Source organism: Sus scrofa, chromosome 18, assembly GCF_000003025.6.
Source record: "Sus scrofa isolate TJ Tabasco breed Duroc chromosome 18, Sscrofa11.1, whole genome shotgun sequence".
Taxonomy (NCBI): Eukaryota; Metazoa; Chordata; class Mammalia; order Artiodactyla; family Suidae; genus Sus; species Sus scrofa.
Genome location: NC_010460.4, coordinates 18,663,759 through 18,735,847, shown reverse-complemented (window position 1 = coordinate 18,735,847; position 72,089 = coordinate 18,663,759). Strand labels below are relative to the sequence as shown.

Genomic DNA, 72,089 nt, shown 5'->3' with positions numbered 1-72,089 from the left:
TCGAAAGACAAAACGGCCAAAAAAAAAAAAAAAAAAAAAAGAGAGAGAGAGAGAGAGAGAAAGATTTTAAGTTGCATGAACAGTTGTGCTTTTGGGGAAAAATCACTCTGAAGACTAGGTGATGAGTGGATTGGAGCCAAGAGAGGACATGGAGTGACCATTAGGGGCTTGCAAAAGAAGCACCAGAGGAAGATGGTGATGGGCTCAGATAGCTGGAAGCAGGCAGATTCAAGATACATTTTGGAGCTAGAAACAATGGGCCATAATGATAGGTTATACATAGCAGGTGAGGAAACAGGTTTCAAGGAGGAATCCAAGATTTTGGCCTTTTTGTATACATCTATGTAAATTTACACACGTGTGTTTACACACACACATATAAATGTATATTTGTGTGCATGTTTGTATGTGGCAGACATTTTGTCTTTTTTCTGTTATTTCCCAGTGCCCAGATGTGATAGATACTCTGAAAATGTCAAATTTAATTCCTGAATCAATAAACGCTTTTGAAATTTCCAATTTTCAAAGAGTCACTTGGCAAAGGTGATGCGGAAGAAAGAGTTTTGGAATCCGAGACGGCCCCTCCTCCCACTTCCATGACTAATCTTGTGACCTTGTGACCTTGTGTCGGTGACCTCTGGGTATGAGATTAAGTGGGATAACATCTATGAGAAGTGTTGGCACATAGTAGTAGGTTCTCGGTAAGCGCTAGTTTTCTTCCCAAGCTTTTTGTATAAGTGGTAGAGGCAGTGATGAACCACAAAACCTCCCCCCACTTTCAGGAATTAAGAACCACTTCCGACAGCCACCGGGAGTACCACCAACAGGAAGCCCTTGGCTTTCAGTTCCCTTAGGAGTTATAACTGGAAAGAACCATTTTGCCTGAGGTTATCATTCCCCCTTCCCAAGGGCATCATCTTGCATCCAGAGATTAATCAAGACAGAGGCATAAAAATGTAGGCCCTTCCCCCAACTCTGGATAATGCTGAAGGGCCCCTAGCTTTAGAGTTTCTTACAGAGTCCCCTGGAGGCTCCCTTGAGACTGCATCACAGTCCAGCCTCTCTCCCTGCACAGTTCTGCCCTTTTCCCCTCCTTTCCTTTGTGTTGGTCCCACGTGCCCTCCCCCAAACTTGCATCATGCTAATCACTCTCTCAGGGTCAGCTTGTCCACTTTGTTTGTCCCTGGCAAGCAGACACCTCTGCTGACAGCTCCAGCTATCAGACTGTTGAGCTTTTTTTTTTTTTTTTTAAATGGGAGAATACATTAAGAACTTATGTGGATAAGCTTTTTATGCTAAGTAGGATCTCCCCTCTGAAGAATAAGCCAAACATACTTTTTTGCTAGTACAATTCTTTCATGAAACAGAAAAATGTACCAAACAGCAAAATTTATATTTTTAGTGATAATTTAGGTTCTATACATCATGACAACAGGTTTTTAAGAGGTCAACATTTATCAAACATTTTAATTTCTTATGGGCTACTTTTTTGATATATAGATTACATAACATAAAATTCATCCTTTAATAAAGTGTACACATCATTGGTTTTTAGTTTATTTGCAGAGTTGTGCAACCATCACCACTATCTGATTCCAGAACATTTCATCATTGCAAAAAGAAACTCTGTCCATATCCATCAGCAGTTGCTCTCCATTCCTTCCTTCCCCCAGCTCTTGGCAACACTAGTCTTTTAAGTCCCTGTGGACTTGCCTGTTCTGAACATTTCATATAGGTGGAGTCATGCAACATGAAGCTTCTCGCATGTGGCTTCTTTCACCAAACATGATGTTTTTCAACGTTCGTCTATGTTGTAGCCTGTATTAATACTTCACTCTTCTTTTTTGTTTTGCCCATTCCCACAGCACACAAAAGTTCCCAGGCCAGGGATCAGACGTGTGCCACAGCAGTGGCCATGCTGGTCCTTAATCTGGTGAGCCACCAGGGAGCTCCTTGAGTTGTCTTTATGTTGTTGAGTTTTAAGAGTTTCCTTCTTTCTTTCTTTCTTTCTTTCTTCCTTCCTTCCTTTCTTTCTTTCTTTCTTTCTTCCTTTCTTTCTTTCTTTCCTACTTTTTTTGCTTTTCAGGGCCACACCTGCAGCATACGGAAGTTCCTAGGCTAGGGGTTGAACCAGAGCTGTAGCTGCCGGCCTACACCACATCCACAGCAATGCCAGATTTGAGCCATGTCTGTGACCTACACCACAGCTCATTGCAATGCTGGATCCTTAACCGCCTGAGTGAGGCCAGGGATTGAACCTGTGTCCTCATGGATAATAGTCAAGTTTGTTACCACTGAGCCACAACGGGAACTCCTCTTTCTACATTCTTGATATTAAGTCCTTATCAGATGTACGACCTGCAAATGTTTTTTTCCTATTCTGTAGGCTGTCTTTTCACTTTACTGATAATGTTCTTTGATGCATAAATTTTTTTTCCTTCCCATTTATTTATTTATTTTGTCTTTTTGCCATTTCTTGGGCTGCTCCCGCGGCGTATGGAGGTTCCCAGGCTAGGGGTCTAATCGGAGCTGTAGCCACCGGCCTACGCCAGAGCTACAGCAACACAGGATCCGAGCTGCATCTGCGACCTACACCACAACTCACGGCAGCGCTGGATCCTTAACCCACTGAGCAAGGGCAGGTATCGAACCCGCAACCTCATGGTTCCTAGTCGGATTCGTTAACCACTGTGCCACGACGGGAACTCCAAAATTTTTTGATTTTGATGAAATCCCATTTACCTACTTTTTCATTTGTTGCTATGCTTTTGGTTTCATATCTGAGGATCTATTGTCAAATCTAAGATCATGAAGATTCACCTCTATGTTTTCCTCTAATAATTTTATAGTTTTAGCACTCATGTATGTGTAGGTCATTGATCTATTTAGGATTAATTTTTATATATAGTGTGAGTTAGGGTTCTAGCTTGATCCTTTTTTGTTTGTTTTTTGGCTGCACCTGTGGCATGTGGACATTCCCAGGCCAGAGATCAAACTTGCACCACAGCAGCGACCTGAGCCACTGCAGTGACAATACTGGATCCTTAACTCACCAAGCCACCAGGGAACTCCTTTGTCTCTTAATATTTTGATAGCTATATCTTGGTATAATTAGTTTCCTTGGTAATCCTATGCATTTTGTTTTATGTACTGAAAACATTATTCTGAAAAATTATCCATAGGCATCACCACATTGAAAAGTTTCAAAACTCCTGATTTAAGCAGTGAAATGTGCATAGAGAAACCAGAATATTGTTCTGTAAACAAATCTCACAGGGAAATGAAAGTGGGTGGTTTTTTCCAGCCTACTATGTAGTGAGGTCAACAAGGGTGTTCCCAGACCCACTGAGATCTTGACAAATTACATTTCTTATTTAGAGAAATTACGCCTCCCAGCCTCTACTTTTTGTTGTTGTTTTGTTTTGTTCTTAGGGCCGAGCCTGCAGCATATGGCAGTTCCCAGGCTAGGGATGGAATCAGAGTTGCACCTGCTGGCCTACATCACAGACACAGCAATACAGGCTATTAAAAATGAGAATAACAAAATCCTGTTAAAGAAGAATAACAGTGTATCCAATATACCCAAGACATATTGTATAAAAAAACAAAAGCCAGGGGAATGCATTTGGTAAGGTTCCCTTTATGTAACAAACTAAAATAGAAGGGGTCCACTTATATGCAGAGAAAAAAATGATCTGGAAGGAGAGACATCAAACTGTCAACAGTCTTTTGGAGTAGAGAGTAGGATTGGGTGGAGAGTGAAGGGGAGGGTTTCACTTTTCTACATATTCTTTTGTTTGTTTATTTATTTATTTATTCATTCATTCAGGTATGGCTGTTCCTGTGGCATGTGAAAGTTCCTGGATCAGGGATCAAACCCCAGCCACAGCAGTGACAATGCTGGATCCTCAACTCACTGTGCCACAAGGGAACTCCTCTTCCATTTATTGAACATCATACAATGTTTGTATTGATTATTTATTTATTTATTTATTTTTGCTTTTTAGGGCTGCACTCACTGCACATGGAGTTTCCCAGGCTAGGGGTCTGATCAGAGCTGTAGCTGCCGGCCTATGCCACAGCCACAGCAATGCAGGATCTGAGCTGCCTCTGCAACCTACACCACAGCTCATGGCAACGTGGGATCCTTAACCCACTGAGTGAGGCCAGGGATCGAACTCACAACCTCATGGTTCCTTGTCCAATTCATTTCCGCTGCAACACAACAGGAACTCCTGTATTAATTAGTTTTAAATTTTAAGTTTAAGTTAAACGTAGCTATAGTTGGAGTTCCTGTCATGGCTCAGTGGAAACGAATCTGACTAGCATCCATGAGGACACAGTTTCAGTCCCTGGCCTCGCTCAGTGGGTTAAGGATCTGGCATTGTCCTGAGCTATGGAATAAGTCACAGATGCAGCTAGGATCTGGCATTGCTGATCCTGTGGTGTAGGCTGGCAGCCACAGCTCCGACTGAACCCCTAGCCTGAGAACCCCTATATGCTGCTGGTGTGGCCCTGAAAAGACAAAAAAAAAAAAAAAAAAAAGATAACTATATTCATCCATATAGCTATAGGGCCAATTTTAGGACTATTATGACTTTTAATATTATTTTGTCTCTCTGAGCTGACCAATTAAAAATATTTCCCTCATGGCTCAGCAGATTAAGGATCCAGCATTGTCACTGCTGTGGCTTGGGTTACTGGTGTGGCGTGGGTTTGAGTCTGGCTCAGGAACTGCCACATGCTGTGGGAATGGCCAAAAAAGGCATTTCTTAAGAATCTACTTTGTGTAGTAGACAGCTCACGTTTGTTGTTTATGGTTAGCATCTATTTCTCACAACTAATAGAAGTGGTGTATTAATTAGGATTTTGTTGGCTTCAGGTAACAAACCCAATTTACTCTATCTTGGGAAGGAGAATTTGACAGAATAGTATTTCTTAAAATTGAGTAGTGTTCATTCCATGTTTTAACTGGGTTCATTAATTCTGCTTCAAACAGAAAAAAAAAAAAAACCCTCCTCAATGTTGATGAGTTTGTTTAATCAAAATGTTATTAAATGCATAAATTATTTATAAGCTCCTTATGCTTATAGTTCTTATAAAACATAAAACAGAACACACTTGTAAATTAAATAACCGTAAACTCAAAACAGTTCATATTAATGACATAACTCTGATAAACAATGTTGCTTTGGAGTTCCCGTCGTGGCACAGTGGTTAACAAATCTGACAAGGAACCATGAGGTTGAGGGTTCGATCCCTGCTCGCTCAGTGGGTTAAGGATCTGGCATTGCCGTGAGCTGTGGTGCGATGCTGTGGCTGTGGTGTAGGCCGGTGGCTACAGCTCCAATTAGACCCCTAGCCTGGGAACCTCCATATGCCGCGGGAGTGGCCCAAGAAATAGCAAAAAGACAAAAAAAAAAAAAAAGTTCCAGTTCAAATTCTCTATTTGGTTGTGTGATTTCGTTTCACTGATGTTAACACATGCAGAGTATGCTTGTTCACATGAGCCTGTCACACCAAAAATATAAAAAGATATTAATAATTTCAAGGCTTTGTTTATTGTTGGAGATCATTCGACTTAAATTTCACAAATCTGTCCCAGACAGCATTCCTCCAACATCAATTTAATGAGATATCAGTTGATATCTTCGGAAAACTGTCTCGTTCTCTTGTTGCTAAGTTAATATTACTTAAATATGCATTAAATGAGTATATAAGCCAATTATTCTGGAATTGGAAACAGGAAATAATATCTGGACTTCAAGTTCAATATTGCAGATGATGCAAGTAAATTGTCTAGTTTTACCCCCAAACTTTCTGTTAGGTTATTGAAGGAAATAAATAAATACTCGAATGACTCACTCAAAGAACTTTAAAAAAGACTGATCATGGGAGTTCCCGTTGTGGCTTGGTGGTTAATGAATCCGACTAGGAACCATGAGGTTGCGGGTTTGATCCCTGGCCTTGCTCAGTGGGCTAAGGATCTAGCATTGCCGTGAGCTGTGCTGTAGGTTGCAGACGCAGCTCGGATCCTGTGTTGCTGTGGCTCTGGTGTAGGCTAGCAGCTACAGCTCCGATTGGAAGCCTAGCCTGGGAACCTCCATACGCCGTGAGAGCAGCCCAAGAAATGGCAAAAAGACAATAGATAAATAAATAAGACTGATCGTTATTCAATTTTCTTTATCAGCTTCTACATTTTATTGGACTTGGACCATTAGGAGCACTGTGAAACTTGCTTTGGGGCCACCTGCTGTGATGTCATGCAGTCTTCATTTGTTGAGAGTGCACATTGTCATGTCATATGGCAGCCCTTGTCCTCTTCTCATCAGCCTGCAACAATGAAAGTAATACATTACTGCACTACATTATTCCATTTTCCTGATATCAAGTAAAAAACTGAAGTTATTGAATAATGGCAAACTAAAGTTTAATTCAGTTCAGTCTTTCAGTTATAGAACACCACTGCAAGAATCTTGTCTTCATCAGTGATGGTTATAAGACCATGTGGCTTAGTGCTAGAATGGTATTGCATTTAAATCATAGCCTAGGACTTCCTGTCGTGGCACAGCGGAAACGAATCCAACTAGGAACCATGAGGTTGCAAGTTCAATCCCTGGCCTCACTCAGTGGGTTAAGGATCTGGCCTTGCCGTGAGCCGTGGTGTATGTCTCAGACACAGCTCAGATCCTGCATTGCTGTGGTTGTGGCTGTGGCTGGCAGCTGCAGCTTGGATTGGACCCCTAGCCTGGGAACCTCCATATGCAGTGGGTGCGGCCCTAAAAAGCAAAACAAAACAACAACAAAAAAACCCTAAGGAGTTCCCGTCGTGGCGCAGTGGTTAACGAATCCGACTAGGAACCATGAGGTTGCGGGTTTGGTCCCTGCCCTTGCTCAGTGGGTTAACGATCCGGCGTTGCCGTGAGCTGTAGTGTAGGTTGCAGACGTGGCTAGGATCCTGCGTTGCTGTGGCTCTGGTGTAGGCTGGTGGCTACAGCTCCGATTCAACCCCTAGCCTGGGAACCTCCATATGCCGGGGGAGCGGCCCAAGAAATAGCAAAAAGACAAAAAGAAAAAAACCAAAAAACTAAAAACAAAACAAAACAAAAAAAACCCTAAACAAGAATTCCAGTCTTTAATTACAGTGCTCTCAAACACGCATAATGTGACCTGGTAGTTCTTGAGTGTGGCAGGTAGAAGATACCTGGGAGCAGAGGTCTTTTCCCTGTGGCTGCTGCCTATACGCAGGTGCTCCTGTGGCAGTGGACTACATCCAGCAGAAATCCTCAACCCAGTTCACTGGAGTGATCTTTGAAAACATAAATCTGATCACATCACCTCTGCTTAGAGCCTTCAATGGCTTCTTGCTCCATTAGAATTCACTCTAAACTCCTTGATGAGGCTTACCTTTCCAATGGCATCTCAAGCAGAGTTGCTCAATGCCTTCCCCACTCCAGAATGAAATCTTGGCAAAGGCCAAGGTCATTTTTCCAAACCTCAACAGCAAATCCAGGCCTTTATGTCCAGAGCTACACAAAGAAACATGAGCTTTGAAATTCTTTTTGTTTTGTTGTGTTGCTTTGTTGTAAGTGGAGATAGGACAGGGACAAAGTGTTGCCTTCACAGTTTCCAGATTCATTTCTGAAACAGGACTCAAGATGCCAGGATTCTAAACCTAAAACTTGGCTGAACACATTAGTTGACTGCTCTTATGTTGACCGAATACTTTTCTGAGAATCACGAGGGGGGCGCTGAAGGCTGTAGAGCCCACTCCGTCTTCCTGAGAAGGCCCTTCCAACTTGATACTTCCAGATATCGTGTCTTAAGAGGTTCCTCCTTTTATCAGGCTCATATTTTTATTCTTCTTTTCCCACTCTATTTCATTGAAGAATTACTGGTCATGGGTCATGAGTATGCAATATACAGTGTGGGGAATGTAGTTAATAACTATATAATATCTTTGGTGATATATTGTAACTAGACTAGATATATTGTAACTAGATATATTGTAACTAGATATATTATAACTAGTGGTTAAAAAACATTACTGGTCCTGACCCACTAAGTTAATTTCATGACAATGGTTCAAAAATACTATGTTTCATGACAATGTTTCAAAAGTACTATGATAGGCTACCCACTAAAAAGGTAATATTTGGAGTTCCCATTGTGGCTCAGCAGAAACAAACCCAACTAGTATCCACGAGGATGTGGGTTTGATCCCTGGCCTCACTCAGTGGGTTAAGGATCTGACATTTGTAGTGAGCTGTGGTGTAGGTCGCAGATGCAGCTCAGATGTGGAGCTGTGGCTGTGTTGTAGGCCAGCAGCTGCTGCTCCAATTCAACCTCTGCCCTGGGAACTTCCATATGCCTCATGTGCGGCCCTGAAAAAAAAAAAAAAAAGATAATATTCATTAACGTACCTATTTCAGAAAATGGTCAAGAAATGGAAGCCCTCTTCCTTCTCTCCCCTGGGCAGTCAGACTTAACCTCAGCTACAATTTGCCCTTTGTGTTTCTATGACATCTGTACGTGTAATGTGTATGTGTGTAATGCTTTTATGTAAATACTTATAATTTTCATAATTAAGTAAATTAAGATTCATTACTTTGGGCTTCTCAGTATCAATGCTCATTTGATCTGGGTTGATGACAAGCAGTGAGTCACCTCTGACTCTTCACCAACGAATTTATCTGATGCTGCTTTAGAGCTAATCTACAACAAACTAACCAACGATCCAAGCAGTATACATTTTTAAAGGATTGCTGTGCATTGATTGCTATCATGGGAATATGACCTTACATTTACATAAAATATTATACTTTTCCGTGTACCTTCACATACACTATTTCATTGGTCTCTCACAATAACACTCAATGTTGCTGAAACAGAAGGTATTACTCTCATTTTGCACGTGATAAAACTAGGGCTTGTTTTCTCAACCCTAGCTGTAGATTAGAATAATTCATGGATATTAGTCAGGTTCGCTAACCACTGAGCCACGACAGGAATTCCTCTTGGGTTATTTTGAAGCAAATCCTAAACATCATAGCCTTTTACCTGTTCATATTTCATCATATTTCAGTCTGCTTATTCAAAAGATAAGAGTTCTTTAAAAACAAAAACCCCTACAGGAGTTCTATTGTGGCGTAAAATGATCAGCTGTGTCTCTGCAGTGCCAGGACACAGATTCAATCCCTAGCCTGTCACAGTGGGTTAAAGGATCCAGCATTGCTGCTGTGGCATAGATCAAGACTGTGGCTCAGATCTGAACCTGCGCCAGGGGCAGCCAAAAAAGGAAGAAAACAAAACAAAACAAAACAAAACCCTCCTTCCCTAAAATCCTTTTGGGAGTTCGGGTCTTTTGAGCATTAACGGCTTATACTCCCTGTTTATCGGTAATAAATGTACTTTCCTTCACAACAACCCGGTGCCAGTAGATTGGCTTTACTGTGAGCAGAGCCAAGTTTGCTTTGGTAACATTAATAAAGGGTGAATGTTTTTGTGATTCAATGATGTCTTTTAAGTTGCTCTCTTTTTAAAACGACTTTATTGAGATATAATTCACATATTATATAATTTACTGATCTAAAGTGAAACCAATGTTGTTTTATCTATCTCTCCTTCCACTCCTCCTTCTCATATAATTTATTTATCTATATATTTATTTATTTATTTTTAGGCCCCACCTGTGGCATATGGAGGTTCTCAGGCTAAGGGTCAAATCAGAGCTGTAGCCCACGCTGCACCCACAGCAACACCAGATCTGTGCTGCATCTGCGACCCACACCACAGCTCATAGCAATGCTTGATACTTAACCCACTGAGCCAGGCCAGGGATCCAACTTGCGTCCTCACGGATGCTAGTCAGATTTGTTTCTGCTGAGCCACAATGGGAACTCCCTCCTCATATATTTAAAAAAAATTTTTGAGGAGTTCTCTTGTGGCACAGCATGTTAAGGATCTGGCTGACATTGTCACTGCTGTGGCTTGGGTCACTGCAGTGGCACGGGCTCAATCCTTGGCCTGGAAACTTCTGAATGCTGCAGGCACAGCCAAAAAAGTGGGGGTTTTTTTTGAGATACAATTCACATATCATAAAATTCACCCTTTGCAAGTGTACAATTCAGTGGTTTTTAACATATTAACAAAGTTGTGCAATCATTACTAGTCAATGATTTTGGTATATTCAGAGTTAGACAACCATCACAAGTCTCTCTCTCGCTCTCTTTTTTTTTTTTGGTCTTTTTTGTCTTTCGAGGGCTGCATCTGAGGCATACGGAGGTTCCCAGGCTAGGGATCTAATCAGAGCTACAGCTGCCAGCCCACATCACAGCCACAGCAACACCAGACCCGAGCCTTGTCTGCCACCTCCACCACAGCTCACGGCAACGCCAGATCCTTAACTCACTGAGCAAGGCCAGGAATCAAACTCGAAACCTCATGGTTCCAGTTGGATTCATTTCCACTGAGCCACGATGGGAACTCCCACAAGTCTCTTTTTAACCTATAAATTTTTTTCCCTTCAAATCTCTTCTTCTATTTTTTTTGCTGAAGAGATTTGCTTGTTTATTGTGTAGATATCCATAGTCTTCCGGATTCTGCCTTTTGCATCTTTGGTTTTTTTTTTTTTTTTTTTTGCTCTTTGCTTTTCAGGGCAGCACCTTCGGCATATGGAAGATGCCAGGCTAGACACCAAATTGGAGCTGCAGCTGCCAGCCTACGCCACAGCTACAGCAGTGTAGGATCCCAGCTGAGTCTTCAACCTACACCATAGCTCACTGGCAATGCCGGATCCTCAACCCACTGGATGAAGCCAGGGATCAAACCTGCATCCTCATAGATACTAGTCAGGTTTGTAACCTGCTGAGCCACAACGGGAACTGTATTTTGAAAAAAATGTTCCTGGGTCCTTGAATTTCCTATAAACTGGTCATTAGAGGTAGACATCTGATGAGATTCAGGTTCAGTTTTTTCTACAAGGCTACTTCTTGGGCATGTTTATTTTCTAGAAGCATATAGGTCTCAGTTTTCATTTTGCGATAACACCAGTGGTTGATGTTCAATGTGTTGATCTCCGAATTCATCAGGGGTTGCAAAATGGTGATAGTTTGTCATTCGTTATTTGTTACTTGGACTATTCTTTTCTTTTTTTTTTTTTTTTTTTTTTTAGGGTCACACCCATGGCATATGGAAGTTCCCAGGCCAGAGGTTGAATTGGAGCTGTAGCCACTAGCCTACACCACAGCAACAGCAACGTCAGATCTGAGCCAGCATCTGCGACCTACACCACAGCTCCTGTTACCACCAGATCCTTATCCCACTGAGCGAGGTCAGGGATCAAACCCATGTCCTCATGGATGCTAGTCAGATTCCTTTCCACTGAGCCACTAAAGGAACTCCCGCTTGGAGTGTTGCTATGAAAAGAAAATTTTCTTCATCTACTATTTGATTACTCAGTGGTACAGATTCTTTAAAAATTAAGATTTATTAATTTTGATTTTCCTATCTTAGAACCTTAGAGCTTTTTTTTCATGTCTCATTTTTGTAAGCAGTGCTTTCTAATGCTTCATGGGTGAAATACTTCCACAGGGCCTGGAAGTAGCAAAACAAGGAGGCGGGGCCCTTGGGGGATGTGAAATTTGCACTAAGGGAATAGCATCATCAACTCAGCAGATTTTTTTTCTTTGCTTTTCTCTCCTATAGGAAGCGTCAAGCAAGAAAGAAAGGAAGAAAAACGTCCTCAGATCTAAGAATCTTGAAAAGTTTTCTTTCCCTCGAGGAATGTATATAATTTCCCCTTACCATTCAAACATCAGTAAACACTCTATTTTCCCACTTTGCCCCGCGCCCAGTAAGTTCAAAGCCAAACTCTGTTTAATTTTGGAACAATAGCAATTTCTGATCTGTACATCGACCTTTTCCTTTGATCCTGATTCTCAGTACCTGTTCCTGTCTTGCAGCTGATTCAAATTTTCTAAGAGCAAAAAGGAGTTTGATTGAACAAAAGCATTTACATAGCCATCAATCACCTATGAAAGAACCTTTTTCTTGGCGCTCTGTTCACTGCTGGATGTTATTTTAAAAAATCTTTACTAACTTCATAAGCCTGAAGTGGTTTCTCACTGGGGTCTTTAATTGCATTTTTATGATTACTGGTGAGGTTGAACATCTTCCCACGTTTGTTAACCAGGTTTAAAATTGTTTGCTTGCGACGTGGCTTATATTGAATTGAGGAGGAATTCCGCCAGTCGGCTGAAAGACAAGACAAATGAAACCTCATTCCCTTAGTTAAGCTTAGACTCCGCCCCTGGCTATTTTCCCCTCGAAGAGCGCTCTTTGTGTGTGTCAGAGAAAGGGATCTCAGTCTGTAAAGCGAGACACTGCATTGCCCCCAAATATGTGTAATATGTGCGCGTCCCGTTTCTGATTTAGGTGTTTATGCGGAAGAGTTCCCGAATCCTGAACTCCTCGAGTCAGGGCTGCCGCGGGGACTCTTTCTGCAGGCGTGGTCTCTCTCACTCGGCCTTCGATTGGCCCGCCTGATCCCGCCGGAGTCAACGCGATGCGGGCTGCCTTAACGCGGTGGATGTGAGTGATGAGTGGCTGCTTCTGCCTTTCTCTCCCCCGACTTTTTTTTTTTTTTTAGCCATAGCTATGGTTACCACGTCTCTCCCCGCCTCTCTCAACCTGCCAAGAAGACGATTGGCCATTGGCTGCCTGTCACCAAGTAAGTCAGTCATTGGTCGCTGGTGAGACCGGGCGCTCCCCCTTCCCCTGTCTCCCGGGTCTCTTGAGGAGCGCAGGAAGGAGGCTCCGCTAGTGCCGCCGGGCCACGGGCTGCCGCGACCGGGCTGCGGCAGTCGTTAGCGGGTCATGTCGGCCGCCCAGGGCTGGGACAGGAACCGCCGGAGGGGAGGAGGCGCCGCAGGAGGTGGCGGCGGCGGCGGAGGTAGCGGGGCCGGCGGGGGCAGTGGGGGCAGCGGGGGTCGGGGGACTGGCCAGCTCAACCGCTTCGTGCAACTCTCCGGGCGGCCGCACCTGCCAGGTGAGTCGTGGGACACGGTCCTGATAGCCCGCGGACGCGGCGGGAAGGCTACTGCTTCCTTTTCTTTTCTCCTTGGCTTTCTTTTCTTTGGGAGGTGGAAAGGCAGGCCCCGGGCGTAGCAGAGCGACCGGGGCTCAGAGCTAAGGAAAGGTGTCTTTGAGGTCAGGGAGGGAACAGGAGTAAAGCGGGAAAACAAAGTATTTTTGCTCTGTTGAAAGCTCTGTGCTGAGAGTTGTGTTTTCTTTTCAAAGGAGAGGTCGCTGTCTCATTGACATTCCCAAATGTTTCCTTACTCGATTCCCGGTCTCGTCCTCTTCCGCAGTTTGATCGTGTAAAAAAAAAGAAAGACATTGGCGCCTAGCTGTGGGAAATCATTTTTAAGGAGAGAAGAGGGAAGAGCATTCCAAAGAGAGATTTTGGAAAACAAAACAAAATACCTCGTGTAAAAGTTAGGCATTCTGAAACAAAAAAGGAGTAAGAAGGGTGGGTGGGAAACAGAACCGTGAGAATTAGGGAAAACTAGTAGAGTTATTAATATTTTGGAATGTCCAGAGACAGAATCGATAGTGTGTTTGAATTTTAACGGGAGGAAATGAAGATGAAAAATGTATAATTTTGAAGTGACAAAATTATGCTGTGTCTACCATATGAAAACAGATGGTTGAGAACTGGAATAATGTACCTCAGTGTGATTATTTCACGTTTTTGCCCACAATTTCCTATTCTTGTGTTGATATGCCTTGAAAATCAGACAAATCAAATCGATGTGTGTGCAGACAATTTTAAAGAGCTACATTTTGCAAGTGAATATTTAGCACAATAAAATGAAGGTGTACTACCTAGAGTGTCAAATATTATATTGGGCAAGCTTATTTTTGCCATAAAGAGAAAATGATGTGTTAATCATTCACCATGTTTTTGTAAACAAGATTGAGGTTGATTTTATCAGTGATATGTTTGTTTAACTGATGAATCTTGAGAATATGATGGTTTTTGAATTGTTTTTTGAATTGTTTTTGAATTGTGTTTACTACCGTGCCTTGTACTTATAAGTAGTCAAAAATTATCTTATTAATTCGAAGATAAAGGGAATTTTGCACTTTCACTGTGTCGATTGCTTATGTTTGTGATAAGGTTATTGATGTGTGCTGGAAATGCATATTAGTGCATTTATATGCGCCATTAAAATGAACAATGAAGCAGTTTTAGTCAAATATGTGATTCACCAGGAGCTGGGTTTGAGATGATAGTGTCAGACTAGATATTGCTAAATATGTGTTCTTTAACATGAAAAAGAAAAAGGGGAAATCTTTTTTCTTACCCCAACTTAATAGCATAACCTTTCATTTTTGTGTACTAGCAGGTTAGAAGATAAATCTCTTACCAAGGACTATCCACTAGTGTGTCCTCTACTACTGCAATCTTTAGGTCTTTGATCTTAGATTAATTATATCATAGTCTGCATATAGGCATTCCCAGGCTTCAAGAAACTGCTTGGTGCACTTCCCACTGCTACCACCTGATGGCAGTCGAAGCCATGATTTCTGATAAAGTGCTAAGGTGTGGAGCTATTTCTGCATTTTCTTAGCACACAAGGCCCAGAACAGCCATTTGGCCATAGGTAAAGATAAATGTGTTTAAACTCTGAAAATTCATGCAATGAATCAGCTCTTCTTTCTGCTTTCTTTTCCCCTTGACTGTCACTTCAGTCTTCCTTTTCCAAGTAGGAAGCCTCTGTCTTTACTTCATTCTCAGAATTGATCTGATGTTTCAGTATTTGCTTTGAAATTCCCAGAATTGATCTGATGTTTCAGTATTTACTTTGAAATTCTTTCACACCAATTCTTTAATTTTCAAAGTATTGCATTTTAAGTCTTCCATCTCTCCTGTATTGCATGGTTTTATTTTGAGATGTTTAAAAAGATTTTAGGTGATGAGGGGTGGAATTATTTAGGCCTGTTTCATGACTGATCCTGGAGGTTAAAAAATAATAAAAATACGTTTTTGCGGCTTTCTCCCACCTCTGAATTTTAATCCTATTTTCTGTTTTTTCATCCCCCCTCCCTCCTTTTAACCAAGATTTCCAGATACTGGGCACTTAGAACCCTTTCTTACTTTTTTGCACATCTACCCTCTGTAAAGCCCCCAAAGAAACAACAAAACAGCCTGGTCCTCTTGGACTGTTCTCTAATTCAGTGATAGCATCTTTATCCATGCAGTTATGTGAACCTGCAACTTGGGCATCCTCCTTAACAGTTTCCTCTCCCTTGCATGTCAGGTGTAATCAATCATCGAGTCATTTTATTTGTGCCATAACTCCGGTCCATGCTACCATCATCCCTCACTTATGTCTCCTGCACTAGCTCTCTAAGCGGTTTTCCTGCTTCTCCTCTTGCCCTCCAGTTTGCACAGCACACCAGTCTTTTGCAAGCACAAGTCTCTTCTCATCTCTGCTTACAACCCTTTACTAGCTTTTCATTGCTCTTAGGATAAAGAAAAAATTCTTAACATGGCCTTAAAGGCACTGCGTGGTCTGGCCCCTGTCTAGCTCTCCAGATAATCCCACATTATGTTCTATTGCTCTTTAATCTTTTTCCACCTCCTTAGATCATGGTCCCTTCTGCTACAGGGTGGTCGTACATGCTATTCCATCATCCAGCAACCCTCTTCCTCCCTCGTCCTATTCTATTTTTTAAACTTATCTTCCATTGAATCTCAGCTTGATCACACTGTGTTTTTCAGGGAAGTTTTCTCTGACCTTCTGTTTGCCCTCTTCTCCCTACACATACTTATAGCCCCATGTGGTTCTCTTTGGGCAAAATTACCATTTGTGTGTGATTCCTTGTTATGCATAATTTGTACTCTTGATATATACACACACACACAAAAATGTATATGTATATACATGTATACATATACATATATACATACATATTCTTAAATTCTAAATTAATACATGGGCATTATGTGTAAGCAATTAAATTCCTATAAATGTGTTGATAAGTGTGGAACAATTCCCTGTAGCCCCACTAAGTCTGGACAAATGGATAAAATCAATTTCTTAAACATAGAAATAGTGGACTAGACTCTGCATCCATGGCAGCAGCACAAATAATATTTTATGAATCCTTGTTTGAGCAGCTTCTTGCTTCTCCTAAAATACAATAGTGATTATTTGTTTGCCCCATAGGGCAAGAAATTCATAGCTTCTTAGTCCTGGATTTCTCCTAATTTATAATCTCTGTATGCCGAGTAAGAATAGGGAACAGTGCTCTCGGTAGAATAGGTTTGCAGAAGTGGAGCTCAGAGGCAAGGAGATCCTGGGGACAATGGAATCCATGATACTACTGTGATTTAATTTAACTCTGTGAATTTGAGTAAATGCTGTGTATTAACTGGGAAACAGTTAAACATTGTTGCTAAGGTAGGAACGAAAAATGACAAAGAGGATGAAAAATATAATTGGTAAAGCTGGGTAAAAATAAAACTGAAAATCTTAAGTTAAAAATTTTCAATGTGATATATATTCATGATATAAAATTCAAATGGTACAAATGGTAAAAGGCAAATTTTCCTTCTTCCTTTGACTCCAGCTAATAGGCTTTCTTCCTTAGAAGTAGCCAGTTTTTTCAGAAAGGTGTGTGTGTGTGTGTGTGTGTGTGTGTGTGTGTGTGTGTGTGTGTGTGTGTGTAGGGGAGAGCAATGCTAGCATTTCTCTGGATGGGCATTTAAAACATTTATAGCCTTGCTAATACAAAGGATGATACAGTTGATATTCTTGTACACGTATCATTTTGCAAGTGAGTCTGTCTTTAGAATAAATTCCTAGAAGTACAATTGCTGTGTCAAAGGATATGTGCTATTTAAGTTTTGATAGATATTGTCAAATTGCCCTCTGTAGGGGTTGTACCAGGTTGTGTTCTACTATTGGATGTTGGAATATTGGCTTTACATACCTTTGGTAGCAGAGTAGATTATTAGATTTTTATTAAATTACCAATTTAAGAGGTATATTTTTCTTCATCTTTTTAATAGGTGTAAGAACCATATTTATTTCCATTATTACATCTATTTATATTTCTTATCATCTGGTTATAATTTTTGTTCATTTTCCTATTGGGATGCTTAATATTGTTTATAAGAACACTGTTTTAAGGAAATTAGTTCTTTGTCTCTGATATGTATGTGATATTTTTCACAGTTTCATTTGGCTGTTGACCTTGTTCATGGTATATTTTTTCAGCAGAAATTTAAAATATTTCTTGCAGTCGTAATATTAATCTTTTTTGGGATTTTGGATTTTGTGTCATAAGAAAAGCTTTCCCAGAGTTGCTGTTGTGGCTCAGTGGGTTATGAACGTGTTAGTATCCATAAGGATGTGGGTTCAATCCCTGCCCTTTCTCAGTGGGCTAAGGATCTTGCATTGCTGTGAGCTGTGGTCTAGGTCGAAGACACCACTCGGATATGGCATTGCTGTGGCTGTGGCATAGGCTGGCAGCTATAGCTCTGATTTGACCCTTAGCCTGGTCCATATGCTGCAGATTTGGACCTAAAAAGAAAAAAAAAACCTTCCCTGTTTCAACATTATTTCTAATTAAAATGAAATGAAAATCCTTGGAATTCTTCTGTGGTGCAGTGGGTTAAGGATCTGGTGTTGTCACTGCTGTGGCTTGGGTCACTGCTGTGGCTTGGGTTCCATTCCTGGCCTGGGAATTTCTGCCTGTTGTGGTTGGGGCCAAAGAAAAAAATTCCTTTTTTTTTTTTTTTTTAAATTTAAGTCAAATGTGCTTATTCATAGAAAATTTAAGTTGTGTACAGTATTGAGGTAGGAATCCAACTTGAAAAAAAAATTTTTTTAATAGCTGTGCCCTTGGCATCTGGAAGTTCCTGGGCCGGGGGTTGAATCTGAGCTGCCACTTGTGACCTGTACCACAGCTGCAGCAATGCCAGATCCTTTAACCCAGCTGTGCCAGGCTGGGGATTGAATCCACACCTCTGGAGCGACCCAAGCCACTGCAGTTGATTTTTAACCCACTGCACCACAGGTGGAACTCCTAATCTGGAGTTTTTGCTGGACTTTTGCTCTTTTTCTTTCTTCAGTTTACCTATTTATACCTAATGACCCCATTGTTTGATTATAGTCCTGTTTCATTCTACTTCCAAGTTTTCCTGGATATCCTTGCTGGTTTCATAGAACTTAGAATTATTTTATCAAGCTCCCCCTCCCATCTTGTTGGTATTTTTATTGGTACCGCATTGTATTTATATATTGATATTGACATCTTTTTGAGGTTCTGTCTCCTGTTCAGAACAGGGTGCACATTCATTTCTTGTTTACCCTTCTTTTGTATCCCTCAATAACATTTTTGGGTTTTTTTTTCATGTAGACTTTTTACATTTCTTTTGTGTTTATTCCTTGGTATTTTTATTGCTATTGTCAGTGAGGTTTCTACTGCTGTAATGTCTTTTGTTTAAATATGGTAATGCTATTAACTTCTGAATATTAATTTTGTACTTAGTTACCTTTGGAATTCTAATACTATCTGTGATAGCTTTCCAGTTGTTTTTCTAGGGTTTTGCAGTTAAGTAATCATATCATTACCAAATAATGATAATTTTATCTTTTCCTTTCCAGTTTTTATACTTATTTCTTCCTTTTGCCAAATTGATTTGGCTAGTACTTTCCAAAAATATTAAACAATAAGATAGTAGTGGATTTTTCTCTTATTCCTGACTTCAATGGGAGTATTTCAGTGCTTTCCTATTAAGGTTAGACCTGACTTTAGATTGAAGTGTACATATTATGTTAAAGTAGTCAGCTCTTACCATTTTATTAAGATTTTTTAAAAAATGGAAGTAAATTTTCGGCCTGTATCAGAATTATATAATTTTTCTCCTTTGGTCTGCTGTTGTGGTGAATGGTACTAACAAATTTACTATTGCTGGACCATCCTTGCTTTCCTGAATCAGTTCACTTTGTTATTGTGTACTATTATTATTCTTCTTTTTGCTTTTTAGGGCTGCATCTGTGGCAAATGGAGGTTCCCAGGCTGGGGTCGAATCAGAGCTACAGCTGCCAGCCTATGCCACAGCTCACAGCAACACCGGATCCTTAACCCACTGAGCAAGGCCAGGGATCCAACCTGCAACCTCATGGTTCCTAGTCGGATTCATTTCCGCTGTGCCATACGGGAACTCCTGTGTAGTGTTATTTTAAATGTGCTCCTGGGTTCTATTTGCTAAACTTTATTTAGACATTTTGCATCACTCATAAGCTAAATTGTTTTGTAGCTTTCTATGTGTTATCTTTGTTGGAGTATGCCACTTTCATAAAAGTAATTTCAAAATTTTATTTTTCTGTGGTTTTTTTTTTTTTTTTCTTCTCCAGTTAAATGGCATTGAAGTTAAAGGTTTGATTGAGTTGACTGTGAATTATTTGGAACTTGAGTATTTTGGGGGAGAATAGCTCTTTGACAGTTACCTCTCTACTTCTATGATGTTTTAACTGCTTATAATTTATATCTCTGAGAGGATGCTTTGCTAATTTATATTATCCTAGGAAATAATCCATTTCATCCAGATTTTCAAAATTATTTGTGTGAAGTAAGCAAGACACTCTTTATGATTAAAAAATTTTTTTCCTTTAAGTTCCTGCTGTGGTGCAGTGGGTTAATGATCCAGCTTTTCTCTGTGGAGGTGTGGGTTCGAGCCCTGGCCTGGCACAGGGGATTAAGGGTCTGGCATTGCCACAGCTGTGGTGTAGTACACAGCTCCAGCTTGGATTTGATCCATGACCTGGGATCTTCCAGGTGCCTCAGGGGTGGCTGAAAAAGGGGAAAAAATTTCCTGTGTCTGTGAATGCGTTATCTCTTTACTTTCTATCACTTCTGATCTTGTACATGTGAGGCCTTGCCCTTTTTGTTTTTGTTTATTTGGAAACCAGCTCTTGGATTAAAAAAAAAAAGTTATATTTTTTCTTTTCTTTTTTAAATTATTATTATCATGTTCTGTATTTTTTCTGATCTTTTTTATATACTTTTCACATAGATGAAATCATATATATAGATAAATGTCCTGCATTTTTCATGTGTTATTAAATTACATAAATTCATAAAAGAAAATATTTGGTATACAGGGTTCATAAATATAAATTTTAGTGATTGCATAACCGCCCGTGTTGACATGTATACCCTCATAAACATTGAAATGAAACTAATGAAGAATTATTGTGCTGATATTTCTAGAAAATCCACCCCAGATGGTTTTATTAGACAAGTCTTTCTTTTTTGTTATTCAGTGAATTTTATTATATCTATAGTTGTACAACCATCATGACAATCTAATTTTAGAATATTTTTATCCCAAACCTCCAGTCCATTCCCATAAGTTTTTCAAAGTCTGTAAGCCTGTTTCTTTTCTGCAAATAAGTTCATTGTATCCTTTATTAGATTCCACATATAAGTGATAGCATATGATGTTTGTCTAACTTCATTTAGCATGATAATGTCTAGGTCCATCCATGTTGCTGCAAATGCCATTATTTCATTCCTTTTTATGGCCGAGTAATATTCCATTGTGTGTGTATACCACATCTTCTTAATCCATTCCTCTGTCAGTGGACATTTAGGTTGCTTCCATGTCTTGTCTATTGTATATAGTACTGCAATGAACACTGAGGTACATATGTCTTTTCTGAGTAATGGTTTCCCCTGATAGATGCCCAAGAGTGGGATTGCAGGATCATATGATAATTCTATTTTGGAGTTCTTTGTGGAATCTGTGTACTGTCTTCCATAGTGCTTGTAGCCATTTACATTCCCACCAATGTAAATTTTTTCTCACTGTTTTTAAATCCTTCCTCTAGGATTTCTTAGGTTTATTTTGTTGTTTTCCATCTTCTTATGTTGTATACTTAATGTTATTTTCATCCTTTCTAATTTTTAAAATTTGAGTTTTCTTTTGAACACTACTTGAATTGTGTACTGTAGGTTGTAGGCTTCTTGTAGTTATTTTCTTAGTATCTTGTAATTCAATTTTTAATTTATTTTATTTGGCACAGAGTAGTTAATCCTTTTAAGCTTTGTTTCCATTTATATGGTTTTAGTAGCTTTATTGAGATATAATTCACATGCTATATAATTCATCTTTTAAAACATACAGTTCAATGGTTTTTTAGTGTATTCAGATATGTGAAGTTACTACAACAGTCCATTTTAGAGCATTTTCATCACCTCAAGAAGAAACCTCATGTCCTTTAAGCTGTCACTCCCTTGTCCCTGCTTCCATCCTCCCCTGCTCATTATCCCAGCCCTAAGCAGCCACTAATCTACTTTCTATCTCTAGGATTTCCCTATTATGGATTTTCTTATGTGAATGCAAAGTCTTTTGTGACTGCTTTCTTTCACTTTCCATACTGTTTTCAAAGTTTATTCTTTTGATGGAGGTGTCAGTATTTTATTCCTTTTTATGGCTAGTTAATATTCCATTGTATGGTTGCACCACATTTTGTTCATCCTTTGATGGACATATAGCTTTTTTTCACTTTTTGGCTTTTATAAATAGTGCTGCTGTAAACAGTTGTGTACAGATCTCTGTGACATTTGTGTACAGATCTCTGTGAGGCCATATTTGCATTTCTCTTAGGTATATACCTAGGTATAGAATCATTGTTCATTTAGTAATTCTCTGTTCTGTATTTATTCATTTTAGGAACTGTCAAACTGTTTTCCAAAGTAGCTGGAGTTTTATATTCCCACCAGCAGTGTAAGAGGTTTCCAGTTTCTCCATATCCTTGCCAACACTTATTGTTACCTGACTTTTTGATTCTGATCATCCTAGTGGTATGAAGTGGCATCCATTGTAGTTCTTGCTTTTTATTTCTCTGATGACTAATGATGTCAAACATCTTTCCTTTTTCTTTTTATTATCTTTCCTTTCCTCTTTCTTTATTAGCTTTTTAAGAAAAAAAGCTGTGATTGATATTGAGTATCTTTTCCTGTGCTTGTCGACGAATTATGTCTTCTTTCAAGAAATGTCTCTTAGATCCTTTGATTAATTTTTAGTTGGATTATATATCTTTATTATTGAATTGTAAGAATTCTTTATAAATTCTGGATACAAATTCCCTATCAGATATATGATTTGCAGGGTTTTTTCTTCCTGCTTTGTAGTTGCTTTTCACTGTAATTTTTTTTTTTTTTTTTTTGTCTTTTTGCCTTTTCTAGGGCCACTCCCGTGGCACATGGAGGTTCCCAGGCTAGGGGTCGAATCGGAGCTGTAGCCACTACACTGGCCTACGCCAGAGCCACAGCAATTCGGGATCCGAGCCACGTCTTCAACCTACACCACAGTTCACGGCAACACTGGATCCTTAACCCACTGAGCAAGGCCAGGGATCGAACCTGCAACCTCGTGGTTTCTCGTTGGATTCGTTAACCACTGAGCCACGACAGGAACTCCTCTTTTCACTTTCTTAATTGTATCCTTTGAAGCATAAAAGTTTTAAATTTTGACGAAGTCCAGTTTATCATATTTTTTTCTTCTGTTCTTGCTTTTGGTGTCACATCTAAGAATCTTTTGCCAAATCCAAGGTTATGAAGACATACCTCTGTGTTTTTTTTCTAAGAGTTTTATACTTTGCTCTAACATTCATGTTTTGATTAATTTTCAACTAGTTTTTATGCTTGGTATGTGGTAAGGGTTATCTCAGCTGGCTGTCTTGTTGTGCCATCAACATTGTTGAAAAGACTGGTCTTTCCCCATTGAATAGTCTTGGCATTCTTGTTGGAAATCAGTTCACCTTAAACATATATAGGTTTATTTCCTGACTCTCGATTCTATTCCATTGATCTATATGTCTATCCATGTGCTTCAGTTACCATTGCTTTATAGCAAGTTTTGAAATCAGAATCTGAATTATCCTGCTTTATTCTTTTTCAGGTTTGTTTTGGCTGTTTTGGATCCCTTGCAATTCCATATATGTTTTGAAAGTCAGCTTGCCAATTTGTGTGAAGAGCTCAGCTGGAGTTCTCATAGGGACTGGATTGAATCTGTACATCAATTTGGATATATTACAGTCTTAATAATGTTAAGCCTTCCAGTCCCTGAACATGGGATGTTTTTCCATTTATTTAGATCTTCTTTAATTCTTTCAACAATGTTTTATGGTTTTCAGAGTTCACTTATATCTTTTTTTTCTTTTTATGGCTGCACTCACGGCATATGGAGGTTCCCAGGCTAGGGGTCGAATTAGAGCTATAGCTGCTGGCCTACACCACAGCCAGAGCCATGTGGGATGGGAGTTGTATCTGTGACCTACACCACAGCTCATGGCAAGACCGGATCCTCAACTCACTGAGTGAGGCTAGGGATCAAACCCCCATCCTCATGGATCCTAGTCGGGCTCGTTAACCCTGAGCCACGAAGGGAACTCCAGAGTTCACTTATATCTTGCTTGCTTTTCTCAGTCCTGTTGTTCAGGTCCTTAAATATGTTTTCAGCAATGTTTAATCTGCTTTGTGCTACCTCCAATGAAGATTTCATTTCTGTACTTTTAGTTTTCCTTTCCATTCTGCCTGCTAATACTTCATCTCTTTCTGTTATTTATCTGTTTAAAGTTAGAATCACCTAAATCTTTTCTGTCCTTGAAGCATCATTAATTTTGGTAAAGCTTATTGTCATCCACCTTTTACCATCACCACTTCTAAAAGGAATACAGGAGTTCCCATTGCAGCTTAGTGAGTTGAAACCCAACATAGTGTCTTTGAGGATGTGGGTTCAATCCCTGGCCTCACTCAGTGGATTAAAGATCTGGTGTTGCTACAAGCTGCAGCATAGGTCACAGATGTGGCTCAGATCTGGTGGTGCTGTGGCAGTGGCATTGGCCAGCAGCTGCAGCTGTGATTCAACTCTAGCCTGGGAACTCCCATATGCCACAGGTACAGATGGTTAAAGAAAAAAATACAAGCTTCCATAGCAGCACTATTTACAATAGCCAAGATACGGAACTTCTTTAGTTCTCTAGTCTCTCCCTAGAGGTATCATCTGTTAGAGTTTCTGGTGTACCTTTTCAGAATTAGAATTTGCATATATAGGTATACGTTATCTTTATTTTTGGACAGATTCGAGTATAACATAAAATATTCTGCACCTGTCCTTTTCTTTCTTTCTTCTTTCCTTCTAACAATATATTTGGGGGATTGTTCTATATAAGCACGTTTAGACTGATCTGATTCTTCTTCATGGCTGAAAGTATTGCATTGTATGGATGTGCAGATATTTATCAGCCACACGATAGATATTTAGATTGTTTCTTCAGAAACATTGTGCTATGCATAGTGATAAATATTGCCAACTTGCTCTATAGTATCTGTATTTTTAAAGCTTTTTTTTAAGTTATCGAATTTAAAAACTCATAATAATGTATCTTTCTTTTATTCAGCTTTTCCATCCAGCTAGTCTTTTAAGTCCTTATATTTTTTCCCCATATAATATCATTAACTTAGCACTTTATAGACATTTGCTCATACTTCAGTGAGGTGTGGGTACTTTCAATGTCTTTTCATCGAAAGAAGGTGAGGTCCAGAGGATAAGACCTTCTCCAAGGCCATATAACTAGCAAGGGACAGAGTCAGGATTTGGATACAGCCATGTGGCTCCAAAGTCCACGCTTTTAACCACTGCGCTGTGCTCTTTGTTGCCTGACCGTCTCAATTCTGCTGTAATTCAGGCCTTTACACCTCAAATTGGACTGTATTAATACAGATAGCCCCAGCTTTCTAAGTTTTGCCTTGTGCTTAACTTTACTTTTAAGAAAGACCTACATTAGTGCCTGTTTTCACTAACTGGAAGAAATCTGAAGAGGATTTTTACTTTTCTTTTTTTTAGGGCCGCACTCTCGGCATATGGAGGTTCCTAGACTAGGAGTCTAATTGGAACTACAGCTGCTGGCCCGCGCTACAGCCACAGCAACACAGGATCCGAGCCACATCTGAAACCTACACCACAGCTCACAGCAACACCGGATCCTTAACCCACTGAGCAAGGCCAGGGATCAAACCTGCAACCTCATGGTTCCTAGTAAGATTCATTTCTGCCTCACCACAACGGGAACTCCAGGAGTTTTACTTTTATGAAAAAAGTTGAAACACAAAAATAGGGTTCAGCATTTGTTTTGCAGTGAGCTGTTATAGAGGCAGTGCATACCCTGGGCAGCAAGAGTGGCATTGCCAAGCACCTTCCTTAGGAACTACACTCAGCATGTCAACTTCAAGCCACCATAGCTTTGCACTATTTGTGTGAGCATCTGTGCTTTATCGGGATTTATTTTGTGCATCAGTTAGCACAAAGGTAATTAAGGTAATTGCTTCTTCGCATTACACCATTTTGGCTTAAGAAAGGTTTCATTAGGAACAGTCTACTTTAGGATAGCAAGGGAAACCTGTAATGTTTTTGTCTTTCTCAGCCTTCCTTTCCTATGTCCTTCTGTATACTGACACAAGATGAATTTTCTCAAAGCACAACTATGATTATTACTTCCCAGATCACAATCCTTCAGAGGCTTTCTATTGTATTTAGAATTCAGCTTGATCTTCTCATGCTCTTCCCTCTTTTATATACTATACTGTCAGTGAATTTACTCCAAGCTTTATCTAAGGTGTTACCATTGAGTTGTCTATAAGACTAGATAGAGAAATATGGAATACAATGATATATTAAAATAATTAATTCTCAATTTAAAAAAAAGACTAGATAGAGAAATGGAAGTAATTAGGCAAAAAAAAAAAAAAAAGGGTAGGTAATCATTGAATGGAGTTGAGTGGTGCTTTTTAAAATGTTGTTTCCCTTTTTACCCATAGTAGCTCTTGCCATATGGTTTCATCAAGAAACTGTTAACGCAGTTAATTTGAATCAGATGTGACAAATCTAACCACAAACATCTTGGTGTCACATAAAACAAATTCCTTAAAACACACAAAAACAGATAAACTTGATCCAGGAATGCGAAATTTTTAATGTGAACTCCAAACTAGGTACCTTAGAAAGAGGTGATGTATTTAATTTTAAATACACGTGCATATACAAAAGAAAACATTGAGCACACCATTCAGGGAGAGAAATAACTTCTAAAGCTACATCAAATTTTTTTCTATTCAGTTATTAAGTTCAAAACTATTCATTTATAGAAAAAATACTTCAGTGCAGACGTTCTTGTGAAACATTATCTTTTGAAATTTTTGTTTCTGAGTAAAGAATAGCTGGTATTTCTGAGAATAATGTTTCATGCAAATGTCTTACTAGAAATCATGTCTACTTTGGCTATATTCATATCTGACATTTCTTAGTTTTGCATTTGAATTATTAATTGGCTTTCTGCTTGTTACATAATAGGACGATTATCAGTTTTTCACAATAGCTTGTTTCTAAATATTTGGCTTTTTAAAATGTTTTTTAAGAGTACCAGACGGGGAGTTCCCACCGTGGCTCAGCGGTAATCCGACCAGGATCCTTGAGGACGCAGTTTCGATCCCTTGCCTCGCTCAGTGGGTTAAGGATCTGGCTTTGTTGTGAGCTGTGGTATAGGTTGCAGATGAGGCTCAGATCTGACGTTGCTGTGGCTGTGGTATAGACCAGCAGCTGTAGCTCCGATTTGACGCCTAGCCTGGAAACCTCCATATGCTGCGGGATGGCCGTAAAAAGCAAAAAAAAAAAAAAAAAAAAAAAAAAAAATCCAAAAAACCAGACATTACAAATTTGTTATCTAGGGAAGATTTTGTAGCTTTTTGCCAGATTTAGCCCAACACAAGCTCTGATTGCTTTTGGTCAAGTCTAAATATTTTCTGTGATGACATTGCATTTGCCAACAGAAAATGGTAACCTGAGAGAAAGGAAAGTGAAGTTCATAGAGAAGAGTTGTGTCTTCTCTTTGAAAACTAACACTTTTCTAGTTTTAATTAAGGAACAGAATGGGTAGCAAAAGTAATAAATGATGTTTTTGGATACAATCATTTAACTGTATTTGTAATTTCCAAACAGAATTTGTAGTTTCCTTCTCCTTAGTTCCTCAGTTTCACTTGCAGAAATAGTGAGGACTCTTGTCTCTAAAGAGCTACCCATTTTTGATGCTCCTTAAAGGGAGCTTTTAGAATTGCAGTTCAGCAAGCTTTGTCAAAAATGTATTTTGATTTTGTTTTGTTTTTCATACTTAGTCTCCTACATATACACTCTCCCAGTACATAAGTCTTTTTTCCACATGCCCTCCCCCCCGCCCCCTTTATCTCAGGGCTATTTTAGGGGAGAGAGGTTATTCTCTGGAAACTCAAGTTATAGAGGACAAGAAATCTAGGAGTAAGAAAAGACCAAATAATGAATATAGTCTCGCTTTTGCGTGGGTTATTACTATACGCTTTTATTTCAGTATAATTAGGATTCAGGTACCTATTAGCGAAGAAATTGATTGGGATATTTTCTAGAGTTGTAGAATATATTCTATACTTGTTTTTTATTTGCTTGTTAATGAGATTTTGCTTGAGATAAAAAGGAAGGAGATGATATTAAGAAAAATAGATCCTTTGGCTAGAGTTTACATTTCAAGAAGGCACATTGACACAGCTAACATAGAGCACAAATGCAGACAGTTTGGGGTATTTTAAAAATCTTAAACATGGAAAACAACCTATAAGGAGTAAAAAAAAGTTTTGAAATTGACTTGTTATCTTTTGAAATTGACTTTTTATCTTTTCCTTCCCCCCCTTCTTCTAAAACTCTTTGGTATCACAAAATATTAAAGTTGAAAAAGACCTTGGAAATCATCTTGCTTTATCTTCTGCTGAATGTGGGAATCTTTTCCATAGTGCTACAGTAAATCTTTTTTTTTTAACCTCTTTTAAAGTGGTCTTTTTTTTTTTTTTTTTTTTTTGTCTTTTTACCATTTCTTTGGCTGCTCCCACGGCATATGCAGGTTCCCAGGCTAGGGGTCCAATCGGAGCTGTAGCTGCCAGCCTACGCCAGAGCCACAGCAACGCAGGATCCGCAGGATCCGAGCCGTGTCTGCAACCTACACCACAGCTCACGGCAACGCCGGATCGTTAACCCACTGAGCAAGGGCAGGGATCGAACCCGCAACCTCATGGTTCCTAGTCGGATTCGTTAACCACTGGGCCACGACGGGAACTCCGGTCTACTTATTTTAATCTAAGTTGATGGGCTGCTTATTTGTGGAGAGAGCTGTCAGATTATTTGTTGGCTCTAAGTGTTTCAAAGAGTTGCCTTAAATTCAGCTGCAACTTTATGGGTTTCTCCTAGTTGTGTCTTCTGATAGAATATGGAATAAATCTATTCCTTCCTCCATTTAAATACCCTTTGAAAACAATTATAACATTCTAGGTCTAAATTCTTTTAATTTTTTAACTTGGGGTCCATAACTTCATGAGTCTGTGGATGATCCAGAAGGATTATATAATAATATTTAAAATTAGCCTATATATGTGTTTTTCTGGACTGAGAGCAATAAGTTTTATTAGTTTCAATAGAACCTGATTCTCTACCAAAATTAATATGATAGACCTACTGGGATGGACCTGGTAATCTGCTTTTTGTTTTCATTTTTATTATTTTTAATAAGCTTGCAAATGAGCCAGCTAGTCCAGCATCTCAGGAACCATTGCACTAGGTAAGTTCTAAGATTCTTAGAGCATTTGATACCATTGAAAATTGTAGAATTTTTAGAGCTCTAGAGACCATCTAGTATACATATAGTTCGTAGCATATTTATAGTTAATTTTTCCCATCAAAAGATTAAGCTGGTCCAAAAGGGTGGGGTTTTTTTATTAAAAACTTTATTTCAAGCTCTTAGCAGCCATTCATAAACCTTAGGAATGTGATGATGCTGTTTTAAATCAGGAATATTCCTAGGATTTTTGTTTGTTAGATCCAGAGTTAATATATTAATCCAACACAGGTTTATGAATTACAGTACTTTTTTTTTTTTTTTTTGCGTTTTAGGGCCTCACCTATGGCATATGGAAGTTCCCAGGCTAGGGGTCGAATCAGAGCTACAGCTGCCGGCATACACCACAGCCACAGCAACACAGGATCTGAGCCCAGACCGTGTCAGCGACCTACACCACAGCTCACGGCAATGTCGTAACCTTAACCCACTGGGCGAGGCCAAGGATCAAACCTGAATCCTCATGGATCCTAGTCAGATTACTTAACTGCTGAGCCATGAAGGGAACTCCCAATTACAGTACTTTTTCATTACTTTTTACTCTGTAAAAATTTTAGCCTATTTTTTTTATTCTTTGCTTTTTTGTTTTCGTTTTTATTATTATTATTTTTTTGGCCTTTTTAGGGCTGTACCCATGGCATATGGAAGTTCCCAGGCTAGGGATTGAATTGGATCTGCAGCTGCCAGCCTAGGCCACAGCAATACCAGATCTGAGCCATGTCTGCAACCTACACTGCAGCTTACAGCAATAGTGGATCCTTAATCCACTGAGCGAGGCCAGAGATCTAACCTGAGTCCTCGTAGATGCTAGTCCGGTTCATTACTGTTGAGCCACAATGGGAATTCCTGTTTTTGTTAACTTTATGGCTGCACCTGCAGCATATGGAGGTTCCTGGACCAGGGACTGAATCTGAGCCACAGCTGCCATCTACACAGCAGCTGCTGCTGCAATGCCGGATCCTTTTACTTCACAGGGCTGGGAATTGCACCTCTGCTGTGGCGTTAGCCACTGCAATCAGATTCTTAACCCTCTACACCATGGCAGGAACTCCTGTTTTTATTCTCTCTAAAGAAGGATAGTATAGTTTAGAATTCCGTCATTTATAGACACTGGTTTCAATATCACATCTACCTTTTGGAACAGTTTGAGCCTGATATAGCTCCTCCTGTGCTCCTTTCCTCCCCCAAAGATGGCACTCTTCACCTAGCAAGGCTGTTTTTTCAGCAAAGTAGCATTTGAATAACTAGTGATATAAACCAGAACAACAAAGAGAAGCTTAAGATTTGGAGATGTCTTTTAATGTGCTGTGATCACTTCATTTTTATAGAAAGAAAGAAGTCTATGTTAGGCCTACCTTTTGCTACAAATGTTAGAGGAGGAATGTCAGAAGAGACAAGAGTCAAGTGAAGGAAAACAGAAAAAAATGAAGCAGGGCAGGGGAAATAAACATGCTTTAATGACCAACAGAAGTGACAAGCAACAGAACGGCAAGAACCAGCAATTTTCATTCATTTACCATTTATTTATCTCTTAGTGCTAAAATTTGGGTTATTTTGGTTTTCTGAGTTCCTTGTGTTTATGAAGTTTCAGATTAGCTTGCAAAAATGGCAGATGGAGTTTTGATAGTGGTTCCTCAATTCTCTTTTCTATCTGAACTTTTGAAAATGCATCCCACCTCTTTTTCCTTCTATACTTTATTCTTGTGAATTTCTTGCCTCCATCTTTTAGATTGTTAATTTAATTTGTTTTTATATTTTTTCAGTCCTTAATTAGGTTTGTAGTTCAGTGATGAAAATTTAATTTCTAAGAATCCCAGTTTATTTCTTTTTTAATAAATGTATTATCATCTTGCATATCTCAGATTATTAATTGTACTTAATCTAAGGTCTTACTCTCTTTAATTTGTTAACTCCCTTTGTTTGGGAGTTCTGTTTGTCACATTAATACTTCTTTTTCTTGTTTTGAATTTTGGTTTTGTGCTCATTCATCTTTATTTGAGAGTCCTTGTTAGCTTTCCTATGAATGTTACATCTGTTTATTGTAACTGGTATCCACTGATTGTGCATAGAGGTGAAATGTGCTAAGATAAGGGTATATTAAATGCCAGTTTTCTTTACTGTCTGTCTCCTCTTTTGCCTCAGGTTTAATATCTACTGAGGGCTCTGTCCTGTCTTTCTGATCCAAGTATTTATACCTATTGTTTCTACCTGGGGAATGACACTTTTCTTGTTTGATCCATACCTCAGTTCTATAATGCTTGAACCAAAATGGTAAATGGTGAGAGAGGTTGACCCGTCTTGAAATTTCTGTGCTCTCCCCTAACAAGTCATGCTGTAAATTCTATAAATTATTTTACTTCTTTCTGCTGTCTTCTACCTCTGGGCTTAGTTTACTGTGAGGGCTGTTCAGACCACTTGCAGTAACCCTTTACTCTAGGTTTACTCTGTGATTTCCTCCTTTAAGCTGATTCAATCAGCTTTTCGTCTTTCAGTGATTTACTAAGAACATTTCTGGCTTTCTTTTGGTTACAGATTTTCTTTAATTTTTTTTTAATTATTATTTTTGAGGCTTTGAGGGGAGAGGAGCTTGCTTACAGAGCTCTCAGCCTACCGTCTTGATTGTCTATGACTATGTCATATGTATAGTGAAATAAAAGAAGAAAAAAATTTAAGCTAGCAAAAAATATCAATGAAGTGATTGAAGAAATTGTTTTTTGGTTTTGTTTTGAGGAGTAGAAGTGATTACAAATGAAGATTGGCATTCAAATATATAAAAATTAAAGCTTCAATGAATAAGACTTCAGGAATATTTTTACATGAAATTGGAAATGCATATATTTGCAGTATTGCTGGTTTCTCTTTTTTTCTGCTCTTTGACTGAAGGAAGAAAACATGGGTTCTGAAGTTAGTGCCTACTTTGCGTGAATAATCTCCATAGAGTCAACATTAGCTTATGCCTGTGACAGACTTATGTTGTTACTGAGAGAGAAACAGGCCAAAGATGTTTGACAGTGCTCTGAGAAAACATCAAAAAGGATTTTTGATTATAGCTTTGGTTCAGTAATTTCAATATTACTCTCTCACTGTTATTCTAAATTTGTTTTATATTTTTACATTTTAAAATACGTCTTAGAATTTTGGCATTTTATAAAAGGGGTGGTAATCCTCAACCCAAATCATAACCACTGTTAACACTTTGGTATGTTTCTTTACAGTATTTTCTTATTATAGCTTCAAAAATATATATAATATGGTATTGTTTTTCTTCCAGTCCAAAAGTAATGCCTAACTCAAAGTTTGGAATGCTTGGAAAATAAAGACCAGCACTAAGGAGAAAAAAACAAAATCACTCATAATAACTGCCCAGAGATAACCACTATTAAAATTTGATGTATATCCTTCCTGTATTTTTCATGGATATATACAAATACTTTTTTCTTTGTTAATATGATATCATACTCTACTACTGTTTTGTACCTTGCACCTTTCATTTGCAATGTATTGTGAATGTTTTCTTATGTTAGTAAATATCCTTATATGTACTTTTATTGGTGTGTAGAATATGAATATATTTAAGTATGTTTATTTAGCATACTTAACCATCTCCCTATCATTGGCCATCGAAAGTGTTTCTGATTCTTTACCATTATAAATAATATCATAGTGAGTATCTTTGTCCATACATCTTTCCATGCATCTATGATTGTTTCTTTAGGAATAAATTCCTAGAAGTGGAATAGCTGGGTCAAAGGGTATGTACATTTTAATGCTTTTTTGATACATAAAAATGTCAAATTTTAAGCTAATCCCTTGTTATATTCTGTCTTGTATTGCTATATGATTGTTTTATGTGTCTGTCTTGTCTCCCTAATTAGAATATAAGCTTCTTGAGGGCAAGGGAAGTTTCTTATACATCTTATGTATCCTTTGATAATGTGGTTTACAATGTTGGACTTACGAGTCATTGACAAATACTATAATGATTTAATACTGTGGCTCTCCAGTTTTTGGATGTCATAAATCTATAAACAAAAACAACAAATATATATATATATGTATATATAAATTTTTGAGACTATACTATGCTTGCAAATTTTCTATTTTTCCAAGGAAGAATATTAAAAAATAAAATCAACTACCATTTCCTGTTACCTTCGTCTTATAAAATAAAAGAATATTTGATAACAGAAGTTTCTAATTTCCGAAAAAAGGACAGGCTTTTATTTATTTAAAATTAAATTTTTGTTTAAATTTTGGGCCCACCCACAGCATGTGGAAGTTCCTGGGCCAGGGATTGAACCTGCACTGCAATTGTGACCTGTACCACAACAGCAGATCTTTAACCTGCTGTGCCACAAAGGAACTTCTAAGGACAGACTTTTTTTTAATGCCCATACCTGCAGTATATGGGAGTTCCTGAGCCCAGATCACAGCTGTGATATGTACTGCAGCTACAGCAATGCTGGATCTTTTAAACCACTGCACCAGGCTGGGGCTGGTACCCATGCCTCTGCAGTGACCTGAGATGCCACAGTCATATCCTTAACCCACTGTGCCACAGCAGGTACTCCATCCAAGGACAGGCTTTTAATTTTGTTATTTATTTATTTATTTGTTTGTTTGTTTCTATAATTTTTTAGGGCCGCACCCATGGCATATGGAGGTTCCCAGGCTAGGGGTTGGATTGGAGCTGTAGCTGCTGGCCTATACCAGAGCACAGCAATGCCAGATCCAAGCCACATCTCCACCCTACACCACAGCTCATGGCAATGCCGGGTCTTTAACCTGCTGACCGAGGCCAGGGATTAAGCCCATGTCCTTATGGATACTAGTTGGGTTCATTACCGCTGAGCCATGATGGGAACTCCAAGGACAGACTTTTAAACGGAACATTTTAGCTTTTTAAAAAACTCACTGCCTTGTCCATGTTTTCCTTATTTTGTGTTGGACTGGTAAGTCTTCACCTTAGTCTTACAGTGATCTGTAGACCAACATTTGGGAGCTACTGATTTTAAAAGACTTAAAGGATTAACAGATAAACCCTTTTGCAAAGTAAATAATTCTTCCTGTTGCCCACAGTTTGTCTTTTCCATGTTATTAAGTATACATGTGCAGGCAATGCCATTTCACTACACACAATTTGTGTATTTCTTTGTACAAATACTACAGTAAACAAACCAGATCTTGTTGAACATGTAAGTGTATTTCCAGTTGCCAAAACATACGCTTTCTAAGGAATTTGACACAGGTTAAGTGTGGTGTAGTACAAAGAAGGCAGGTGTTAGAATCAGACAGCCCAGGCTTGACTCCTGGTTCTGGCATTAAGTCACTTTAACTTTCCTTTAGCTTCCTTATTTGTAAAACTAAGGTGATAATACCTTCATCAAAGTGTTTTTATAGCCCCTGTTAGAGCAATTGCTTCACTGGAATGTAATTATTTGTTTAAGCATCTGCCTTCCTTACAAGACCATGAGTTTTAGGATGGAGTCCTATCCTTCTTTGGCTACTGAAGCCTAGCCCTTGGGCTCAGGGCATAGCAGGTGCTTGATGAAATGACTGTTGAATCCATAGAGGGTTATTGGAGGATCAAATGAGGTAATATGTATAGAAGCTCTTTGTAAACTTTAAATTCTATACCAATAGTAATTGTTTTAATTGCCTGTATGAACTGTCTTTGGGAGCTATCAAAACTTTGGGAAGAAAGAAAATTATCCCATTTAACAGTTCTATTATGCTTCACATTTTTCTTCTATTGTATAAGGAAATGAGTTTTAATTGGGGTTAATATGCAGTTAATTTACTTCCTGGGGAGGCAGAAGAATTTCTTTTTTTTCCAACCCCAGTGGAAGTGTCAAGGTATTAAATGTTTTTTTTTTGGTTGCTAACATAAAATTTTAATTATAGAAAGATCAGCATATTTCATATTTAAAGAATGGTACCCATTGCTTTATCCTCTTAACTGTATAACTGATAAAAAGAATGCCAAACCTGGAAGAGAACAGGAGCCTATGTTATGCGAAATTAGTTTTAGTCAGAGCTCCCTTTTTTAACATTCACTGACTTTTAAAAATGTCATAGTTTCTAATCTGTTTATAAAGCTCCTGGTGAATTTTTGCCACAAGATGGCATTGGTGATTACTGAATGCATATTCTTTTGAACCAGAATTCCAAAAACTGGTGCACATAATTATTTGTATTCCTTTGAGGATGAGTTGAAAACCTTCATCACTGTTTATATATTAATTTAATTTTGTTTTGACTTACAAAACAGGGTTAAATATACTTTACATCACTTCTTTCTGTATTCAAGTATTGTTTTGTTTCCTGTTTTTCTGTCTTTATAACTACAGTAACTATGTATTATTTGCCATGTGTTGTATGTGTCTGACTTATTGCTGATAATTGTGGTAACAGGTAAGAAGAAAATACGATGGGACCCAGTTAGGAGGCGCTTCATTCAGTCCTGTCCCATCATAAGGATCCCTAACAGGTTTTTGAGAGGTGGGTGATAACTAGCAAGAGATCTGTGCTTAAAATGGGTTAAAGGGAACTTTGAATGAATTTTCTAAACTCAAAACTCTGGTTTTTAAAAATTGTCTTAATCAGCTAAAGTTGGATCAAGGAAAGTCTAGGACCTAATTTTAAACCTACGTTTTATATTGACCACTGTTGGAATTGTAATGATACATTTTAGGGAGTCAGAATCACTTAATGTGTATTAGATGGTAGAAATAAATCATCTCACAGATATCAGATTTATTCTACTGTAACCATATTAAAAAGAACTTTGAATAATTTATAAAACATGGGTATGGGAAAGAATTTTCTAAATATAATTTTAAGGAAGAGATAAAAATCAATTTATGTGGCAATAAAATTAAAAACCTCTTATGACAAAAACCATAAATGAAAAGATAAAGAGGGAGTTCCCATTGTGGCTCAGTGGTTAATGAACCTGACTAGTATCCATGAGGACGAGGGTTCAATCCTTGGCCTTGCTCAATGGGTTAAGGATCAGGTGTTGCCGTGAGCTGTGGTGTAGGTCACAGCCTCGCCTTGGATCCTGCATTGCTGTGGCTGTGCTGTATGCTGGCGGCTACAGCTCCTACTTGACTTCTAGCCTGGGAACCTCCATATGCCACAGGTGTGGCCCTAAAATGACAAAAGACAAAACAAACAAACAAAAAAACACGTATAACATATGGTTAATTTCACAAATATATAAAGAGCTCTTATAAATCAGTAGTTTAAAAGCAAATATCCACTAGACAAATAGGTAAAAGAACGTGAATAATCAATTTGTAAAAAGAAAGTTCAGTAAATATGAAAAAATATTTGTTTCCACTATTGTCATAAACAAATTAAAATAATATATCATATTTCCTATTATGTTGGCAAAGACTAAAATAAGAATACTCAGTGCTGGAAAGGGTATTGTAAAGTGTTGCTCATATATTGAAGGAAGTGTAGATTTAACACAGCCTTTCTGGATTTAACTTGGCAGTATGTATCAGAAGCTTTAAAAATGTTTACATCCTTTGACCTAGTAATTCTTACTTTTAGAAATGTTGCATTCTTTCTATTTTTAATTTTTTTTCTAGTAAAAATACTCCTTACTGAAAAAAAATCTCAGAAGAGGGATGAAAACTCTGGTTCACACTATTTTTCTAGATAGAACAAATAGATAAGTACACTTAATTTAGACCTTATTATTTATAAGCCTGTATATCTAATTTTGACTGAAGAAATTATTTACCAAAAAAAAAAAAAAGAGAGAGAGACTAGGAAAAAAATATACTGCAGTAGCTAGAAATGTTTCTATACCTAGTGCCTAACCTATTTTTAGCAGCTGAGTTCCATAGCGTGACAAAAATAAAATCTAGCCTAAATGGGTCAAAATAAAATACTTAGGGTGCTCTCCTCCCTTTTAGCATAAATAGTTTTGTTGATAGAAACTGAGATAATTTTAGTGCTATGTGACCAAAAAAAAAAAAAAAAAAAAATCTGCATGTGTGGCCAAGAAGTGGTCTAATTCTATAACATTTTTCTATAACATTTTTTTCTATTTAAAAATTAAAAAGCTAATTTATTGATTTACAGTGAGAAAGCTAACTTTGACTAAATTTAAGTATAATTAAGAAATTGTTTAATTAGGATAGAATTCAATATAATATCAATTTAGTATAAATATAAACATAAAAAACAAAGGAAATAGTGAAATAATTTTATATCTGGGCGGTGGGATTTTATTTTATTTTGTGTGTTCTCTGTTTTTCAATATTTTAAGCATGGAAAAAAGAGACTAGCACAGGTAAGTTTCATACCTCTGGTTGTTTTTGTAAGCCCTCTATTGCCACAAACTGTGGCGGAGGAAGACGGTCTCTGGCAGTGCTGAGAAGAGGGCGATGGGAATAACCTCAGCACTGGCAACATCGAGATCCCCATGGACCGTTTCTAAATCAACTGCCTTCTCTTAGTTCTCATCTTCTTTGACCTGTTTGTAGTGTTTGATCTGTTGACCACCTGCACCTTCTTAAATTTCTCTTCTTTTGGGTTACTTTGCTGTACAATCTGAGATGTTTTCTTCCTGCCTCTTTGATTGTTCATTCTGTTGCCTTCACAAGCTTCTTTCTTCCTACTCACAAAGATGGATATTGCTCCAATGTTCTGTCCTCTCCATTATCTCCTTTGGTTATCTCATCAGATTTCAGACTTAACTAACCTCGTTCGTTCGTTCATTCTTTCAGTATTTCTTGATTGCCTCCTGTGTAACAGGCTTTGTGCTAACTCAGTGATCTAGATAATAGAGGTTCGGAAACAATTATAGAGTAATTTGAGTGTAATTCTTTGTGATAAGTGTCCTGATGAGGAGCGTTCAGAAGAGGTACCTGACTCTGCTTGTGGGGAAGACAGAGGAAGAGCAGGAGCCGTCAGGGTGACTTTTCAGAAGAGATGTACTTTAAGTCCGAGTAGGAGTTAGCAGGGGAGGGTTGGAACATCTCAAACCACAGGGACCAAGTAGCTTGAGTAAAGGCAATTAGACAAAACAGAGCATGGTCTTGCAGAAAACTGTAGGAAGTTTGGCTGAGTGGGAAAGAATGCGGAAAGCAGCAGCTGGAGAAGGCCCAGACCAAGTGGAACACCACCTAAGGGGAGTTTTCGGGATCTGTTTATTTAATTAGTGAAGACCATTTAATCGAAAGACCAGTTACGAGGTTATTACAGTTATCAAGGTGAGAAATCATGGAAGCTGCAAGTAAGGTAGTTACAGTAGGAATAGAGAGTAGGGACTTGATTTAAAATATAAGAAAGTGGAATTAGGTGAGACTTGATGACCAGTTGAAGAGGAGGAGGGAAGAGTCAAGAAAGCATCCAGCTTTCTGTGTGGACCATTTTCTCTTTTCCAGGTGTTATATAGATGGACGGAAGGGGAGACGCAGGGAAAAGATGATGAAGATGACCAATAGAGCATAGCCTTGAACATTCTGTCTAAGAGCTATTTCCAGGGACATCTCCTTGGAAAGCCTGCCTTTTTGTTCTGATGGCACCCTCTGTGTACCTGCCTGTATCGTAGCACCTATCGCACTGAATTATAATCTTTTGTTTACTTGTTTGTGCCTGCCTGCCTGCCTGCCGTAGACTGTAAGCTCTGTAAGGGCAGGGACAGTGGAACAGTACCTTTCATTTCTTTATCTCCAGTTTGTAGCACAGTGCATGTAGTAGGTCTGTCATATGTATTTGAATTGAATTATTTGTAAGGCCACTGTCAGGGAATAGGATGGGACTAAAACGTTAGTACATTCTCAACTTCTCTCTGGTGGTGGTGACAGTAAACTAACGAGCTGCTGTTAGAATATGAAAATGCTGTTTAGTATTTCCTTAGATTAAAACAACAACAACAACAACAACAAAAAACAAAAACCAGTTGGAGTTTTGGAGTTCCCACTGTGGCTCAACAGGCTTGGCAGTGTCTTGGGAGCACTGGGACCCAGGTTCGATCCCCCACCCAGCACAGTGAGTTGAGGGTCCTGCGTTGCCACAGCTGCAACTTGGGTCACAACCAAAGCTCAGCTCTATCTGATCTCTGACTTGGGAACTCTGTATGCCTTGGGGCGGGGGTGCAAGAAAAGAAAAAAAAACCTCATCTATACTTTTGAAATTGCCACTTTCAAGCCTCCTTTCAAGCTCCTTTTGGAACTCCTACATATTACCTCTTTTGATTCTAATTAAACAGTTTCATAAAGCTCATTTTCTGTTGTTAGATTCATTCACTGGATCCTTTCATTAGACCCTACATCTTCTCTAAAAGGTATTTCTACCCATTAAAAGTGTGGTGTGAAAACTGTGTGGATGGACCAGTGATGGACCAATTACACCCACTTACCCGCCTATATTCTCAGATATTATTGAAAATGACAAAACAGACATACAAAAAAGAATGAATCATAATTGTATCAAAAACCATAAAAGGGAGACTTTGAAGCCAGATTTTCTATGTCTGAATCCAGGCTCTGCCATTTAACAACTGTGTGACTTTGGGCAAGTTTCTTATTCTTTTTTTTTTTTTTTTCCACTTCAATTTCCTTATCTGTAAAATTAGAATGATGATAATAGTATCAACCTCCTACCATTGTTGTATCAAGAGAGGTAATATGTGCAAAGCACTCAGAGGAGTTTTTACACTTAGTCAGTGTTGAATTAATGTTAGCTGCTGTCATTCTTGCTATTGTTTTAATACCAGAACATTTGAGGAATTTCAGAGTAATAGAAAGCAGTTGAAATTATAATGATGGAGAACCCAGAATAGAATAAAACGCAACCCCAAATAGGTACTTCTGCTGCATGCTAGAAGTCAGAGAATTTCTTTTTTTGGCAAGTACCTACAGCATGTGTAAGTTCTTGGGCCAGGGATTAAACCCACAACACTCAGTGACCTAAGCCAGAGCAGTGACAGCACTGGATCCTTAATCCATGAGGCCACCAGGGAACTCCCAAGAGTTTCTTAATAGAGCCCCTTTTCTTTTCTTTCTTTCTTTTTTTTTTTTTTCCTTTTTAGGGCCACATCTGTGGCATAAGGACCTTCCCAAGCTAGCGGTCTGATTGGAGTTGTGGCTGCCAACCTCCACCACAGCTGTAGCAACACAAGATCCAAGCCACACCTGCAACCTACACTGAAGCTTGTGGCAATGCTGGATCCTTAATCCACTGGTTAAGGCTAGGTATCAAACCCACATCCTCATGGCTACTAGCGTGTTTCTTAACCTGCTGAGCAGCAGTGGGAACTCGCTAGAAGCCCTTTTCTGAAACTCTAAGGTAGAATTAGTAAGTGTAGGAGTTTTGGAGTTCCCACTGTGGCTCAACAGGATTGGCAGTGTCTAGGGAGCACTGGGACCCAGGTTCGATCCCCCACCCAGCACAGTGAGTTGAGGGTCCTGCGTTGCCACAGCTGCAACTTGGGTCACAACCAAAGCTCAGCTCTATCTGATCTCTGACTTGGGAACTCTGTAGGAGGAAGGAGCATATTGGGGGAAATGGAACATTGGGGCAACTAATTAAGGGACTATCTTCAAAACTGTTGTTTCCCTTACTCCTTCTCTCCCTCCCTGGCAATGAATGGCATTGGTTCCAAGATAAAGCTCTGAGAAAAGCTCTTTAAGCAGAGTAGGGGATCTGTTGGGGGATGGGTTGAGCAGGCAGTGGCAGTGGAGAAAGTGTAGGCCAAAACAGAGCTTTAGGTAATGGAACTCCTCAGTAGATTGGATGAGGAGGGTGGAATGGAGGCAAGAGAAGAAAGTGAGATCCACCAAGGATTGATGTACTTTAAATGATTATACTGCATCAAAATGCAGCCTTCCTTATTTTGGCAAAACTGCTTTTTCTTTCCTTGTAAGGAGAAAGCTGTCTGTCAGTGTACCACTTACCTGCAGAGACCTACAACCAAACAGATCTCCTATTTGGAGGTTTGGAAACAAGAGTAATACAACTGTTGAGGAAATCCATATCTGCTAACAATACTAATCAGTGTAGTCCTTCATTTATTAGTATGAATAAGTGATCCAGGCTCAACAGGCATTTGAGGAAAACTAGACTTGAAAGAGGATGACTAAGATGAATAAATGAAACAGCTGACCACGGTGGAAACAAAGATACTGAGGAAGCAGAATGAAAGTTGAGGAAGTTCTGGTCACAGCAGGTTTCCTCAGAGTCAGGAGTGAATTGGGTTAAGATGAAGAATAAAAAGTCAAGTGCCTTGCAGAAAAAAGGAATGATTAAATGATTAGTTCCATATTGAAATTTGATGGCTGAAATAAAGATACAGTTGGAACGTTAAATGATAAACCAATTTTTAGGAAAATAAAATAGAGGAAATTTGTAGACCATAAAACAAGAGGACAAAAGAGAAAGTAGATGAGGAAAGTTCTACTTTGAGGATAGATCTAAATGATCCAATATCCACTTAGTAGAATTACATGAGGAATGAAAATGGGAGGGAAAAAGTAAAGAATATTTCCCCATGCCGAAGAAAGACTGTGAGTTTTCAAGTATAAAGGGTCCACCAAGGAACAAGCTAGAAAAATGTAAGAACAAAAAGCATCTATCTATATATTACATAATTACTTATGAGTCCAGGGATAGAAAAGCAGGCTACATAGAAAAGACTCAGAACTAAGAGTCAGACTGGTGTTGGATTTCTCACCTGCGGCATGGTTTGCTAGAAGATAAGTGTCTTCAGTATTCTGAGGGGAAATTATTTTGAACCCAGAACTCACCCTCACTAATGTTTAAACGGGGGTCAAAGTAAACAAGAACTCTGAAAATTTATGAACACACCCTTTCTGCAAAATTATTTGAAGAGGTATTCCCAGTAAAATGAAAAGTCCAAGAAAGAGGAAAGTTTGGACCCTTCAAGAAGCTATAGTGTGCAAAGATACCAGTAGAACTTAAGAATTGGGTCTGGGAGTTCCTGTTGTGACTCAGTGGTAACAAAGCCAACTAGTATCCATGAGGACGGGGATTCAGTCCCTGGCCTCGCTCAGTGGGTTAAGGATTCGGTGCTGCTGTGAGCTGTGGGGTAGGCCAGCAGCTACAGCTCTGATTAGACCCCTATCCTGGGAACTTCCATATGCCGAGGGTACGGCCCTAAAAAAGAAAAGTGGCCTCTAAGTACATGGACTGTGAAGCCTCATATATTTATTAAGAAAAGATTTCTGGAGTTCCCGTCGTGGCGCAGTGGTTAACGAATCCGACTAGGAACCATGAGGTTGCGGGTTCGGTCCCTGCCCTTGCTCAGTGGGTTAACTTTCTGGCGTTGCCGTGAGCTGTGGTGTAGGTTGCAGACGCGGCTCGGATCCCGAGTTGCTGTGGCTCTGGCGTAGGCTGGTGGCTACAGCTCCGATTCAACCCCTAGCCTGGGAACCTCCATGTGCCGCGGGAGCGGCCCAAGAAATAGCAACAACAACAACAACAAAAGACAAAAAGACAAAAAAAAAAAAAAAAAGAAAAGATTTCTAAATGTATAGAAGGATAAATATAAACATGGTATATATGTGTGTGTGTATAAAACATTCTGTAACATCTCAGATGACAGATTATGGAGATAGGAAAAAAGTAAAATGTGCTTAAGATCTTACAGTTTTTTGTTGTAGAGTTTATAGTATATGCTTATTAAAAATCAAATAATATTAGGAGTTCTCTTGTGGTTAACGATCCATCATTGTCTCTGTAGTGACTTGGTTTGCTGCTGTGGCACAGGTTCAGTCCCTGGTCCAGGAGCTTCCATGTGCCATGGGCATGGCCATGGCCAAAAAATAATTCAAATAATATAGAATTATATAGTGGAAAATGAATGTCCTTATTTCAAACATATGTAATGAATTTGTACAAATCAATAAAACATCTCAATAGGAGAATGAGCAGGCCCTTCCCCAAAGGAACAGTCCATTTGACCAATAAACGTGAAAAGGTGCTCAGCTTCATTCATAGGTGAGAAATGCATGAAACCACAATGTTGGAGTTGCCATTGTGGCTCAGTAGGTAACAAACCCGACTAGTACCCACGAGGACGCAGGTTCAGTCCCTGGCCTTGCTCAGTGGGTCAAGGATCCGGCATTGCCATGAGCTGTGGTGTAGGTCACAGACATAGTTCAGATCTAGTGTTGCTGTGGCTCTGGCATAGGCTACAGCTCTGATTTGACCCCTAGCCTGGGAACTTCCATATGCCATGGGTGTGGCCCTAAAAAAGACAAGAAAAAAAAAAAAAAAGAAAAGAAAAGAAAAGAAACCACAAGTCTACAAACCCAAAGGAATCACTAAGTTAAAAAGACTTGTATGGAGTTCCCACTGTGGCACAATGGGTTAATGATCCAGCTTGTCTCTGTGGAAGTGCCAGTTCACTCCCCAGCCTGGCACAATGGGTTAAGGATCTGGCATTGCTGCAGCTGTGGTTGTAGGTTGCAGCTGTAGCTTAGATTCAATCCTTGACCCGGGACCTTCCATATGCCACGGGGGCTGCTGAAAAAGAAAAGAAAAAAGACATGATACTAATGCTAAATATTTTGTAAACAGTTTGACCCTATCTAGTAATGATAAAGATTTCCATATATTATGACTCAGAAATTCCATTTCTACTTTTATAGCCAACAAATATGGGCCCCTATGCATCTGAAAACATGGTCAGAAATGCTTATAGCAGCATTAAGAGCCACTAAACAACCCAAATGTCCATCCACACAACATGGACTGGATGAATTTTGTGGTATATATTCGTACAAAGAAAATACTATTTGGCAATGGAATGAACAGACCACCTCTAACCCCAACATTACGGATAAATTTCAGAAACATAATGGTGAATGATCCCAGAAAGAAAACATAATATATCATTCTATACAAATACTCTTCAAAACTAGACCAAAATAAACAATGTTGTTTAGGAATGTGTACTTACTTAGGTATAATAAAGCTATTAAAGGAAGCCAGGTTTTATGATTGCCATAAAAATCAGGAAATAGGTTTCCTCTAGAAGTGAAGGAGGGAGGGGGTTGTGATCAAGAGGGGCAGGTAATGGGGCATAAGTGTGCTGCTAATATTCCACTTTTGATAATTTGTTAAACTATACATTTATAGTTATATATGAGCCTATAAATGTGTTGTATTTCAGGAGTTACTGTTGTGGCACAGTGGTTAACGAATCTGACTAGGATCCATGAGGTTATGGGTTCGATCCCTGGCCTTGCTCAGTGGGTTAAGGATCCAGCATTGCCGTGAGCTGTGGTGTAGGTCAAAGACCCAACTTGGATCCTGAGTTGCTGTGGCTGCAGTGTAGACCGGCAGCTGTAACTCTAATTCAACCCCTGGCCTAGGAACCTCCATATGCCATGGGTGCGGCCCTAAAAAAAAGCAAAGTCCTGTTCGCATTTTCACTCCTCACCTACCTTATTCTCCTTTCCAGAAGTAAACACTGTTAATATAATAGCCAAATTTCTTTCCAGACTGGTTTACTCTTAATATTGTTAGTGAAATAAAAATTTATGGGTTTTAAATTTATGGGCAGCTCCCGTGGCATATGGAGGTTCCCAGACTAGGGGTAATAGTAGATCTTCCTAGAAAAAAAAGAAAGGGAAAAAAAGAAAGTTTGATCATTTCAGTAAAATTAGAAAAGTGTGAGTAGTATAAAGGTCTGCCTACTGGTCCTGGATGGGAACCAGCTGGCCCAGTCTTCCCTGGCTTTCCTGTCCAGGCTTCCTGGTGTACAATAGGAGACCTGTCTTCTCTGGTAGAGGTAATGGTGGGCTTTATATTTGGAAAGAAGTGATCAGTTAAGCGGAAATGTTATGCTACCTTATTTATTTATTTATTTATTTATTTTTGTCTTTTTGTCTTTTTGCCATTTCTTGGGCAGCTCCCATGGCATGTGGAGGTTCCCAGGCTAAGGGTCCAATCGGAGCTGTAGCCACCGGACTACACCAGAGCCACAGCAACGCGGGATCCGAGCTGCGTCTGCAACCTACACCATAGCTCACGGCAACGCTGGATCCTTAACCCACTGAGCAAGGGCAGGGATCGAACCCGCAGCCTCATGGTTCCTAGTTGGATTCGTTAACCATTGAACCATGATGGGAGCTCCTGATTGTGTGCATTCTTAAAGAGCAGTGGATTTTGTATCCAAGGTGATTAGACCTGGATATTGGGATTTTCCTAGTTTTACTCTAAAACAGGTCAATTTAGTATATAATCAAGATTGCATTTCAGCTCAGTGCAGAAGGGATGGTTTTCATAAGTGGTTTAGGGACAATGGCCTGTCTGAGGTGAAGTATTAGAGCCCACCCTCATGCAGTACACAAAAATACATTCTGATTGTATTCATGTTCTGAATATAAAAATCAAAACTATAAAATCACTAGAAATAACTAAGTATGGTAATCTTGTAATGTGCAGAGGTAGACGAGATATAAAGCAAATGAATACTTTTTCGTTGTTACAAAAGAGCCTTAAAAGATTGAGAGATTCAATTACACAAAAACTTGTTAAAAGATACTATAAACAAAATTAAAAGACAGTAGCAGGCTGGAAGAAAGAAATACAATAAATCAATAATTTCTAGGAGTTCCCGTCATGGCACAGCTGAAACAAATCCAACTAGGAACCATGACGTTGAGGGTTCAAACCCTGGCCTCGATCAGTCAGTTAAGGATCCAGTGTTGCTGTGAGCAGTGGTGTAGGTTGCAGACTCGGCTCAGATCTGGCATTGCTGTGGCCATGGTGTTAGGCTGGCAGCTGTAGCTCTGATTAGATCCCTAGCCTGGGAACCTCCATATGCTGTGGGCGTGGCCCTCAAAAAGACAAACAAATAAATAAATAAATAAATACTATAACTCTGTGAGAAGACAACACAGTGGATAGAAAAGTGGGTAAGGGATGTGATCAGGCAGTTCCCCAAAGAAAAAATACAAGTGGTCCAATAAAGAACTAGTAAAAATCAGGAAAATGAAAATTAACCTTATACCCATCAGATTGGCACGAATTGAAAAGGTTGAAGAGGGCATGAAGAAATAGACACTTTCAGGGAGTTCCCTGGTGGTCTAATAGTTAGGACTTTGTGCTTTCACTGTTGCGGCCCAGGTTCAATCCCTGGTCTGGGAACTGATATCCTACATCACAGTGTTGCACATCATGGCCAAAAAAAAGCCCCTCTATACACTATTGTTGAGGGTATACATTTTTGGAGAACAGTATGGCTCCATAACCATATTGCATTTATGACAGTTTTAAGTGTATATTCCTTTGACTCAAGATATTCTGTTTCTAGAAGTACTTAGACATTTGCATATGAATCTCTGTAAGGGAAGCTTTGCACAGAATTATTTATAATGTTGAAAACACGGTGCAGCCTAATCATTTGTCACCTAATCTCAGACAGCTAGCTTCTTTCTTCGTTTGGGCTAGAAACTAAAGCCTGTGTCTCTGGTTACTGTAAGCTCTGGCGTAGTCCCTGGGGTGTAGAGCAAGTATTTGTAACATGATGAGCATATTGAAGCAGAGATGGCTTCATCACCACAGGTACACACTCCCTCAGCTGATGTTGCCTTCTGAGTATTAAGAGTTCACCTGTGGGAGTTCCCGTCGTGGTTCAGTGGAAGCAAATCTGACCAGCATCCATGAGGATGCGGGTTCAGTCCCTAGTCTTACTCAGTGGGTTAAGCATCTGGTGTTGCCATAAGCTGTGGTCTAGGTGGAAGACTTGCTTGAATCCCGCGTTGCTATGGCTGTGGCATAAGCCAGTAGCTAAGGCTCCGATTGGACCCTAGCCTAGGAGCCTCCATATGCCGTGGGTGCAGCCCTAAAAAGACCAAAAAAAAAAAATTCACCTGTGCATACAGGTTCAGTTTTACATTTGACTAACGCATTTTCCAAGTGGAGTTCCTCTGGGTAATTAAATGACCTAATTCTCTGGGTTATTTTATTAGTAGCAAGTAATTTTTTGGAAAGTGAAGTTTGCACATGGAGAACTGGGGGCAAGATTCAGAGAACTACTGTAAGATCATTTTGGTCAAGGTTGAGGAGCCTCTGCTGTTATATTCGAGATAATAAGAAATAATGTCTTGTCTCCACATGTTACCCCTGATAAATTCTGATGACTTATTAAAATAAAATTTGGCTTTCTAATATGTTAGTCACTCTTGGGCCATAAATATGTACAAAGAAATCTGACTAAAGAGAAAGAAGAGTTACGCAGCTGTAAGACTTCTTGACAAGATGTTTAGTATTTATCAAACATCAACCAGATGCTCTTTACCCAGAAGTTTAATTTGCATAGGTAATTATTTACAGAAGCCAACAATTGAACCAGACCAGTGCTGTTTGATAGAAATATCATGTGAGGAGTTCCCGTTGTGGCACAGTGGTTAACGAATCCGACTAGGAACCATGAGGTTGCGGGTTCGGTCCCTGCCCTTGCTTAGTGGGTTAAGGATTCGGCATTGCCGTGAGCTGTGGTGTAGGTTGCAGACTCGGCTCGGATCCCGCATTGCTGTGGCTCTGGTGTAGGCCGGTGGCTACAGCTCCGATTGGACCCTTAGCCTGGGAACCTCCATATGCCATGGGAGCTGCCCAAGAAATAGCAAAAAGACAAAAAAAAAAAAAGAAAGAAAGAAAAAGAAAAGAAATATCATGTGAGCCACAAAATTTAAAATTTTTTTTCTTTTCTTTTTTTTTGTCTTTTGTCTTTTGTCTTTTTAGGGCCACATCCGCAGCATATGGAGGTTCCCAGGCTAGGGGTCTAATTTGAGCTGTTGCTACCCGCCTGCACCAGAGCCACAGCAACACCAGATCCCAGCCGCGCCTGTGACCTACACCACAGCTCACGGCAATGCCGGATCCTTAACCCACTGAGTGAGGCCAGGGATCGAACTTGAAACCTCAGGGTTCCTAGTCACATTTGTGTCTGCTGTGCCATGATGGGAACTCCAAAATTTAAAATTTTCTAGTAGCTCATGGGAAAAGTAAAGGACAGGTGAAATTAATATTTTAATATTTTAGTTTAACCCAGGAGATAAAAAAAAACCAATTTCAATGTATATCAGATATAAAAATTAGTAATTTTACATTCATTTTTGGATACTACCTTTGAAATCCAGGGGATATTTTACATTTAAAGCATATCTTGGTTTGGATCAGCCTCATTTCAGGTGCTTAATAATTGTGTGTGGCTAGTGACTACTGTGTTGGACAGTGACTAGACTATAAGCTCCAGCAGACAGAAACAGTATTGTATCCTTAGCATTGTATCCCCAGCACCTAGCACAGTACCTGGTCTGTAGCAGACATCCAGTAATATTTTTGGCTTAATGAATGACTGAATGAGTGGATAAATAACTGTCTTTTCATTGACGCAACCTTTAATCCATGCGAGTTATATTTATCTCAAAAATAATTGCCAATAAACTTATAATGGAATGCCTTCTCTCCTGTACAGCCATTTAGAGAAAAATTACAGAATATACTGTATGTCTTTTCATATTGCCCAAAAGCAGTTTTAAAAATTGTCTGTTGGCTCCAGGTAATAAAGCAAATGACATTATAGAGATTACTAGTGTTCCTGTCTGTTGACCATAACACCTCTATTTTAATGTTTTTTTCTTTAAATTTGTCTTGCTAATTTTTAGAACCACTTATGATTTGAGAAGACCATTGCGTAATCCAACCCTGTCCCCAAAATTGTATCTCTTAAGCACAATATCAAAGTCCACTGAGAGCTGTACACTGTTTTGATTGTCTCTGTTTGTCACTGTTTACTTTGACCTGAAGTTAAAATCAGTGAAACTTCTAGTATCTGTTATGTATGTCCAACTGTTATAGGTGTTGTGGGTGATACAGGGTAATTGCAATACATCATATTAGTCCTTAAGAAACTTACAATTATTTGGAGAAGAAAAACGTTAATGAAATGAGTAGAGAAAAATTAAACTTGTAAATTTTGTTCAGTGTTTTCTGTGTGCCTTAGGCTTGGTGATAGGTGAATACAGTAGTTCCCATTGGGGCTCAGTGGGTTCAAGACCCAGCGTTGTCTCTGTGAGGATGCAGGCTCAATCCTGCATCCTCATTCAGTGGGTTAAGGATCTAGCATTTCCATGAGTTGTGGCTTAGGTTACAGATTCGATTTGGATATGGTATTGCTGTGGCTGTGGTGTAGGCCTCAGCTGCAGCTCCGATTTGACTCCTACCTAAGCCATGGCACAGGTATAGCCATAAAAGGAAGAAAAAAAAGACAGAAAGGTGAATACAAATATATTCCTTTTCCTTCAGATAGCTTATAGCTTCCTGGGAAGATAAATATATTAACCAATAATCACATTTTAACATAATAGCAAGTATAAATCTGTGAGGCACAGGAATGATATTCCTTCAAACAGATAAGGAAGCTGAGCCTCCGTGAGGGTCAGTGACTTGCTCAAGGTTGCAGTTAGGAAGAACCTGAGGAGTTAACTGGCCTAACGCTTAAGGATCCGGCATTGTCTCTGCTGTGGCCCAGGTTTAATCGTTGGCCTGGGAACTTCCACATGCTGCAGGCACAGCCAAAAAAATAAAAATAAAAAGGAGTTCCTGCTGTAATGCAGCAGGTTATGGATCCAGCATTCTCTGCAGTAGCAAAGGCTTGATCCCCGGCCCAGCACAGTTGCTAGAGCTGTGGCGTAGGTCGCAACTGCGGCTAAGATCCCTGGCCCGGGAACTTCCATATGCCAAGTGTGGCAAAAAAAAAAAAAAAAAAGAACCTGGATTCAAATCTTGATATTTGTAGAAGTTACTGCTCTGTCTTCCATACCACATTTTCTGTGTTTCTAGATTTTTAGGAAGAGAAATTGAGTGCCTCACTTGAGGTAAATCACATCTATTGAGTAAATTTTCGAATTATAGTTTGCCTAATATTTTATTAATTATTTACATAGTTATAGTATAATAGCCTTTTTAATTGAACATCTGTATTTGAGTGGTGGAGTACTGAACTGTAAGGGCTGAAGAATTTTATTGACAAGAAAGAGCTGTGTAGGCCAGACTCAGAGGCATTTCCAACTAGCCACTGAAGGCTAGCTAGGTAGCCCAGGCCAAGGGCTGAGGGAAGGACTCAGCTTTCCTAGCAGAGAGAGAGACTTCAGCAGGCAGGAGTGTGAGAGATCAGAAAAGGCTCTGCCTTGCTGTTTGAGGACTTTGAGCTGGAGCAGTAAGGAGCAGTAAGGAGAATCAGAGACTCTCAGGACTGACAGGTTGGACATGAGTGATTCAACGATTCACAGTTCTTCATGTGATTTTTAGTTTTTCCATATCTGTGCATTCTCTTTTCAGTTCCTAGTACCCTAGGAAGTGGCATTTTGAGTTAAAAAATGAATATGTGAGGGCTCTGTTAGGCTGGTAGTAAATGTTTACATAACAGATGTATATTAGGTATCCAGCATTGTCATAAAGATTGTTATACTAGGATCGATTCCTAATATATGAAAGTAGATAAGTCTTTAGGATAACAGACAATCATAGTGGTTCATTCCATCCAGTGTGCTATTAAGCATCTTCGATTCTAAAGCTGTGTAAGGATTTGTGTAGACTGGTATGAAAATTGTAAGGGTAATAGAAATAATATAAACTTTGGGGTTTTTTACTCTTAATTAATATTGAAGTAATTTTAAGTGAAGTAGTGCACATGATTTAAATTTCAGAAGGCTTTCAAATATAAATTGTAGACATAGCTTTTTTTAGTAAAACTCTGAATAGGATGAAAAATGTTCTTTGAGATAAAATATAGGGATTTCTTTTTTAACTACTATAATGTCTGGAGTGGTATTTAATTTCTAAGCTTTGCTATAACTCTGAAAGCCAGTTTTATTTTTAAGTTTATAATTATATATTGTGGAAAAATCATAGATTTTGTGTGTATGTATTTTTATTTATACATGACTCATCCACATTTGTGATTATATTTATGTAGTTCTCTAATATTTTCAGTTTACTTTAGTTGACCTGTATTTTTTTTCTCCTCTAAGAAAATAGAAATTTTGTCCTCTTAGGTTTTGGATTATTAACCCCTCCTCCTTCTTTTCTTGAAAATTCCAAGTTATCAGCTATTTTCTTGAGTTTATGATTCTATTTTGCCTCCCTTGGGAAAAATCTTTTTATAGTTATCAAAATCTGAAAATAGACATATGAAATAGAAATGGAGACTAGCTCCTTAAAATTCTAAGTAGTGTGTGAATGTATAAAATAATCTAAGTAAATAAAAAGTACATCCACGTTATAAATTTGCCCCGATCCCTTTTAAAGATAAAATGTTTGTTGCCAGATTTTGTTTGTGCTTTTAGTCTGCTGTGCCATCTGTGGAAAACGGTCCTCTTCTCTCCTAGGCCACAGACCTCCACCAGCACGAAGTGGACATCGTTGTGTGGCAGATAATACCAATCTGTATGTGTTTGGAGGTTATAACCCAGATTATGATGAATCAGGAGGGCCAGATAATGAAGACTATCCTCTCTTCAGGGAGCTTTGGAGGTATCATTTTGCTACAGGAGTATGGCATCAGATGGGCACAGACGGCTACATGCCCCGAGAATTGGCATCCATGTCACGTGAGTGCAAGCAGCTCTGAACTTTTGACTTTATGAAATGTCTCAGAAGTCTGGTTCAGTGCCACATGTTCCTTGTTAATAATTTTTAGTAATACTATAATATGATTAAGCCCTATTAATGTAAGACTCTTTACTATGATAAAAGTATAGACTCACTTGTGAGCTGGATAGTCCTGAGTTTGAATTTAGCCATATGCCGTTTACTTGCCAGATGATTTTTAGCTTCTAATTCCTTACCTATAAAATGGGATTAGTGGAGTTCCCGTCGTGGCGCAGTGGTTAACAAATCCGACTAGGAACCATGAGGTTGCGGGTTTGGTCCCAGCCCTTGCTCAGTGGGTTAACGATCCGGCGTTGCCGTGAGCTGTGGTGTAGGTTGCAGACACGGCTTGGATCCCGCGTTGCTGTGGCTCTGGCGTAGGCCAGTTGCTACAGCTCCGATTGGACCCCTAGCCTGGAAACCTCCATCTGCCACGGAAGCGGCCCAAGAAATAGCAAAAAGACAAAACAAACAAACAAACAAACAAAAAAATGGGATTAGTAATACCTCAGAAAGCTCAACATAAAGTATCATATGTATTGCTAGACAAATATATATGCAAAATATCAGAGATCAACAGATGTGGTTTTAATGATGATAATAGCTGTTGAGGAAAGTGCTTCACACATAATAATCTGTTTACTCTTCACAACATCCCCATAATCTGGTACTGGAATTATTGCCTTGTGCAAATTAGGAAACTGAGACATTAGAGGAGCCCTAAGGGGCAGTGGCTGTGAGTATAGGCTCTGGAGCCAGACTGCCTGCTATTGAATCCTAGCTTACAAGGTTCTTTTGAGGAAACCTTCAACAAGTTATTTAAACCACTCATCATTTGTTTTCTTTTCTTTTTTTTTCTCTTTTCTTTATTACTCAAATGAATTTATCACATCTGTAGTTGTATAATGATCATAACAATCTGATTTCACACCACTCACCATTTCTGTTTCATCTCTATAAAAATGGAGATGATAATAATAGTTCCTACCTCATAGGGTTGCTGGAAAGATTAATTTAGAGGACTAAATAACTTTCCTGAGGTCACATGAGAATTTAAACCCCAGCTCTTAGGAGTTCCTGTCATAGCTGAGCAGGTCAAGAACCTGACTAGTATCCATGAGGAGGCGTGTTCGATCCTTGGCCTCGCTCAGTGGGTTAAGGATCCAGTGTTAGCACAAGCCTCAGCATTGGTCAAAGATGTGTCTTGGATCCCCCCGCGCTGCTGTAGCTGTGGCCCTAAAAAGAAAACAAAAAACAAAAAACTCAGCTCTCACTGGCTCCAGAGCTTGTGCTATTGACTCTTATACTATATCTATTGAAGAATTGGTATAAAATGTCATGAAATAATACAGTAGTAGTATTTTCAAAGTATTTGCCAATCAGAGAGAGACGGAAAGGATATGCACATGTGTGTGATGATAGGAATAGAGTTAGCAGCAGGATATTGGTGTATTTTTTATCTGGTAGGGGATTAAGATAAAAGTAACCTGAGTTCCCACTGTGGCACAGTGGATTAAGAACCCAACTACAGCAGTGTGGGTCACTACAGAAGGTATGTGTTCAATCCCCAGCCCAGCATTGGCCTAGGTCACAGCTACAGCTCGAATTCAATCCCTGTCCCAGGGGACTTCATATGCTGTGGATGTGACCATTAAAAAAAAAAAAAAAAAAGATGAAAGAAACCGTAATTTAAAATGTAGAGATCATTCCCCCTGCAAAACCAGAATGATCCTTATGATTCTTTTACCCCTTCATCCTGAGTCCCACTGGGTCTTTGCTAAGGCAAAGATGATACTTCATTTTACTCTGCTTTGCCAAGTACTTGAACTGTGTTATGCGGCAGTGGTGAAGTGTAGTTCATATCAGTTGGTATTGTATCTACAGTTTCATGAATTCCACAAATATGCATTGACATGTCACAGTTCAAACAGTGAGATCTATGATAAAGTGTGAATTAGACTTTTTTCCTATAAAACTTTATAGTAGTTATATGTCAGTGGTTTGAGCTATCTTCTGAAAGCACTAAAGCAGACATTTTGAGTTTCTCATATTCTGGGTTAAGGTGGGAACACTTTGCAGGTAGCCAGGCCGTAAATGGAATTTATGCTTCTCCTTCCCCAGTTGTGCTGCATGGAAACAACCTGTTGGTCTTTGGAGGTACGGGCATCCCATTTGGTGAGAGCAACGGCAATGATGTCCATGTCTGTAATGTGAAGTATAAGAGATGGGCTTTGCTCAGCTGTCGGGGGAAGAAACCCAGTCGTATATATGGACAGGTACCAGTCTGCGGCCAGTCATGGTGGATGTGTTTTTTCTAATGAGAATAAATCCGTTATGCTACTATGTGATTTTTCAGTTCTGTAGTTTATAAATCTGGTTGTTTGCCTTCTCCTTTCCTTTCTTTCCTTTCTTCTTTGTTTCTAATTCAACTTAGGATCAATGATCTAGACCTTGGTGAACGTTTCTTTAAATGTCAAGACCCCACCCACTCCCAGTGAGAGATTGGGCTGCATATGGTCCAGGTTCTGTCATCTTTAGAGTGATATGATGCTTTGAAGTGCTTTCTAACCTAAGTAGTAGAATAGATGATCCATGTACTTGTTTAAGAGACTTTTACATGGATCTGAGCTAAAAGCAGTTAGGTTCTGTTGCTTCAAACCTTAGGTTTGAAAAGTTATATCAAAGAGGTAGGAAGCAACTCATCATACATCACAGACCCTTTGACAGTAATGGGCTAAGCTTTAAACAACCAAGCTTTGGCTTCTTTTTCAACGGGCTGGCATTGGTACTCATAAAAGCTTCTGAACTATGTGTAGAGGCAATACTGGATGACTCTATTCCACCACAGGAGGCATTTAAACTCTAAGAAATGACCATAACAGTAGCCAAACTTACATTGAGAAGAGTCTGGTAGAAAATGTCAAGTTTCGGAGTTCCCGTCATGGCGCAGTGGTTAACAAATCCGACTAGGAACCATGAGGTTGCAGGTTCCATCCCTGGCCTTGCTCAGTGGGTTAAGGATCCGGTGTTGCCGTGAGCTGTGGTGTAGGTTGCAGACGCGGCTCGGATCCTGCGTTGCTGTGGCTCTGGCATAGGCCGGTGGCTATAGCTCCGATTGGACCCCTAGCCTGGGAACCTCCATATGCCGAGGGAGTGGCCCAAGAAATAGCAAAAAGACGAAAAAAAAAAAGAAAATGTCAAGTTTTGAGGACTGCCAACTCTAGACTTCTTGCTGAAGAGGTTCTGGTGTCTCTTTTTCGTATACACTCCTTCTTAATAGCATTTTTCTTCAGACTACTTAAAAACAGAAGCAGGGAGTTCCCTCATAGCTCAGTGGGTTAAGGATCCAGCCATGTCACTACTGTGGCTCTGGTTATAGCTGTGGTGAGGGTTCAATCCCTAGCCTGGGAACTTCTGTATGTCACAGGTGCAGCCAAAAAAAAAAAAAAAAAAAAAAAAAAAAAGAGAGAGAGAGAAGCAGGTTTCAGTGGAAGTGAATGTGTCCTTGATCTATAAATTTTTTTATTTTCTCAGATCCCTGAAGATCATCTGATGCCCTTTGTCTATCTAGATCCCTAAGTTCTTTCTTGCTTTCCAGTTGAACAAAGTTTACTTTTCTAAAAATGATCTCTGTGTTCTCTAAAATCTTTTGTCCTTTAATGGTTTGATTTTTAGAGGGTTAAAAAGTACAAGAAAATTTCATAAAACCTGGTTCTGGGGTATCTAAAAAGTTTACATTCTTTGATCGAGTGTTAATGAGGCAGTCTTGTTCACACTTCCTCCTTACCCAGGCCATGGCTATCATCAATGGCTCCCTTTATGTCTTTGGAGGGACAACTGGCTATATTTACAGCACAGACCTGCACAAATTAGATCTCAATACCAGAGAGTGGACACAGCTGAAACCAAACAACCTATCCTGTGATCTACCAGAAGAGAGGTGAGATTCTAGGATTAAAGCATACTTATTCCTTCTTGCTAAAATTTTACTCTTTTAAAAATATTGGAGTATGGTGTAAAGAGGACCCTTTGGCCTGGTTAAAATAGCTAACCGGCTGTTAGATCCCTTAAGTTCAGTATTAAAGAAGGGTCTTCTGGTGAGTGAATGATACTTTCCCTCTGAACTATAGAATTTTTAAAATATTCTTTCTCTTACACTTCAGTGTTCCTGAATTAGGAAAATGGTAACCCTTTAAAAAAGAAACTAATGGTAACAATTGTAACTAAATTTCATGTTATAAGCAAAACAATGACTTTCTGGTTACTTTTTGATTTCTCTTCTTAACTTACATATTAGGATTCTTTGGCTCCTTTGCTTACCACTGTATCCCCAGTACAGGACACAGTGTCTTGTCTATAGTGGTACTCAGTGAATGTTAACTGGATGGATGGATGGATGGATGGATGGATGGATGGATGATAGAGTGGAAGAGAGAGAAAGGTCATTTGTTTTAAGTGCTCTGTTAAACACTCAAACATCACATGATTCCCTTAAGTTGCCTTCTAGTAGCAGTCCTAGATGTTTCACTTTTTGTTCCTAATAGCAATTGCCTCTTCTTAGAATTAAACTCACTGGAAGACTTAAAGAGTTTTTTTTTTTTTTTCACTCTAATTCAAAAGCAAAGATAGTAAACAATTTCTTATTTACTCTGTTTAGACTAATATCTCTTTGTTGTCTTTAAAAAATGACATATGGGTGCCAAGAAAGTCTTAACCTCTATTGTAGTATGTTAGTGGGCTGATTTTGCCGAACTGCTATGAGAGGACTTGGGAGATGGCTTGTTATGGGGAATAATTTTGATGTAATTTACTTTATCAGCACCAGGGCCTTCAGGGAAAGAAGGAAATAGATTAAGTTTTCAAAGCATTTTTCACATGGTTGCCTTTTTTGAATCATTTTGTAGACATATTATAAATTATTTCAGCTTTTAGCTAGACTGCTTGGATGAAAGCTCTGGTAGGTGTTTCATATTCACAGTTTTATTGTATCATAATTTTTCTGATATCTTTATATCTGTTAAATAAGTGTCGTAATTTGAAAGCCCATAGTCTAAGGTTTCTAATTAAATGTAGGCAGATCACTTTGTAAAACTCCATAATAATTTCCCCTCTTATACAGAGTTATCAGAAAAAAAACGATTAAAAATCTAGAAAATACAATAAGCAAAACGAAGGGAAAAAAAGCAAAATCTAAACTCAGGAATAATCAGGGTTGATTATAATCTGTCTGCTCTTATAGAACTGTTTTTTTTTTTTTTAGTTAATGACACAAAAAGAAGTTCTCAGTATATTAAACATCCTCTGTGCCTACATCTTATTGGTTGCATTTAATCTGTTTTATATATATTGTATAATTTATTTAACCAACTCACTATTATTAAACTCTTGGGTTATTTCTAATAATTCATTATTATAAATAATGTGCAATAAAAGGTCTTTCAGGAGTTCCCGTCGTGACTCAGTGGAAACCAATCCACCTAGGAACCATGAGGTTTTGGGTTTGATCCCTGGCCTCGCTCAGTGGGTTAAGGACCTGGCATTGCCACGAGCTGTGGTATAGGTTGCAGACTTGGCTCGGATCTGCTGTTGCTATGGCTGTGGTGTAGGCCAGCAGCTGTAGCCCCAATTTGACCCCTAGCCTGTGAACCTCCATATGCCAAGGGTGCAGCCCTAAAAACCAAAAGTAAAGTCTTTCAGCTAAATCTTAAGTAGATCATTTCCCCCTTAATTATTAATGTATTTTATTATATGATTTCAGATACAGACATGAAATTGCACATGATGGACAGAGGATTTACATCTTGGGAGGTGGTACTTCTTGGACAGCTTATTCCTTAAACAAGGTATATTTAAAAACAGAGAAAAGAAGAAGGCTAGAGAGAGGCATATTTTATGCTAAGGAAGATAATTCTGTTATTGTAGATATTTTAATTTTCTTTTTTCTTTTTTTTTGTCTTTTGGGGCCGCACCTGTGGCATATGAAGGTTCCCAGGCTAGGGGTCCATTCAGAGCTATAGCTGCCAGCCTGCACCACAGCCACAGCAACTTGGGATCTGAGCCCTGTCTTCGACCTACACCACAGCTCACTCACGGCAACGCCGGATCCTTAACCTACTGAGTGAGGCCAGGGATTGATCCCGAAACCTCATGCTTCCTAGTCGGATTTGTGTCTGCTGCGCCACGACAGGAACTCCCTAGATGTTTTAATTTTCAATCAGGTTCTTCATCAACACCTATTTTGTGTTAGATGCTCTTTATAATATAAGGTTGAACTCTGTTCCCCTGATAAGTTTTCCTGTTGAAAACTTTAAATTATCATGCACTGAAAATACTTTATGAAAATTATCCCTTTATGCTAGATGAGAAAAGTCAGTTAAAGGAAGATATAGTAGTTTCAGTGGAGCAGCTACTTCAAATTAGAACCAGAATTCTGAGAATGTCACATCCCCCTTATTCTCAGTGCTGTGTGTCCTAAAAGAACAGGCATGATTGGGACTACATATCACTAACTTCAGAAAGCTGACCTCTGGGAGTTCCCATCATGGCCCAGTGGTTGACGAATCCGACTAGGAACAGTGGGGTTGTGGGTTTGGTCCCTGGCCTTGCTCAGTGGGTTAAGGATCCCGCGTTGCCAAGAGCTGTGGTGTAGGTTGCAGACATGGCTCGGATCCCACGTTGCTGTGGCTCTGGCGTAGGCCGGCGGCTACGACTCCAATTTGACCCCTAGCCTGGGAACCTCCATATGCCGCGGGAGCGGCCCTAGAAAAGGCAAAAAGACAAAAAAAAAAAAAAAAAAGAAAAGAAAAGAAAAGAAAGAAAGCTGAGCTCTGAAGGGCTTTTATCCGTCTATCTCTGTGGCATTTCTAAATCCACATGTCTCAGGGGAAATCTATAGGGCTCAGAGCTGCTGGTATGCTTTGGAACCTTAATGATCTATGTCAAGTTTTGTCAAAACTGTTTTCCCATGTTTTCTTACCAACACTTGCTCTTTCTTTTTTTTTTTTTTCTTTCTTTTTTTTTTTTTGTCTTTTTGCCTTTTCTAGGGCTACTCCCTTAGCATATGGAGGTTCCCAGGCTAGGGGTCGAATTGGAGCCACAGCCACCGGCCTACACCAGACCCACAGCAATGCAGGATCCGAGCCGTGTCTTTGACCTACACCACAGCTCACAGTAACGCTGGATCCCCAACCCACTGAGCAAGGCCAGGGATCGAACCCGCAATCCCATGGTTCCTAGTCAGATTCGTTAACCACTGCGCCACGACAGGAGCTCCAAACACTTGCTTTTTCTATTATAAAAATGATACATGGGAATTCCTACTGTGGTGCAGTGGGTTAAGGATCTTGCATTGCTGCAGCTGTGGCATAGGTTGCAGCTGCAGCTCGGATTTGGTCCCTGGCCCAGGAACTTCCGCATGCTGTGGGGGTGGCCAAAAGAAAAAAATGAAATAAAGTATTTGCTTAATTTTCAATTGCTTCATTTACTATTTTGCTTTTATTAGAACTAGGAAAGATCAGAGAAAAGCAAAGGAAAAGCAGGCTTTCAACCAAGAATATTTTTGTATATGCTATTCTGAAAAATCTAGTTTTCAGGCTTACTAAAATTATTTGTGTATCTTCTTTTTTTTCTTCTCCAAGATTCATGCATACAACCTTGAAACGAATGCATGGGAGGAAATTGCAACAAAACCCCATGACAAAATAGGTAAATTTAAAATGTTGATTCATTTATCTTTAATAAATGTATTTTGGTTTTACTTGTTCTGAAAGGGAAAAAGTAATTTTATTGTATTATATGACAAGAAAAATATCTTTTGAACTGGTATTAGAAATGACTTGTATTCCTTAGCCCAATTAGCCCAAAAGTCTATGCTTAGCAATTGAGTGGAGACTTTTAATAGAAGATTGCTGAATTCTGTGGAAGAGGGGAAATCTGGGTAGAATAAGAAGTAGGCACTTGAATCAAGATCTACCCATTTCTAGGTGGGTAAAAGGGCTTGGGAAAGCCACTGAGTAACCCCTGCCTCCCTTTACCTCACTTTGTTTTCCTGATACCTTAACACTGTATCATGATGAAACTTGTAATGGCTTTGTCTTAGTGTGAAATGAGGAAGTATTGGAAGGACTAGTCAATGTTTGCTTAATGCCACAAGGGGATTAAGTTACTCATAGTATATCTTCTGCTGTGTCATATCATCATTATTCCCAGGCTTTCTGTGAAAAATGGAATTTCTGTGTTTATGTGTTTGGCAGGTTTTCCTGCAGCCCGAAGATGTCACAGTTGTGTTCAAATAAAAAATGGTAAGGATTTCAAATAACATGCTGGTTCCATTTTTGTAATTGTACATATGAGAATATTTTATTTCTTCATGACAGCTCCTTAAAAGAGACATAACTATGGGGGGGGGTCTTTTTCTTGTAGTTTATACTTAAAGGGAAATCTATAAAGTTATGCCTCTTTCAGCAATTTTCATGAAGTAAACTAATGTGATGTTTGGGTTCCCTCGGTTATCAGAAAACTCAAAAATAAGTGATAAATAGGGTTTTTTGGTCTTTTTTAGGGCCGCACCTGGGGCATATGGAAATTCCCAGGCTAGGGGTCAAGTCAGAGCTATAGCTGCCAGCCTACACCACAGCCACAGCAATGCAGGATCCAAGCTGCGTCTTCGGTCTACACCACAGCTCATGGCAATGCTGGATCCTTAACCCACTAAGCGAGGCCAGGGATTGAATCTGAGTCCTCATGGATACTAGTCGGGTTTGTTAACCACTGAGCCATGATGGGAACTCCTAATAAATAGGTTTTTATTATACCACCTAATCTTGCAGCTCCCCACTTCAACAGATAGCCGTAATAAAGTCTTTTTTTTTTTTTTTTCGTCTTTTTGGGGCTGCACCCATGGCACATGGAAGTTCTCAGTCTAGGGGTCCAATCGTAGCTGTAGCTGTCAGTCTACACCATAGCCACAGCAACACCAGATCCAAGCTTCATTCATGACCTACACCACAGCTCATGGCAACAGTGGATCCTTAACCCACTGAGCGATGCCAGGGATCAAACCCGCATCCTTCTAGATACTAGTCAGATTTGTTCCTGCTGAGCCACGACAGGAACTCTGTCCTAATAGTCTTGAAATCCAATAGAGACCTCAGGAGATTTTGTATTAAAATTGTGATCACTCCTTCAGGGTGTTATTTCATAAAGTTTATCCTGTTCTCTGTCTGATGCCAACTAGAACTCTTAGCTCATTCTTTGGCTGTCTTACAACACAGGCATTGTATGGCTTCAGAAAGTAGCTGCAGCTACTTTATCTAAGTGTGATAAATGACACCTCTCTGGACAACCTTCTTGTCTTTAATTTACAGCTTATTTTTTAGTGGATATACCACCTTAAATTGGGTGATGGGGCAGAGGAAGGTGTGTAAATGAGTTGGATAGCCTATGTCCTTTCAGCAGCTTCGTTTAGATTTTACTAGGATTATGCTGCCATCTCTAGTACAGAGATGCTTTTTATTATGTTTCTACTCTTTGGACAAGATTTATAGATCGTAGCATTATTTAGCTTTTCCCTCTAACAATGGATCCATGCTTTTCTTGAATCCTAGCCAAAAAAGTTTCCAGTGTATTTTATAGCTTAAGTATTGGCTTAAACTTGATCTAGACTTGAATTAAGACATGTATTCATTTGATTCTTTGAGTTCAGGCATGCACAAACAGAATTCAGCCATAATTCTAGGCATTCAGTTTGAAGGTTCACATAGCCTTTGTTATATGTTGTCTAGTTAGTTATAACTAATTGATTTTATAAAAACAAAAACAAACAAAATAACAGTAATAAAATATCTTTGATTTGGGAAAGGTTTTGTTTCTGACAAATAATTGATATGGGAGTTCCCACCGTGGCACAGCCGAAACAAATCTGACTAGGAGCCATGAAGTTGCGGGTTCGATCCCTGGCCTCGCTCAGTGGGTTAAGGATCCGGCATTGCCATGAGCTGTGGTGTAGGTTGCAGACATGGCTCGGATCTGGCGTTGCTGTGACTTCATTGTAGGCTGGCAGCAATAGCTCCAATTAGCCTGAGAACCTCCATATGCTGCAGGTGTGGCCCTAAAAAGACAAAATAATAATAATAATTGGAATGGATCAAATGGAGTGTCCTACTGTTCTCTTTGGGCTGAAGAAAGCTTGGAAGAACCTCTTGTGTGCCCTCAAATTGAGCATTGCAGTGACTGTTTCCTCTTAGGTTAATTGCCTGTGCAGAGAACATTTGTCTCTATGGGTAGATAAGTGTCCTTTTTGGGATGTTATTCAAAAGAGGAGTTTGCAAATGGGTGGTCTGCAGATGTGTTTTGTTTAGCTCATGTATATATTATAGTTTTGTTTTGGTTTTTTTTTTTTTTTTTTTTTTTTTTTTTGGCATGCAGAAGTTCTGGGGCCAGGCATTGAATTCATGCCATAGCTGGGACTCAGGCCACAGCAGTGACAACACCAGATCCTTAACTTGCTGCACCACTAAGGAACTCCTATATTATAGTTTTTTGAAATAGTGGCCAATACTTAAAAATCAAAATTTTCACTTTTCAAAAAATCTGGGTTACCAGCTTCTCTCTTAAAAAACTGGAAGATCTAGGAAGTTCCCTTGTTGTTCAGTGAGTTAAGGATCTGGCATTGCCACAACTGTGGTGCAGGTCAAAACGGTGGTACAAGTTCAGTCCCTGGCCCAGGAACTTCCATGTCCCGCAGATGCGGCCAAAAAGAAAAAAAAAATTTTTTTTTTTTTTTAATTGGAAAACCTGGCAATTGCTGGCAGTTGCGGAACTTAAGTCCTACTTGGTATCGATCAGCTGGAGCTGCAGCACCATCTTCCCCATTAGAGCATATGCACTCTTATTTGTTCCCAGGACCTCCTGTTTATTTTCCCTAAGCTTTCTTGCACATTCACTTTCTATGCATGGCACTATAGGTATTTGAATTTGAGACCCTGGACATTAAGCCTCCTCAGAAGCTTACATCCTTAGTCCTAGCAAAGATCCCGACATAGTGTCCATCTCCAGTGAGGGACAAGACAGCAGCTTGAGCAGCCCATCAGCTGAAGTCCTTTTTGGTATTGGGAGAATCACTGAATTGGTACCATGTCAACTAGCCGTGCTGTTGCAAGACCTGTTGTTGCTGTGGCTCTTTCCCTTTGTATGATCTTGGCTTTCCCTTTTCCTGATAGATGTGTTTATTTGTGGGGGCTATAATGGAGAAGTGATCCTGGGAGATATCTGGAAGTTGAACCTGCAGACTTTTCAATGGGTAAAGCTCCCGGCTACCATGCCAGAACCAGTTTATTTTCACTGTGCAGCTGTTACACCAGTAAGTTTTCATTTTCACATATCTTTTTTATGTAGTTGCAGATGATAAGAAAATATTTTAGGGATGTTAGCAAGAAAAAAAGATTCTGATATTTGCAAAGCTTGGATCAAGAACGTGTTTTTAAAACCTTTCTCCCAAAGCTAGCATGTCCTCTGAGAAAAGGTAAGGAAAACCATCATAAACAAGCTTAAAAGAGCAGCGTAAATGTGAAAGAAATGCTCCTTGTGACTTTCAGGCCCAGACAGTGATATCAGGGTGTTTCCTGGGAGGGCAGAATGGTTTTACCCCCGTGATGCCATGTTATTAAAGATTCTACTAGTTACTTAAATGCAGAGACTTTTATTTTCATCTTTGTATTCCTGGTATTTGTCACAGTGGATACTTAATATAGTCTTAGTTTAATGTTTGTCGAAGTTGTTGAAGTAAAAACAATCTGTAGTTTCTTCCTTAGTAACTCATTCATTATTTAAACCTTTCTCCATCTCTGTGCTATATTGGGATCAGTGAGAAATGTTTTGTTTCACCTCATTTCAATTCCTCCCACTATGAAATTTTTTTTTTTTTTTTTTTTTTTGCTGAATTTTCAACTTAAGTATGTGTTTCTCTCCCATTTGAATTTATCCTGTTTTGCCTGCCATTTGTTCATAGGCTGGTTGCATGTACATTCATGGAGGAGTGGTGAACATCCACGAAAATAAACGGACTGGGTCATTGTTTAAGATCTGGCTGGTGGTACCTAGCCTGCTGGAACTGGCGTGGGAGAAGCTGCTCGCGGCCTTCCCCAACCTAGCCAACCTCTCCCGAACACAGCTTCTGCACCTCGGACTCACGCAGGGACTCATCGAGCGCTTGAAATGAGGATTTCTGGACTGTTCATTGATACTGGAAATGTTAATTTAAAAGAGACTCCTTTATTTATGGGCAGTGTAGAATGTGCTACAGAGAGGATTGGTTACCCTGATCAAGGCCTTATTCAGAAAATACATCAGATGCCTTTCTGTAAATTGTTTTAAGTTTATGGAATTTCACTTTCCCTTGTGCTTTTTTTTTTTTTTTTTGCTTCTGTCCCTCCTGCCCCAGCACACACATATTCTCTCTTCCTTGATGGAGTTGAAGGAAAGTCTGAAAGTATCTTAATTATCTTATGAATCAAGATAGGATGAAGATGAAGAAAATTTTAAAGGAACTCTAAACATATGACCATGTCAGCCAGTACTCTATAAATTAAAGCAACATCATCAATAAAAACAAAAATTAAAAAATTAAATCCAGCAACAACAATAAGACGTTAGGGGATAGAACAAGAAGGCTGACCTTGAGAATCTTGCAGATTTTAGGTAAAGCTAGATGCTTAACTTCCTGTTTTCAGAGATACATCTGATTTGAGTAGCTGGATCTAATGGCAGCGGTGGTTGGTATTTTGCTCCCTGGATGCCCATATCTATCCTTTGATTTTGGAGGAAAGTTAAACAGCTAAGCAGCTCTTGACTAGTGATTTCTTTTCTCATCCTTATGGTGCCAGCAGTGGTTAGAGTTGACTTATCAAAAGACTTTATTATGTGTCATAGTTGTGCTGTTTGTTGTTGCTCTTAGAAATTTTGGCACCAAGCACATTTCAAATCAAGAAATTCATGGTGGTCAGAGTTCTTTGTTCTGGGCAGCTTTGAGATTCTCCTATGCTTATTAATGGTTTCAAGTGTCTCTGACTTCATCATGGAGAATTGCAGGCCCTGTGTGGCATAAATGCCCTGGGACATAAAATAGGCTCATGAGAGGCCAGAGAAGAGTAGGGCAGGGAGGGCTTCTGCTCTGAGCTGTGAGCTTTGACTTTTATATTGGCCATTTCCTTTCAGAACTGTTTCTTTTCTAATCCTGGGCCATGCACCTGCCATATCTCAGGCAATGAGAATTTTGATCGCCGGAAAGCCAGTTGGGCCTTGATTTTTCTCTTAGCTTTTTGCCTGTCTTCTGTCTGCTTTAATGTGCATGGTGCTGTGAGTAATTGCCTAGTAATTGTTTAAAAGGTCTTGGGGGGAAAAGCCACACGTTATTCTTCCTAAAGAACTAAGTATCATTTTAAAAAACCAGCATGAGGAAGGAATGAAATGAGGATCATTCACTTTGATGGTGTGAAATTTTAGTTCTGGCTTGTTTTGTGTTGTTCTAAAAAATAAATGACCCAAATTTTCACTTGCATTGCCTTCAGGCTGCTATAGTAGTTGAGCAGGTCACTGAGATGGGAGCATTTGGCAGTCCTTAGATGTATGAAAGGTGCTAGAGGCGTGCAAGAGGGCACAGTGCTGGTCAGCCCGTTGCTTACATTACAACAGGAGACTGGGACGGGAGACTAGGGACATGTTTTTCCTTTAAGTGCCTCATTTGCTTAGCTTTTAAATTTGTTCTCCTTTTTCCTTCATCCCAGAAGGGAATCTCTTAGGCTCATGTGTGGGTTTAAAATCGCCTTTGAGTTATGGCTAAAAACTTAGCATCAGTTCTGGGGGAGAGAAAACTGTGGTCTCTAGACTTGGACTCCTAAGTTCCAGGCCTTATTGTAACCACCCATCCATGTGGGATTAGGTTCATGGTGCCTCTGTTCTGCAGGGTCTTGTAATAACCATTCATCTGTGAATCTGGGTCCTTTTGGGGGAGTGAGAGGGTAGGGGGAAGAGGTAGGAAAAAGAACAGCTCCTCCAGAGCCCCCACCCCCATCTTGCCATGACCAATCGGGCCTTTAACCTCTTATCATGCACTGCTAGGCTTCTTCCAACCAGGAGCTCTCTCCAGAGCAGTCTGAGCAGCTCCATTAGTTCAAAACAAAGCTTTGCAGCCTGACTCCAGTCCAGTCTCTGGGTATTAGGGGGAAGAAACTATCCATAATGAAACAAGTCACCCAGGGTGGCAAAAGGATCTTTGTCACAGATTTATAGAGGGACCAAAGACTGAATGCTCAGCCTCTGCGCTTATCCTTCCAGAGTCCTTGGGATATGAGCAGGTCTCTAGTTCTGTAACACCAGAGAGCTGAAAGAGAGGCTGGTTCAATTCATACTTGCTAGCATCCTTTTAAAGCATTCTGAAGGTGGTCTTCTTTGAGGCCTGACATCTAAGACCTCATGTGTGATGTTTTCATAAAAGTACATATCCTTGGTCTAAAGTGTCTTCTTTTAATATATCACTAGTGGAAACGAGGAGGTATGATCAGCTCTGAGTACTATAGAACCGCACATAAGCACATGTTCTGGATGCCAAATGAGACTGTGTGTATGATGACTTCTGTAGATGAGTGGACTTTTATATAGAGGGTCACCAGGCATTTTAGTAAATCCATAACCAGCGCTCTGAATTCCGGACACTGTTACTTGATTTAGGAGAGTTTATGCCTGCTGCTTCTCTGCCTCTTTGAGGTGTTCCCAGCCATCTTACTGCAGTCCTGTAAGTTTAAGTGCAATATATAGAAACACATATGGATATATACAGATTATATATAGGGTGTGACTATAAAGCAGGTAGACTACTTTCTTGTATCTGTCTTGGGGAAGCCAACTCATTACTTTAGAGTCAGATTATACCAAAATTTGAGATGCAATCGGCTGGTTTAGGCCAACTCTTGGCTGGATTTTCAAGTCCAGCATTTCCTTATTCCAGTTCTTAGAGACTTGTTGTTTCTTGGTTTTGTTAGAATTGAAACTTTTCCCCAGTCATCTTTGTACTGTCTCATGGTTGCATATCTTCTTACATTTCTTTGCCTAGGAACAAGGAGGTCTACCTGTAAGGAGTTTCCTAAGAGGAGAATTAAAACCTAATATTTAAAATTCTAAGTTCTCCCATGTATATACTAATTTATCTGTGAACATAAATACTTTATTAAGTGAAGTGAATGATGCTTTCTTCACTTAATGTATTTTCCGTATTCTGGAAAAATCTATAAACCAATATAGAGTAGACTAAAACTTTAACTGTTCTTCAGGGGCCAAACTGAAACTCTTTCCGCTGGCAGAATCTTTTTTTTCAGGGCCCTGGTGACATGATGTAAAAATTTGCTCTAAACTATTCATGTCCATTACATAGTTAGATGTAAAATATTATAATGAACATTTACATTTCTAAGCAAAAGGTATATTAACAATGACCTTTGGTTACCCAGAGTAGCCGGAGAAAAGCACAAGTAATTGAAATCCATAGGTAATCAGCGTTTCAACTTTTCTATCAAACGGTTGATTGATTTATAGTTCCTCCTCTCCCTACCCCTTTCCTACAAGCACCTTCTCAGTGGAGTGGGGCTAATGTGTAGTTAGAAATCGAAAAGCAAGAATCACAGAGCGGCTAGAAACCAGCAAACAAAAGTAGCCCTGTTAGCTGTAGTTGGTCAACCTGATGACAGCTGTTCATACTGAGTTTAGATGTCACTCTTCACTCTTCTGCTTTGGCACAGTCTCCTGCCCTGAGTTCTAGGCTGTCTCTCCTGTCACCACCAAAGAACTCTTAGCACATATTGGAAGAAAAAGCTGTGTAAGATGCAGAGGAAACCCCATCATTTGAACACATTTCTGTGGCTCTTGGCAGATACTTGCTTTTCCACTATTCTTAAAGGAGCCTTAGTTTTCCTTAGGCGATACCTTTTCTAGCCATGTAGCTTGGCGTATAGGAAAGGTTGAGTTACCCTCTAAGACTTCGTCGGTCTTCATCCTGTAAAACCAGTTTGTTTTTATGTGGTCTTATAGATGTGCATAAAGTGGCATAGGTGACTGGTCTACCTGCCAGCACTCTGATGTAGCACAAAAAGCCATTTTCCTTATTCTTCATTGTTCTAGCATTGAGCTCCAGGATGGATGAGGGTTTATGGTCCTATGATCATAAGCTTCCAAGACTGGTCACCATTCGCTTAAATTGCTTCAGTTCCCCAAATACCTTGGGCCTCTACAAGTGTTGGGAGGGCCTGAGGTGCGCTTGGGAGGGCTCTGTAACCTGTGTGTGTGCCGCCTCAAGGTCATGCCCAGCAGTTTCCCTTCTAAGGTCGTTAGATTGAGTGGAAAGTGACCTCTTCCTTCATCTGGTGTTAAGAAGTTTTGAGTTGTGCATCAAAGTGGTACCATCTTATAAATATAATTTTCAAAGTTTTGTTTTCCCTTTCCAGAAGTTTTTTAAAGGCCCTGCTTAGTCACTGTACAGGGTGAGTCAGAGGCAGTTTCACCAAGCTGTAGTAATTGCTGTTTTACTAGTTGCACATTTAGAATACAAAGGAGGCATCAGAAACACAATGACTTTCTCTAAAGCCACTTCCTTGTACACAGAGTCTGAGCAGGAACAGCGCCAGGCATCTCCCTGTAAAGGCACCTGCCAATGAGGATTTTACTGGAAGAACCTAGGCAAGAAAGGGAAACCTCGCTCATATAGTCTCTGAGGGCAAGCCTGGGCTTGGCTCTTGGTACAGGGTAATGCTTAGGCCACACATGATGCTTGCCTTACTTTAAAGCTATTTGCCACAGTCCTGTTAAATAGTGTGGAAGTCCTTTTGCAGTCTGGTGTGCATGCCATATGATAAGGACAGCTTTTCCACCTTACCTGGTTTCCTACAAACAGGAAATATAGTGAATTTACCCTAAAATGTCCAATCTGTATTTATGTACCTTGTCAGTGTTTTGCTGTTGGTTTTCTAAAACAATCTGATCAATAAATCTTATCCAAATCTATTTGATTCAAGGCCACCTTGATTGTCTGATGGTAACTGTGTATGTGAGCTTACCTCTGTGACCTAAGCATCAGTCCTAGCCACCTCCATCACCCACTTTATTGCCCCACCAGGGTCCGATTTTCTTTGTAACATCTGTGTATCATCTACCTTCTACACCCCCCGCCTGTGGGCACCTACTCCCTGCTCTGCCTGGAACTCCTGGACACACAGTAGCCCCCTCAACACAACGCTGCTCCCTCCAGGACATAGCGAGGGAGTAGCTATGGGGCCAGTCATACTCCTTTTTACTGCCCGCTCCCATCTATTCCCCAAACCACCACTAGACAAGTTTGTATGATGTATCAAGCCTGCTGAAAGGCTGGAGGAGCTACAGGGAACTCAGAGGAAAACTATGATCCTTTACATACAAAGTCATGACTATCTGTATGATTCAAGGGACAAGCCCCCCAAGAGGATATGAGCCCTTCCCCAGGGTCCTTTAGGGATAAAACCACAGTTCCTGGTTCTGGTCTTGGTTTTCCACATGCTTCCTTCTCCAAAAACTCCGCCTTGTGTTGCTTCACTCTGATGAGATCCCTTCTCCCGGGAGTAGTTTTCCTCATGTCTCTCTTAAGTCTCCAGTAGGTGTGGACACTCCAAGTTTGGTCACTTTTAAGGTCTCCCATCCAGAATTGCACATGTGCCTTTTATTTTTCAGTGTTTCCACTGACAAACCATTGGATAAAATATACCTTCCCAGGAGAGTTATCTTAGATACTATGCTTAAATCCACCAGGAGGAAAAGATACAATGTTTGCCCCTAATGAATTTTATAAGCTTTCCTAGCCTAGCCTACAGTTAACACTTTACATTTATTATGCAAAGAAGCTTTATTTACTTTGGTTTATTTCTCCTGTCTCTCCTGTATACGCCCCTCAGACATACCAGGAATAAGAAACAGACCCTTAGACCAGCCAGAGCTTTGACATGAACTCGTGTTAGTATCTGATTTGGTTCTTAGATAAGGCCCATCTTAGCTTAGCGGGAGGGGCTTCGGTGGATTAGTTGGTTTGGGTGGGTTCATTCTTCCAATCTCATGAATAAAATTCTAGTTTGTCAACATGCTATTACTAAGCTGCTATAACTGACTAGAACAACCACATTCTCTTACCGTTAATCTTCCACAGTAATTGTTTGAGAGGATAAGACATGGATAAAACCATCCAGTTTCTATACTACCTTCAAATGAAAGGCCCAAGTTCCAGAGCAGCCCTAGACTACATAGAATTTTCCACAGTGATGGACGTGTTCTGGGTTTGCATCGTCCACTATGTCATAGCCTCTAGCTGCTGGCTGCTTAGTACTTCAAATGTGGTTATTGTGACTGAGAAACTAAATTTTAAATTTGAATTAATTTGAATTAATTTAAATGTAAATAGCCACATGTGGCCAGTGGCTGCCTAGACTGCAATACTAGAAAGAGATGCCCTGGAGAGTTGGGAGAGCTGGGCCTGGCTCTTGGCTCAGTCCGTAATAGTTCTGAATGCAATTTGCTTTCCTTTAGGCCTTGGTTTACTCATCTGTCAAATGAGGTGTTTGGCTAGATAATTTCCAAAGTCCCTTTCAGATCTAACATTCTGTCATTATGACCAAAGGCCTGGAACAGAATGGTGAGCATCGTAAATGAACAGGGGCTAGAATGGACTAGAACAGGCCAGCTGCCAGCGCCACCTATGACCCACTGGTTTCCAAGCATGAGGCATTCTTGTTAAACATACCAATTCCTGGAATTCCCATCGTGGCCCAGTGGTAATAAACCCGACTAGTATCCACGAGGACGCAAGTTTGATCCCTGACCTCACTCAGTGGGTTAAGGCTCTAGCGTCGCTGTGGGGTAGGCCAGCAGCTGCAACTCTGACTGAACCCCTAGCCTGGAACTTCCCATATGCCACAGATGTGGCCCTAAAAAGGAAAAGAAAGAAAGAAAGGAGCAAAGGGAACCTGGAGGCAGAGGTGTGGGAGGGAAAGACAGAGGGACAGGTCAGGCAGATCATGAAGAGCTGGGCAAATGGTTTGGCTTTTATTTTCAGAGCAATGGGAAGCTTTAAGCCAGAGGGAACACCAAAGGATGCTTCTGGCTGCTGCAGGGAGGGTGTAAGAGGAAGAAGGACTTGGTTAGGAGGACATGGGAGTGGTCCAAGCAGGAAGAGAATGCCTTGGGCCGGGACTGGGGCAGAGCTGGATTTCAGTTCTCATCCCTCCCCACCTCCAGCAGGGCGCCCTTGTGCAGTGAACAACTGCCCAGCTCTGGGCAGAGGCCCAGCAATCTGGGCCAGCACCACAGAGGCCTTGCTAATACCCAGCCCCGGCAGGAAAGCGGGGGGAAGCCCCCGACCCTTTCCACTAACGCCGCCGCCGCCGGAGGGCCCTGAGCCTCCCTGTGCAGCCCACAGGCCCAGCGCAGCCGCTCTCAGGATTGGAGGGGGGCGCGGGGGCCCACTCTGAACCAGAATGATCTGGTTTAGAGCGGCTGGCTTTCCCTCCTCCCTCTCCCCATCCCTCCGCCCTCCCTCTACTTCAGCGACAGGCTGGTTTTTGCCGCAGTCCCTGACCAAGGTAAACAGAGCGGAGGGAGGGCGGAAGAAAGCTCTGTTGCCATGACAACCCAGAGGGCAGTCGATGGGCTCTCGGGTGAGAGTGTGCCTTCAGGGGGAAGAAAAGGCTCGCTAGAAAAGCCACAGGGAGAAAGGCTGCTTCACCACGCAGACGGTGGGGGGTTGTTCTGGAACTGGATGTGGGGCTGGAGGAGGGGAGGGGGAAGTCAGAGAGTCAGGCACCCGCGGTGGCGTGTTGCAGCTGGCAGATGAGCCGAAGGGCTGGGGACACACCAAAATGCTACTGTGACAACGATTGACCTGTCATTCAATCCTCACACCCAGGGGGCAGATAACAGAGATGCCAGAGCTCTTAGGGCTTTCCCAGACTCACACCTGGCTGTCCCTTTCCAGAAAACCCTTCCGTGGGGCCGCTCAGCTGAGGGGCAGATTAGGTACAGAGCCCCAGGCCCAAAGACAGTGTTTATCTGAAACAAGCTACTGCGGGTGACCTAGGGGACATCTCTGTCCCTTCTGTGCTCCCCTCAGAGGCCTTCTGGGTGATTCCTGTCCCTCCTTTAGACCCCTGGAAGGCTGACACCTCAGTGTGGCATCATGACTATGGAAGAGTCATCCTTTCGCTAAAGGGGTGAATGTGACAAACAACAGATTGACTTCTGGGCAGGATTATGAGTGCAGGGTCACAGAGGGGGTCCCCCTCACTCCCCCAGGGGACAAGGACTCTCTTTTTCACGCAGCCCCTCTCCAGCTGCTGACCGGAGGCCTCCCTCACACAGCTGTCTTCGCTTGGGAGCAACTGTGAGGGCATCATTAACCGCCTTTGGTTTCAAATCCTCCTGTTAGATTCATCAGAAACCCATCCCGCCACCAGAGTAGGCCCAGCAGCTCCTGGGAGGGGCCCTTCTGTGTGAGAGGGATGGGAGCAAATCCCAGACAGAGGGACCTTGTACGATAAGGAGCCTGCTCAGGGGTGAGGCAGCCTCAGGGACGCTCCAGGGGAAGCTGAAAGGAGTGGCCCCTCA

The 72,089-nt window shown here is 40.0% G+C and overlaps 1 protein-coding gene across 3 annotated transcripts; it reads left to right on the top strand.

Moving 5' to 3' along the window:
- Nucleotides 12,758-68,471, top strand: KLHDC10 (kelch domain containing 10). 3 transcript variants are annotated; one of them, XM_021079115.1, is made up of 10 exons: nt 12,758-12,952; nt 35,190-35,276; nt 51,164-51,385; nt 53,547-53,701; nt 55,217-55,365; nt 57,184-57,268; nt 59,063-59,129; nt 59,678-59,725; nt 62,645-62,784; nt 63,433-68,471. In XM_021079115.1, exons 1-10 carry the CDS (start codon nt 12,877-12,879, stop codon nt 63,640-63,642), a joined length of 1,239 nt encoding a protein of 412 aa, XP_020934774.1. In that variant the 5' UTR covers nt 12,758-12,876; the 3' UTR covers nt 63,643-68,471. The 3 variants fall into 3 exon arrangements, with proteins under 3 accessions (XP_020934774.1, XP_020934772.1, XP_020934773.1); XM_021079113.1 differs by having other exon boundaries at nt 12,758-13,048; XM_021079114.1 differs by lacking the exon at nt 35,190-35,276 and having other exon boundaries at nt 12,768-13,048.

Excerpts from the sequence above, each read along its gene's own strand:
- KLHDC10 (XM_021079113.1), top strand. The coding sequence starts at position 12,877 with ATGTCGGCCGCCCAGGGCTGGGACAGGAACCGCCGGAGGGGAGGAGGC. Across the intron at positions 51,386-53,546 it reads AGAATTGGCATCCATGTCAC|TTGTGCTGCATGGAAACAAC; the intron begins GTGAGTGCAAGC and ends CTCCTTCCCCAG. Across the intron at positions 62,785-63,432 it reads ACTGTGCAGCTGTTACACCA|GCTGGTTGCATGTACATTCA; the intron begins GTAAGTTTTCAT and ends ATTTGTTCATAG.